At 39.0% G+C, this 72,089-nt stretch overlaps 1 long non-coding RNA gene across 1 annotated transcript; it reads right to left on the bottom strand.

Annotated features, from left to right (window-relative positions):
* Window positions 1-14,142: 14,142 nt before the first annotated feature.
* On the bottom strand, window positions 14,143-52,178 carry LOC143757015 (uncharacterized). Its single transcript, XR_013210371.1, has 3 exons — window positions 52,072-52,178; window positions 46,653-46,741; window positions 14,143-14,707 (listed from the first exon to the last, which is right to left on the bottom strand). It is a non-coding gene; the product is annotated as an uncharacterized LOC143757015 (long non-coding RNA).
* Window positions 52,179-72,089: the final 19,911 nt, after the last annotated feature.

The following is a 72,089-nucleotide window of genomic DNA, read 5'->3' as shown; positions in this document are numbered from 1 at the left end:
TTAGAATGATGTGCCTTTGTGTCTTGTGATTCTGCAGACTACGGTAGTGCAATATTTGTTGAGGAGGAAACAAAACAAATGTCACAATTTTTCCTCAGGACAAACTGCTTTATCATGTCGCCTAATTTCACAAGATGCTTTCCCTTTCGAGCTAGCTGGGAAACCGAGGTCTTTTATGTGAGCAGAAAGGCAGATGGAAGGAGCCAGAAAAACACACCGACACGGGTCGACAGGGACGGATAGGACTCCATGGTAACACAGTTGTCACAGGGCTCTTCCAAGGGTCACGCACTTCATCATGGCTACAGATTTGCGTACACGCACGTTGTAAGTCCCATCTCCCTCCTGTCGACCTCCTCAATCCACTACAAGCTTAGTTTCATTTGCATCCGGGCTGGTCAGGGTAGAGAGAGTTGGTTTAAAAGAGGCTATTTGTTGTGCTCTCGGTTAATACCACGCAGAGCTTTAAATACCCATATCAAATCTTTGCGGCTCAACAGATTCAGTTTTGCAAACCTGTATCGAACAGAGGTTCAATCCGGCAGCTTAGAAGAGTACACTCCTTTAAGTTCTGTGATAAGGTAAAACCAATCGCTGGATTAGAGACTGTCTCAGAATGAGTGAGTGTGTGTGTGTGCCTCTGTGTATAAGGCATTATTCCTTTTGTGGTGCTTGTAACGGATCATTTTGCAAATTGATTTAATGTAGCTTTATGACTTATGTACTTTAAGAAAATCTAAATACGTTACATTCTTCTCAATGTGATGCATATCAACTGAACATGAATGGCTGACATGAGAATCAATGACAGGGGAAAAAAAAGGAAAAAGGCACACTGCTTTAAAAAATGGGTATTGGTCTGCCAGTCCTTGAGACGTTGGAATTAATTTCAGTGTGTTTTTGAAGTTGGAAATGGTCAAAATGTTTATTCTGATGGAAGCATTAGACAACAGACCACAACACGAGTCCCACAAGGGTAGCTTTACATGCCATATGGCTGGCTAAAAACCACAGAAAAGGAGGATTTCATTCATCCGAGGCAAGAATGCCTTGTGGTCCTCAAGCAGCGTTCCAGAGCCAGAGCTTTCCTCTGAGCAGTGGGAGGTTTTGACAAAGGAGGAGTGGATATCAAAAGTCCTGACAGGTCCATAAATAAACGTTCAGCTTGAATCAGCTTTGAAATATCGCAGTATGCCGATTATGTTATTGCAGAATTAAACCTATTCAACCGCAGCGCAGTGTGGGACTGCGGTAGTCTGACTGAGCCGCTCCATCCTCGTCTCTCGCAATGTGTCTTCCTGTCCGCTCTCGGGCCGGCTTGTTGGCATTGACGAGACACTGTGGTGGGGAAAAAGATGTGGTTTAAGACTAGTACAATATCACGTGGTTCCCATGATGGTTTGTCTCAAAAAAATAATCATGTGACCCAGAAAAACATGATGCAAAAGAGCAGCAATTTATGCTTCTCCTTTCAAGTCAGAGTTTGATCCGGTTCTCAATGCCATAAGGTTCTCATTATTGCAGAGGTAACCAGTCATTGTGGCAGGTGACGGTTCAGCATCCTTTAATAAGGTCTTGTGACTAGTTCAGGCATCAATATTGCTTTGAACTACGAGGCTGCAGCAATGCGGTGGAGGAGATCAGAGGCGAGGCCAGTGGCAGCTCCAGCAGCACGGAGGAGACCTTACGTCAGCTCTTGCATCGACATCCAGCTCGGCTTTGATATGCTTATCCGGCGCAATTCCCGATAGTGCGGCCGCATCCCAAGGTGACCCTCCCTGGCTAGGATTCCTCCCATGCCTGCTGCAGTCTGTAGTCACATTCATACCCTTCAATCCTCTCTGCTTCCAAGAGCTTTTATTCTGGCTTATTGATCTCTAAAAGACCCTTAATGTAAGCCTCCATTTTCCACAAAGGCCCTCATCATAATCCCCGTTTGGAAAATGAACAGTGCAATTATTCATGTGATTCGGGACAGAAGCTGAACTAAGGCTTCTTGTATTTGAGACATCATGCGAGATCCTTTCGCACTAAATATTTGGGTGCTCAACTGAGGCCGGGATTGAACCGAACACAACCAATATCTTTAGTACGGTGCAAAAATATTGCCCAAATGTGATTATCACAACTCCCACCATGACTAATGCAAACTTTGAATCAAACGTTTACAAGAAAGGTGAACTCCATTTTAAGTTCCACTTTACGTAAATCATCTGACACACAGATACAAAATACATAATTTACATATAATTGAGCTACAGTCTTCATCTGTCTAATCAAAAAATTTAACAACGAAAATGATGCCGCAATAATTTACTCACCCTTATGTTGTTTCAAGCCTATGTTTGCAGAATTCAAATTTGGGTGAATAATTTGAGTGAACTATTCATTTAAAAAACAAGTTGCATGTCACCTCTGTCTTTTGCAAGAACAGAGGTCAATTGTACTCTGATTAAAATGTATATGTACACAAAGTCTGCAGTATCACATAATACAGTAGGTCTGTCAGTAATTTGCAAAAACCAAACTAGTACAGATTAAGACATTTTTTTTTAAAATAAATAATTGCTTTAGTCCGACTGAAATCAAACTTTTAAAGTGCAGGTACATACTTATTTTTAACAACTCAGGAGTCCCTAGCTAAAGCCACTCAACCCCAAACTTTCTCTCTCTTTAACAGCTGCAGAGTTTGTGAGACAGGTGAAACGCACTCAAAATTTTCATTTGTCATTTTCAATTGTGTCGTCGAGTGGTAGTTCAACAGTATATTCGACATAGCTTCATATCTCCCTGTAAAAAAAAAAAATTCACGCAAAGGTCATGTGATTCCAGTCAAGCAAAACGATTTTATTTAAGAGATGAATTTTTTTAGTGTAAAAAGATTGCCACTAACTCGGCTTCTCATAGCAACTGGCAATGACTGATTGCAGACCAAATAAATATCAATTAAAGTGCAGTCATGGAGTCTCGCCAGCAGATATCATAATAAATTACAATACAGTTTAATATAGTAAGCCTCTTTTCTGGTTATTTTAAGTTCATGCATCAGTAACTTCATTTTACAAATTGTGGACAACTGGAGTTCATATGACCATCCCTGTGCAGCTTAAATGCAAAATAGTCGTTCTTCCATCATTGCAATTTTGCAAAATACATGAAGAAATCTGAGCTTGTGATAGCATCAGAAATGTTGTAAGCCTAAGAAAAACCAAAGGAGACTTGAGGGAAAGAGGACAGACTTAATAATTTAAAAAGCTGCCATGACAAGATTTGTCAAGACAAATCCAGGCTTGTTTGGTACTTTTAGTGCCATGGCAAAGAACAATAGGTTTTAAAACGACATTGGTTCAGCATAGGGGGGAAACAGACCTCCCTCAAACTAAATGCATATGGCCTATTGACCAAGCAGCTTTTGGACTTTCGCTAAAAAGCTGTCTTACTCACTGGGTGCCATTAGATGGGTGAGTACTTAATCCATGGATTACCTAAGATAGCATCTCCAGCACTCTGCCTTTTGGACTGAAAGCCAAGATTACTGACCACACGTCAGGTCATATTCTGAGTGTACTTTAATCTTTTATGCTGAACACACCCTTCCACATTCATAATGGCTAGAGGAAGCATATATGCAACAGACTCATTTGTGATGTTCAGTTTTGGTTTCCTCTTTCTATGCCTGTCCAAGATCATCCACTGGCCTAAAATAGGTGACTTTGTTAGGATCTTTGCTATACTTATATACATTTTAGCTTTAATTGCTAAACAATTACCATTACATCCATCGTTTGTTCTGCTGATGAAATATAAGTCTGCTCAGATCAGATTTGTCATATTTTATAAATAACAATTTGAACACATTTTATTTTATTAAATGCATTTCTAGTATTGTATATTTCCAGTTTAAAAGAAAGAAAGAATATAAAATATCTGTGTACATATATAAATAACACAAGTGGTAGAGAAATTTAAATAGTCTATAAAATCTATAATAATTTGATATAATAGTTGGGTTGCTGCATCTATGAAAAACATTACAAGCCTCAAATAAATGGTGACTGTTGACTATCCAGTTCAGGGATAATATTTACGGAATACACATTGATTTGTGAGGTGGGCCGGTCCGGTGTGTGCCGCCGATGTTGACATGTGGTGGGATGAGGACGAAACAGTGAATGCTGTCTGACTGTATGTTGAGGGACAGACACCTGCACAGGAGCACAGAGCTAAACATTTACAATTTACTTCTGACAAACACAGTGACCCATCTGTCACACAGCTGCCCAAAAGATGGCAGGCAAAGGAAGCCATCAACAGGACCAGCGATCTCGCTTCAGGTCAGATATCCCCAGAATCATTATCTTAAATAATAAAAAAAAGACTAAACTACAGTACAGATATAAAATACATAGTTTGACTACTATAGGCTATGCTTTCCAAATAAATATAATGACATTATTTTTGCATTACTTCCACAAATAAACTGTTAAATCATTAATGCATTATTGAGTGTTGTCAAATCTGTACTGTATTTGAAAAAAATGCACACAATTTATTTGATGCCTAGAAACGCCTGGGCTAAAAATAAAAGAATGTATAGCCTACGAAGACTAGACAACTGCTGTTTTATGTACAGTATGTATGTATGTATGGGGTCATATTCTCAAGTATAATATGAATACAACAAAATGTCAACATTAATGTGTGACAGATTGTATCAACAGCTCCATGTGGAGAAGAGATAATGGGGTTGTGCCAATCCCGTGGTATGGCGGGTGGGGAGGTGCTCACATCCTGCGCAGAGCCGCGACACGAATCAATCACTGAGGCTCAATTTTACAGTCATCGTCCATCTAATGCCTAAACATAAGCTTGCTGATAGTGACAGAGGGAAGGGAGGAGGGCATCTCCATTATGAGCATGCATCCTCTTCCGTAGGAAGACAATAATATTGGCATTAAACACCTTCGAGAGGTGGAAAGATGCCAGCGGCGTTTTTTTAATATATCTTAAATTATGTCAGGAAAAACACTGGGACATCACACAAAAGCCACACTCAGTGTATAATGCTCTCTCATAAAGCTGCCGAGCTCTCCAACAATATTGACACAAGGTGCAGGCAAGCAAATGTCAGCCGCTATAACATATGAAATACTTAACGTAACCAATTTTCAGCTGTCAATCAGGCCGGGGGAATAATGACGGACAGGGCAAAAATCGATACAGCACAATTGAATTGCAGCACACAGACATGTTTCGTTCTGTGCTATAAAAGACTGTCAAATGTCACAGCCCCCAGCTCGATGGCAGGATGAGACTGATTTATCCGTCTCAGCTGCTTAAGGGCATTAGCACACGGGCTAGCGCCACGACCAGAAGAGGAGGCACTTCTGAACGAGACATCCAGGTCTAATGAGGGGTGAGAATCATGCAGATTTACTGCCACTTCCGCTCCCCTGGTGAGGGCCTGATTTGTGTTTGTGAATAATAGCCTCTTTATGCATACTATTTCTTTTCAAACCATGTTTCCACAGATCATGGAGACATCTGGGTTTACACAACCTCCCTATTTGCCCTGTGTGAGACTTCCACTAACAACACTTCGGCAAGCTACTGTAACTCCTGAATGCGTCTTTGAGTCTTTGACTGTCACCTCATTTACAATACCTAGCCCTCGTCCGCACTTAATCAGTTCGGCTCCTGCAGTTCAGACTGAGGCTAGTGAGGAAACAATCCCAGAAGTTCACTTCAAAAGAAGGAGGCTCTTTTGAAGAACACAGACTCAATTTTGAACCAGGGACTGTTCTGAGATCTTCAGACGCTGATAGAAGTGGTTTTTGGATGATGTCCAAAGACGAGCATCTCACCAATATCGGATAACAAGGATAGATTTTTCTCTGTAAATGTGATAATTACCAGTTCAAAAACTAAACATGATGGAAGAGGGTGAAGGGTCAGAAGTTAAAGTTGTGGATTTCATTTGTTTAATATTCAGAAAATAAATAAAGCCTTGACTTTGGGCACTTTCCCAGGAGTTGATGTATAAATGATTATCAACCTATTTTTCTTTTTCCTATATAAAGTTCAGGTCTGTAAGTCTTAGAAAACTTTTTAGCTACTTTTAAAATGCCTTTTATTTATAGAGGGACTCGGAAAGATTAAAACTATGATAATGTAAGTGATTTCATCATATTTCTTTTGTATTAATAATGATTTAAATAAATAACAAAATATTTTGGTGTAATTTCCAAACAAGCTGGATTTTTTTTTCCAAATATGCAAAATGTTTAAAATATTTTTTAATTGTGTGTATTTAGTTTGTATTATGTGATTGATAAAATGCTAGCTATTAGCCTATTGCAAGACAGACATTTTATTCCTAAGATGTTCAAAATGTAATTATATCAGTGTCTTTTGCACCTCTATTAAAACAATATATCATTTGAGATTTGGTGAAAATGACTCTGTGATTGAAATGTTAACAAAATACGTTAAAGGGACCATCATATTAAAGTGAAACCGTATTCTCCAGTTACAAGACACAGTCCTGACTGATGTATGACGATATGTGTATCACAGAGTATGGGATCCTGGGAACTGTAGTTGCACAATGCCTGCCAAAAGTAGCATCCTGTCCCTTCTTTATGACTCCACAGCTGTGCTGTAGATATTGATTACCAGAAGAACACAATGAGCCTTGGATGCATTTTTTACGAAGTGCGGAATTCCGAACTAGAGCGGCTGGCGCCGCGAGGGATGCGACCGCAGGATGTTTCTGCATCGACATGAAGGTATAATCATAGCTGAACTCATTTCATCCAAACAATGCGCACAGTGCCTTCTCATACTGTACCGAAAACTGTAACTGGATATATTTTAACTGGCTTTCTGAGTAGGTGAAGTACACAGGTTGGAAAGAGCTGCCAAAAGCTCCCATGGAATAACTGATAACTCTCAGAGAACATTGTTTGGATTCTGGTATCGTTAACGTCAGACAGCGCTGCAGCTGTGCATGGCAAACTCAGTGTTCATAATTTATGAGCGCCCTGGCAGAGATGTGAGGATTGTTACCATGGACACATCAAACCCATAAAAACAGGTGGCCAGAGGTTGATGTTGGATAGAAGACAACAGAGGACAGGCTGTGGAACAAGAAAGCATGGACGCAACTTAATCCGGCTTAATCTGGGCAGATAATGAAAGTTTTAAAGAGTATCTTTACTTTGTCAAGTTGTTGAAGATAGAATTAAGCAAAGAAAAACCCTAAAACGTAACTGATGGAAACATTGTGGCAATGTATAAGTGCGGGAAAATCGAACTGGTCCAAAACAAACATTGGCTATACACTATACTGCTCTTACTATTTCTGTACTACGCTGTGGACCCTATGCACATTTTATACATGCATGGAACAAAAGCACACAGCAGAGCACAATGTGCAAAACAGTATCCCACAATGCAGTACGTTCGACATGACCTATCATTTCCAGTGACAAATTAACAGTGGTCTGAAGTATTTGAGTAAATGTAATTAGTTAACATACTTAAGCATCATATTGTACTGTACTTAAGTATACTATAGTAAGTATCAAAGATGTTAGCAACATTTCCTCTCTTGACTACATTTTTGAATAAGTATTCTTTACTCCAATGCATTTGTGCAATTAAACATTACATTTTAGATGGCACCTAACTTTTTCTGCAGAAGTTTATTTCTGCTGCAAAAGAAAGGATATCACCACTGAAGGTACTATGTATTTTGACCTTACTCACCCAGACTTGTCAATAAGGCTACGCAAATGTGAGTGCATTAGCAGGTGGTTGCTGAATCGCAGGTGTTTCATATACGAAATGAGGACATGGCTGAAGTCGGCGATGAGGCCGAAACCAGCACGTCCAGTGCAGGTAGGCTTTATCTGTTATACTATAGAGACATTTTTGAAGGATTTTGGTTTACTTTTGCCCTTTTTGAGCACTTGAGCTTAACTTACACTTGAGTGTTCTAGAAATTTAAGAGGCTGTGTTGAGTGCAATATTGAGGTGTTCAGTTTTATTTATATATAACAGAAACAACCAAAAGTAGACAAAGTAGATTTGAACTATGAGAGAGATCTGGGAAAGCTGTGCACAGCTCAATATGTACAGTAAAGCACTTGATCTCCAACTGTGATCTCCAATTCAGAGGAGCTAAATTGACATGCTATATGGCTTACATTCTGAAAGCTATAAAATATAATGTAATGTCTCATAAGTTATAACAGAACTTAAAAGTACATCTAGAGAAAACTAAAATTCATATTTCTAGCAATGTGCCATCCACTTTAGTTATTTTGAGTGAAGAGTTCTTGTGTATGTTATAGTTTCCAATACAGAAGGACAGTGCAAGAGAAAATTAAACATTTAAAAGTAGTGTGCTTTTTCTAAACTTATGCAATATGACTTCAATGTTATCCTCTAGGCCATATCTATTACTACGGTATGCATGTATGTATGTAGAGGAAGAATTAGGAGTTACATATGAAAATAAATGATCATCAAAAGAACACATTGTCATAGTAGCTTCAATGCAAACTGATATATATATATATTGTTTACAATATAATTTCAAAGACTGTCAGGCAATTTTTCATAAAGAATGTGGTTGTTTTGGATCGTCTGGCATACATAAAAATTATTAGCCACACAAATGGGAAAAATCTGTTAATCTGTCTAGTCACTGTTCTGCGATCAGGTGAGTTTCCAGTACTGTGCCAACCATTTGCTTTAACTTAAATACATATGGTTTGAGTGAGCCTCCACAAGCTGCAGTCTAAAAAGGGAGGCACTGGCAACAAATTCAGTACTTGAATTATTTGTTTTTATTTACCACATATGGAATAAGTTATTGCCTGGGAAAAAGTAGATTTTCAAACACAGGTATATAGGGCACAACGTTTTCAGATGCTTACTCATGCATATTCACTCACGTGCACACACACGAAGAGAGAGAGAGAGAGAGAGAGAGAGAGAGAGAGAGAGAGAGAGAGAGAGAGAGAGAGAGAGAGAGAGAGAGAGAGAGAGAGAGAGAGAGAGAGAGAGAGAGAGAGAGATGAGCCAAGCAAGGCTGTTAGATGAGTAATGGGAAAGAACTACAAGGCATAAGCCTTGATCCCCCCGCTATCCCCCCCACTGCTGCTTACTGGGCCCGAACACAGACATGCTTAAAAATACTCATACATGGATGCACAGTGTTGACAGATTCAGATGCAGATAAACACATGTAGTGAAGCTGTTTAGAGAGAGGAGGGATCTGACAGCCGTAACTGTCACAGTTGCTTCAGTGTTTCCTGTTGCACACAAGAATTCAAAATCTACACCAAACTTTCATTGGTTTAAAGCCTGGCTTTCCTTTTCTACTCTAAGCCCCAAACACACTTTGAAAATACTTTCCACAGCTCAATTCATGTCAGTTACCCTGTGCTGCCAGCACCATGACAAAGTAATTTGTCTCTCTTATTACTCTTGGACAGCGATCTGTTTTAATTAAAGAAATACGTCCACACAAACAACACCATCAATAATCCCCCGTTCCCTACCATGACAAAGGAATTTCTTCAGATCTTATTTGGTGTCATTGCGGTAAGGCACACAATATAAATTAAATCACTTCGAGTCCTTTAGCTGAGGATGGATGACACTCGTTCTTTTCACTGGTTCTTTCTCACTGATGTGAAAGTAGAGAAAGTTATTGTTGATACTAAATCAATTTTAATGAGTTTAAATAATTTGTGATAACAGGAGAGATTATATCTATATGTTATATGAAGCTGGGGAAAATCTATTTGATGGGTTTCCTGTAAAGAAAAAAAACAAAAAAAAACGGAGTAACTTTTTTGCACTGGGTGTAAATAGCACTGGCAACACAACAGAGTTATTTACATCCCAATCTAATGCAGTGGTTCTCACATGTTTTTAGGCATGGATTGTTTTTATTATTACAAAAAAAAAAAAAAAAAAACCTGCAGAAAACATAACAGGACAAATCTGGGGTAAAACGGACCACCACTAGCTAATTACATTTACACAATAAGTAAAATCACAATCGAATGTTAACAGTCAGTGTTATGAGCTGATTCACTTAGTGTTGGAGATTTTTTTTCCTAAGGTCTATTTTGTTTGGGCTTTATAAATGCATATATTTTTTCATCACTGGAATTAATGACATTTTAACATATTGTAAATTTAAATAGAAACATGTTATTTTAAATAGTAATAATATTTTACAAGATTATTGCTTTTAATGTATTTATGATCAAATAAAAGGAGCCTTGGTGAGCATGAGACTTCTCAAAAGACAAAATTGGTAGTATATTTTTTTTTCTTATGATAATTATGAAATGAGAATTGAGCTACAATAATGTTTAATTAGATATCATACATTTTGAAACTTTGCAGAGAGAGAGAGAGAGAGAGAGAGAGAGAGAGAGAGAGAGAGAGAGAGAGAGAGAGAGAGAGAGAGAGAGAGAGAGAGAGAGAGAGAGAGAGAGAATGAAGATGTTGGCTGGGGGGGGGGGGGTGTGGTTGGGGGGGCTGTCGGGGAGTAGAAGAAATCTTCCTCTCTTCCATCTATATTTCTTCTCATCCCTCCTTCCAGCCCCCACCCATCTAAACCCAGCCTTGGACAAAGAACACTACTTTCTGCCAAGTCATTTTTCATAAGCTCGTGAAATTGTGCCAATCCGGCACCCCCTCCCATTTTCACTCTATTTCGCAGTAGGACATCTATACAACCTATGGGGAATGAATGTGCAGACACACCTATACACACACACACACACACACACACACACACACACACACACACACACACACACACACACACACACACACACACACACACACACACCACCTGCCCCTCTCCAAAACCACACACTCCTCAAGGGAGTCCTCCCGTACACGCATAGGCTTTTCATCTGAAGCACTGAGACGGGTGGACATATGAATCCATCTTACTCTACAGAATAATCACCCTCTGTGTAAAACTAATGGAGAAAGATGTAATCAGAACCATATTGTTATTTCCTCCACACAGGGAAAGCGGTCACACAGAACACAATAAGCCACTTTAAAAACCATTTCAAATCGATTAGGTATGACTGAGATTGAATGTGTTAGCTTTTTAAAGTGTGAATTGTTTACAAATACCCGTTCTATATGTAACCTTTAAAAAAAAAACTGATTTATTGAGATTTGCATTACACACCACTGAATACAAATTGCTGTTTTCAAATTAAGTTGTGATTTGTTTTCAAATTTAAATTAATTGCTAATAAATTTCACAAAGAATTACAAAGAAACACCCAATAACACATATAAGACATTAAATGAAACATGACATTTTGAAGTATAAAGACTGAAATAGTATTCCAAAATCTTTGTTTTATTTACAACTTTGAGAAAATAATTTTGGTAACACTTTAAAATGTTTCATTAGTTCATATTATTTAACTTTTGTTAATATGAACTGAGAACGAACAATACTTCTACAGCATTTATTAATCTGAGTTAGTTCATTTCAACATTTACTAATACATTATTAAAATCAAATGTTGTATTTGTTAACACTGTGAACTAACATGAACAAAAAATGAACAACTGTATTTTTGATCACACTTTAAATTAGGGTCAAATTCTCACTATGTACTAACTAACTATTAACTTCAACTATTGCCTCAATAAACTCATAATTACTGCTTAACAATTAGTAAGATAGTTGTTCAGTTAGGATTAAGGGATGTAGAATGTGGTCATGCAGAATAAGGCATTACTATGTGCTTTATAAGGACTAATAAACAGCCAATGTCCTAGTAATATACATGCTAATAACTAGTTAATAGAGAGAATTGGATTGTTATTGTATTTTTACTAACTAACGTTAACAAAGATCAATAGATAGGGTGAAACAATAAACAAATTCTCATTGTTCATTGTTAGTTCGTGTTACATTAATTAAGTTTTACAAATGAGACCTTATTGTAAAGTGTTACCATACTTTTCATTGTGGAGTTCAACGGTCCCACACAAAATCTCACACAGTTCACATTGAATCTAGGAATCGAAATCTAATTTAAACCTGGAAATTAAGTTTTAGGATTCTGTCAAATTCAAAATAGTATGACATATAATGAACAAGTACTGTTATATTTATTGAAGATTCTGCACTATTTCTGGGTCACATAAGCAAATTAGTGACATTCTTCATGTGAACTCATAAAGGTCAAAAGGTCAGATTTTCTTACTTCCATTAAGCACAATCAAGCTCAAATCTCATTCTCAAATCATGCTGAAGAACGTGATTATCAGGTTTTACACAAACTTCACGCAGCACGAGAGCTGCTGTCATTAAAACAAAAGTGGGGCACAATTAGTCAAATTGAACAAGAACAGAAAGACAATATATTATAATCCTACATTCTCTCCTTTCTACTTTTCATTTACAAGATGTATCAAGTCATTTTTTTTAGCAGTGACGCAATGTAAAAAACGTTTATTTCTGTCTAAAAATGTATGCATATGTCAGAATGAGTGTTTGTTAGCATTTATATTCCTGTCAGGTGTGTGTGAGAGAGGCTGAGAGGTCAGCAGTGACTAATTCTCTTGCCACTCCCTGATTACGTATGTAATGGAGCACTTATTGGCATGACTCCCTCATCACAGAAAACAAGCCTCCTGAAGAGAAAAATCCATACACATTCAGAAGGCCCTCAGAAGGGCCTGCGCTGAGCCGATAGGGACCAGGTCTTGAAAGAAAGAAAAAGAAAAAGAAAATAAAAAAAACAGCACTACCTGCTTGAAGAAGGAATATAATATGCAATTTAAAATCTATAGCTAAAAAAAACCCAGCCCAATGTGATGATATTATCTAAATATCAATAGGAACTCTCGTTTACTTGTACTTCTAAATGTGTGTGTGTTCATATGCGCTCAGGTAAACCTAGATGCGGGCTGAGGGGAAACTCTCGGTTGCTTTGACCAGCCGGGATTTGGTCTCAGTCTCTGGCCTCAAATAACTCTCTCCTGCTTCTATTTCAATTTTAATACAGCACCAGTCTGTGCAGCACTAGCTTTAATAAAGTAGCGCTGTGTCTGTCAAGCCAGGTGTAGCTCCAATCCCCTCATATTCTACATAAATCCTTCAGAAAGGTGTTGGGGGATAGAGAGAGCGAGGAAGGCCGTGCCTTTTTTTGAGCCGCCGTTGGAATTTGTCTTTTTTTTCTCCCTCCATTCCTTCCTTTTTTGCCTAAATTCATAGATATTTATAGTAATTCTTCACATACATGGAAATATTCAAGGATGTGACTTATTTTCTTCCTCTAGATGCATTGTAGTTTATTCAAAGTCCAATAATAAGTCTACAATAAAAATAATAATAATACATTAACTACTACTAAATATGGATTACACTGATAATTATCATTTTGAACCTGCTACTAGGTGTGTTATTATAATAATTATATTATGTAATAATAATAATTATTATTATATTAAACATAACATTTAACATATACATACATAAGCATGTTGTGTTTTCATTGCTAATTTTATCCTATACAGTTTTTTTATGATATTATGATTTATCATTATGTGGGATCATGTTAGTGACATTAAATGTTAAATCTAAATTTGTGTGATTGCAAACTAAAATGAATGACTTGAGTATCAGATTGAAGGTCAATTCAATTTCAGTCAGTTCAGAAAATGGTGTGAAAATCCATTCATGAATTATTTACTCAGCATAGATAAATTATAGTCTAATTCCATTTCTCTTACCGCTATTCAGATTTCAATTTCTCTACTTAATCTTTAAGTAAAGTCAGGACTGTGTTCAACATTCATTGTTTAATGTTTGGTGTTAATTTAAATGTGAGCTTGCTCAATTTTATTTCCACTTACATGTCGACAATTTTACTCTTCCAAGAAGTATATCTTTAGTTCACCTTGAGATGATCTACAAACTATATGCATGCTATATATATATATATATATATATATATATATATATACACACACACACACACACATATAATTTCCACTTACACTTTTTCTGATCATCACACACTTTTCAAACGCTATCCTTCATTTACACAACACGGAGGAGTAAGGCTGGATTGAGTTGAAAATAAATTTTCCTCTCATCTAAGCAAGCATATATCTTGCAGATAATAATGAGTCTATACATCAAACGTGCTCATTCTAGATCAGGGCCAGTAGTCATGGAACATATTATCATAAGACATTTGTTCATAGCGTGACAATGCTTGGCCCCAGGCCACCGACATGTTTTATTTAATAACGCGGGAATTTTGCAATGTTTGCCTTTCATTACACTGAAAGTTGAAAACAGAGTCCAAAAGCCACTTGCTTTAAAGCACGAACTTTGCCGCCCAGTGACTGTCAAAAGAGATATGAGCATCTGGATTGGAGAAAAGGATTTTGCAGGATGTCCATCTAATGCAACAATGTTTAGTTTTCCAACTTTTTTCCTCCATGAGTTCTTTTTTTTTTTAAGGAGGTGTTGGGGGCTGAGTGGATGACCACCCGTTGGAGAGGGCCTGTTCTACGACTGGAGGCGGGGGGTTAAAGTGGCAGAGTGGATTAAGCCCTTCGCCAAAGGGAGACTTACACAGGGACCGGGAAGAGAGCCTCCTCCGCCTGGGAGCCATGAGAAAACCTGAGGAAAGAGCAAAGCATGTGTGTGAGGAGAGTTAACTTGTTTTTTGTACACTGCTGACCAATGCTGGCATGTCAAAGGTTCACCATTCTTGTTATGTTATCAATCAAAGCAATGACTGACAATATAGTTACATTCATCATATATCTTGTTAATCCGGTTAATCTTTCAATTATTTGACAAAAATGCAAAAGAACTCTTGACAAAGTATGCAACGTTAAAAGAGTTTCAAAGTTGATGCCGATGCATTTAATCCTAGTTCAATCTGCTGTTTAAGCTGCCTTTTGTGCTGCTTGTTAGATTATAGGATTCATTTTAAGTTTAAATAATAGTGAATATAATAAATAAACAGTAATATTTCTAGTGTTAGGGAGAATGTGTTATTAAATCTGATTATGTTATTTATTTATTTTTTAAAGTCGTAAAACTGTATATATGTAGAATAAATCAACTTTACATTTGTATTATAAAACTTAACCTTTAATATTTTTTATATTGATCTTTTCAATAACAATAACCACATTGGTTAATGTCACTTTTAAAAAATGACATAATATTTTTTAATTACTCCAAATAAAAGTAACCATCGCTACATAATTACTAGTTTTAATTGCTGTAATTTCCACCATACATGCATCAATTACAATGTTGGTTATAGACTGAATAAATAGAAAAAAGTAATGTGTGTTACATTTTAAAAAAAGCAACTTGGGTATTGTGGTTTAAACTACACTGTAAAAAAAATAACAATAAGTTATGACAACATATGTTTTTAAATTTTCAAGAAATTTTTAACTTTTTCATGTTATACAAGCTTCAGCAGTTGAAATGACTTAAACATACAAGTTGATTGTGTTTACAAATTTAAGGCAGCAACTTTTTTTACAGTGTTTTAAGCAAATAAATAAATAAAATAAAAGTAACATGCATGTTCACCAACACCGACAAAAACAATTCCATTATCCACGAACAATTACGAACAGTACGAACAATTCCACAATCATTGTTCATTTATAATCCGCTCCATAAAATAAATGTAATGTTTCATATGTGCGCTACTTTCTTTCTCATTTTTTCACTTTCTTTCTTTCTTTCTTTTTTTCTTTCTTTCTTTCTTTCTTTCTTTCTTTCTTTCTTTCCGGAATACTTTCTTATTGCTTTCACACAAATACTGCAATGTAATGTAATGTGACCCAATGTTGTGCAAGCTACTGTACAACTTGATTACAACTCGAGTAAAACTACGTGCAGTAACTAGGACACATTACTCTCGTGTACTCTAGATGGTAAAACATGGAACGTTAAGTATCTCACAGTGCATCGTGCGTGACAAGAATTAAAAAAAATACACAATGAATATCGTTCAAGTCGTCAAGAGCGAAAGGTACTTTGAGATTTTAAAGAGTCGCACTCTGATGTCTAAGATACTGAAATAAAACAGATTATCTGGATTAAATTATAGAGCTGTCAGCCTGTAGTTCCTCCTCTATATCCGTATTTGCGTATATTAACAGCTTAAAAGTGTGTGTGTGTGTGTGTGTGTGTGTGTGTGTGTGTGTGTGTGTGTGTGTGTGTGTGTGTGTGTGTGTGTGTGTGTGTGTGTGTGTGTGTGTGTGTGTGTGTGTGTGTGTGTGTGTGTGTGTGTGTGTGTGTGTGTGTGTGTGTGTGTGTGTGTAGGATGTGGAACAACATAAAAAAGAGGGATAAACAGCATTTAGGCATAGGGGAGTACAGATCTGTGAGGAAAGCAGAGTGCCTGGATAAAGGTGAAAGTCAGGGTTCCTGTGAGTGTTAAGGTTAAGTTTAGGGTCAAAGGTCAAAAGAACGCTGAGGTTGTGGTAAGGTTAGGGTCAGGTTAGGGTCAGGATGTCCACTTCCCTCAGGGTAGAGCAAATGGTCAAGCAAAGATCTATTCTTACCAATTAGTGCTATACTATGAATATACCATTTTCAATTGTTTCCATATATATTAAATGTGAACTTAGAAATTGTCATTAATATTCACCCTACTACACAAAACTGTGTTCGGTAAGATTTTTAATGCTTTTGAAAGAAGTCTCTCACCATGGCTGCATTTGATTGATCACAGTAATATGCTGAAGTATTATTATGATTTAACATAACTGTTTACTAAATTAATTATTTTAAATAATTTAATCATGTGATGGTAAATCTGAATTTTCAGCATCATTACTCCAGTCTCCAGTGTCACATGATCCTTCAGAAATCATTCTAATATGCTGATTTGCTGCTCAAGAAACATTTCTTATTATTATCAAACCATTGTGCTGCTTCATATATTTTTTTCTGAAGACCGTGATACATTTTTTTAGGATTCTTTGAAAAATAAAAAGTTCAAAAGATCAGAATTTATTTGAAATAGAAATATTTTTAATTACACATTTATTTGCAGCAATTAGTATTTGAATGAATGTTCATGAATCATGTTTTTATGTTAAAATGAATTGTAGTGTTTTTTGCTGTATTTCTTTGCTGTCCGTGTGTTGACTCATGGGTGACAGTTGTCGTGTCAGGTTTGCAGAGGGTCAGTGGGAGGAATGGATCGTCTGAGACTGTGATGATATCTTAGCTTAGCTATGAGTTACAGGTCTTATGATCTGATTTATTTCGAACGTCAACAAAAATATTATTTATGCTACGATGGTATCTCATTGCAGTTGTTGGTGATGTCATCCCAGCCTGTCACCACCAGACCTGGGAGGTAGTGCTCCCTTTCTCTGACCATTGCATTCTGGGAAATTTTACACCACCGCCGCAGCTTAATGGTCATGTCTCCCACTGTGAGCCGCGCTGAGGAAAACACAGACAATATGTCATGTCAAAAAAGCTTACCACTGTCTCCCACTGCACAGACAGCAAAGACTCCTGTGATGTATAATAATGTACTGAAGGCAAATATTAGTGTTACTTTAAAAACCAAGTCTAACAATGCAACTGATATGCTTCAGTCGCATTAAAAAAAAGTATAGTGTCTGATTAATATTCATGAATTTCTGTGAGGAAATAGAATTTGTGCTCTGAGCCTACACTGTAAAACAAAACTATAAAACCGTAATTTTTACGGTAAAGAAACGGCAGCTTTGGTTGCCGGAACTTTACTGTCAAAAATACGGTAACAACGTTATTGGTTTTACAGACTTAACTTAAAATTTCAAGTAATAAACCATATTTTATTATCTGATTTAATGTTAATTTACGGACCTATTGAAGTATTTATTTCTGTTTTGTAACATTGTAATACACTGACAACCAACAGTCATCACAGCAGTGATGAGCGTCACATGATCAATCAAAGCTCATCACAAGCAGCTCTTCCACAAGAAAGCTAATACTATTGTATAGACGCTGCACAGTGTCATTCGCACAAACATTAAACACCATCATGATAACACACATGAAATTTTAAAAATGCAATAAACATTAATTTAACAACATTAAATGTAACATAAAACCCTAATGTACATAATTGATTAGAAAAAAAAACCTAAGAAAACTATGAAAAAACAGTTATTTCAACAAAAATACTTCAAATGTGAAGTGTCACGCAGGGAATTGTGGGAATGTCAAATTACGGTTTTTCACTGTAAATTATACAATGAGTTTTCTTTTTTTTACTTTCAAAAACTGTAAATTTAACGGTATTTTACAGTAAAATGACATTAAATGTACTATTAGATCTATCACAGTTATTTACCGTTTATAGTAAGGAAACTTTCTGTTAAGCAATTAAAAGTTTTGCACTGTAGTCTTTTACCGTTATAATCACGATAATTTTTTACAGTGTATGCATGAATAAAACCCTAGTGTAATATCTCATTATGTCGTCTGATTGGGTATTATGGTGTTTTCACAGTTGCTCCAAATATTGTACTGCTTGTGATAGTTCATTTATCTTTAGAATTAAGATTTCTATCTCGTTGTGCAAACAAAACATTAAATACTTTACCTTAGTTTCACTCGCCAGGATGACTTCAGTCCCTTGGCTGTTGGTGTTCACAATGCTCTTGCTGCGTGACATGGAAAAGCCAAAATATTTACAAATGATCCGCAATGCAAAAACGCTAATATCTCAGCAGATGGCTCAGAACTTTCTGAACTTTTTTGCATCATCTGGAGCTTTTAGAAGTTGGACAAACTGGTGAGATTGGGTGGAGGAATTAAAGATCTTTGCTCTTTTTACCCTTCCTTCAGTTTCCCATTTTTTTTCTCAATATGCTGATTTATTCCCCGAGGTCTGCAGTTCGTTATGAGGCTTCAAAATTCCTCTTGCGCCGTGACAAACCGGAGAATGACATAAAGCGTGCGGAGGGGAGCGAGACATGTGTTGTCGTTTAAAATGATATTGTCTGAAGTTAATGACTTACACAGGCTTATAGGTATAAATATCTGATCCTTCGTGCTAATTTCATTGGCTGAGCAGGCCCCATAAAAAGGTCATTATGCCTGGTTTGTGTTTAACTCGCATTTAATTCCAAGGAGCAAGGGGTGCGAGAAACCGTATTGATTAAATGACAGCTTAACAACCAGCTGTTTAATAAATCGGCCCACTGCATTGGACCGGAGGGCAGAGAGAAAGAACGAGAAAAACTGCAAGAGGAAAAGGGAGAGGAAATCAAAGACGGAAGGGAGTCACAGATAGACGGAGCGCGAGAGATGGGGGAGAGAAGAGAGAAACCGAAGGGGGGGGGGGGGGGTTGCTAGGGGGTCGCTCAAGCTTCATTGCAGGCAGTTGTGATGGAAACCCTTTCCCCTCGCTGCTGACAAATTTATGTTAACAAGCAAATTAGCCACACCGTGGAGAGGCAGCGCCAGATCAATAGTGACAATAAAAAGGGAGAGAGACGGAGTGAGAGAAAAGTTGTTGCTGACCACATACCGTCTGCAAACGTAAACGGCCAGGGCCTGTCCCAAAGGTCCGTCAACAATAACCCACCGCTGAGAGACACAAAAGCTATCGACACGCTGCTCGCTTCAATTTCCCTAGGCGGTGGCTGCTGTCACATCAAAACGCCCATTAGTCACAAATTCAGCAGGCCATGGATTTTGCCCTGCTCTCTTGGGGCACGCTGTCATCTTGAAAGTTGTGCCACCGGCGGAAAAAAAGGACATCTGGTTTGAGTGTAGTGTTTGGAATACCAGAGGACCAGGAGGCTTGTTTCTGATAAAAGGGTAAAAACACAGGCACTTGAGAGCTGTCAGGGTTTGTTAAAAAGAGCAAGATGAGGAAAGAGAGAGTCGAGGTGAAACTAACCCTAAGGGAATATCACAAGACATGAAATAGATGCTTGATTTAAAAAATATTTTTTTTGCATTAAAACACTGAATATTAAAACACCATGAAAATGTTTTTCGTAGTTTAATACTGCATACGTATTCAAAAATAATTAAAAAACAGACATGGTGTGAATGATACTTACAATTTTTCCAATAAATAATTGCTGTAATTTAAGTAATCAGCAAGATATTATATTAATAAACTCTAATAATGTCTATAGAAAGTGAAATGCATTTGAATGTATGTGAAGATTCAGACAATTTGCCAAAAATAATTGACCCTAATAGGAGAAAGTCAGTTGTCAGTTGACACCCTCCTAAAATAAGGTCAAAGGTCAGATGTAGAAAACAAATTTTGGACATTTATTTTAGTCTTAAATATATGTAAAATATAAAGACATATATTTTTTTCTAGCTGCGATTTCATAATTAGTCCCATAGAGGGTTACATCTAGTTAGACAAGTTAATGGAGTATTTGATTATTAGCAATAGAAAATAAAGGGAAAACAAAAGAAATGGAACAGCCGAAATAAAGTTATGTCAGTATAGGTAACAAATGACATTGAACACAATTGTAGGTACTTCCCTTAAGTGAGAACACACACAGTGTTGTGTACATGTTCAGACATGCCTACAAAAGTATGCCTTTAAAAGAAAGTGTCCAAACATACGCATTTACAAAGCAAAATAAGGATTTTTATTATTAGGTTCATAACACATCTATATTTATGAGAACCCAGTCTTTTCATGTTTCTATGAGAATATGTAGTTCTGAGCGGTTGGCTGATTGGATGAATGAGCAGTCAGTTTGCATATAATATCTATTTCAAGGCCCTTGTATTTGCACAGTCTCTGTGGGAGCCGAGCTTGTCAGCGGCTGTTGTAGCACAAGCACATAGTCTAGTATAGACCTCTCAGCAGGGTGCCAGCGACCCTCGGTATCCTTCAATATCTAAACAGGTGCCGCTTGTCTCTCTCTGTCTCTCTCTCTCTCTCTCTCTCTCTCTCTCTCTCTCTCTCTCTCTCTCTCTCTCTCTCTCTCTCTCTCTCTCTGTCTTCGGCCATCAATCAGTACGTTCTAAGGGCCCTGTCCTCCTTCATTACGGCTCTATTAATCGGCTGGCTGTGTGAGAACAGCCCAGCGCCAGCCCGTTAATGTTTAATGGCTCATCTCACGAGATCAATGAGCCAGTTAGTGAAGACAACATTACACTTATGGCTGAACAGCCCCTAGTTATTGGACACACTAGTTAGGAAGTGACCCATCGCTCTTGAAGAAGGCTGGCTGGAATAATGGAGACTGACAAACACATGTCATTCTGTTAATGAAGTGAGGCACACTAGTGTTACACATTGTCTACACACTAATTACAGTAATGACTGCATGTGCAACGGAAAACAAGGGTCAGCTGTGTGAGAGAAGAATAGGTCAATTAGGATGTAAAGAAAAAGGAAAAATAAAACTGACGTCACTGATTGGGTTTGTAAACACTTAAAAAACCAGGACTAAAAAAAAAAATCTGATTTTTTACCATGATAAACATGCATAATCAGATTTGCAATAATAATATGAAATATCAAATTGTGATAATCCATTTCTTAATTTGAAGGCTATTCGTGAAACTTTGCTCTGTCACTTGAGAATTTGTGTGAACAGGCCTTAATTCTTACATTAAAAAATAATTAAAAGTTTAAGGTAATCTACAAATGAGCTTCATGTAGTAACATAAATGAACTAATGATACGAATTTAATAATAAATAAGGATTTGATTAATAATAAGAGTCAATCTGCATACAGACGTTTTTTGTGTTTTTTTCAATAAAATTGCCACATTTTGGCTTTTGGCTTGCTTAGTTGGGGACATTTAATTTAATATTCAACAATATTATTGATCTGCCTGCATTGACACCATTATATGAGATTTGAACTGAGCTGGATGACGGTTTTCTCCAGCGCGGCTATATAAATGAACTAAATTAATAACTTTTTTACACAAATATGAAACATCACTGAACTTACTTAAGCTGGACAGTTCGTCTCGGTTACGTATGTAACCCTAGTTCCCTGATAGGGAACGAGACGCTGCGTCAAACGCTGCGGGAACGCCCCTGCGTTGTGCGTCATGAAGCACGTGGAATCAGCCCAATGGAGAGATGAAACGTCATAGGCGGGTGACGTCATCGACCAGGAAACTATAAAGCACCCCAAAAACACAAGCGCATTAGCTTCTGATAGGCTTGAAGGAAGCGCTAACGGGAGTGCCGGGAGTATGGCGGAGCGACGCAGCGTCTCGTTCCCTATCAGGGAACTAGGGTTACATACGTAACCGAGACGTTCCCTTTCAAGGGAACTTCGAGCTGCGTCAAACGCTGCGGGAACGCGAATACCCACGTCGCCATAGGACCAAATGACCGTCATGTGAGACTAGCGCACAGAGGACGAGAGCACCTGTGCCCCAGGGGTAGAGCTTAAGTCTAGGTCATAGAACTTAATAAAAGTATGCGGTGAAGACCATCCAGCCGCATCACAAACATCACTCAGGGAAACCCCCGACAAAAGAGCTTTAGAAGCAGCCATACTCCTGGTAGAGTGAGCTCGGACAACCAAAGGTGAAGGCTGGCCAGCCGACTCATAAGCAAGTGAGATAGCCTCAACCACCCACTTGCTCATTCTCTGTTTAGACGCCGGACACCCTTTCCTGGGTGGCCCGAAACATACAAAAAGTTGTTCTGATTTCCTCCACAGGGCAGCTCTGTGGACATAAGCGTCTAATGCCCTAACAGGGCAGAGTGAATTAAGTTTCTCCTGGTCCGATGACATAAATGGAGGAGGACAGAAAGCCTGCAGAACCGTAGGTCTAACAATATTAGTAGGAACCTTAGGAACGTAACCTGGTCTAGGATGCAGAAAAGCTTTAACCATGCCAGGTGCAAATTCCAGGCACGAGGGTGAAACCGACAGAGCCTGCAAATCTCCGATTCTTTTTAGTGAAGAGATAGCAAGCAAAAAGATAGTCTTAAAAGTAAGAAACTTCTCGGGAACTTCTTCGATAGGTTCAAAAGGAGCTAGGGAAAGACCTTCTAATACAATGGCCAGATCCCAAGTCGGCACCCTCGTACGAACTGCTGGCCTCAGCCTCAAAGTGCCACGGAGGAAACGAGTTATAAGCGGGTGTCTCCCAAGAGAAACTCCACTGAAAGGGACGTGGTAAGCAGCTAGTGCCGCCACATACACCTTTAGTGTGGAGGGGGATAACCCTGTGGAGAAGCGCTCCTGCAGGAATTCCAGCACTGCACCCACTGGGCAGTTAACTGGGTCCTGCAGGTGTTCTCCACACCAAGAAGTGAAAAGTTTCCACTTCAAGGCATAAAGCTTCCTCGTGGATGGAGCTCTGGAGTTAAGAATGGTCTCAACGGTTGAGAGACCGGAGTCTATGAGCTGGGCCCCCTCAGAGGCCAAGCCCACAGTTTCCACAATTCTGGGCGGGGGTGAAGTATCGTGCCCCCCGCCTGGGAGAGTAGATCCCTCCTGACCGGGAGCTCCAAAGGAGAACCGTCCAGGAGAGAAATCAGGTCCGCAAACCATACTCGGGCCGGCCAGAACGGGGCTACTAGTAGTAGACTGACCCCGTCCCGGCGGACCCTCTCCAGAACTCCTGGTAACAGAGCAATCGGGGGAAAGGCGTACAGACGTGACCTCGGCCACGGCAGCACCATAGCATCCAACCCCAGGGGGGCTGGAAGAGTGATGGAGAACCACCGATGACAATGAGTGGTCTCCTTGGAAGCGAATAGGTCCACCTCGGCGCGACCGAAACTCAACCAAAGGAGCTCCACCACCTCGGGGTGGAGTCTCCATTCCCCTGGCCTCGGCCCCTGCCTCGACAGGGAGTCTGCTACCACATTCAAATACCCAGGGAGATACATTGCTCTCAGAGATAGTAGCTTCCCTTGGGACCACAGGAGGATCTGACGGGCCAACTTGTAAAGCCGGCGAGACCGCAGGCCCCCCTGATGATTTATATAAGAGACCACCGACGTGTTGTCTGATTGAACTAACACATGATGGCCTCTCAGGTCTGTTAGGAAGTGTTTCAGAGCCTGAAACACAGCCAACATCTCTAGACAATTTATGTGCCACGAAAGATGATGATCCTGCCACAGACCTCGGGCTGGGCGACCACTCATGACCGCCCCCCACCCTGTGAGGGAAGCATCCGTCGTTAGCGTTATGCGACGACAAAGAGCCCCCAGCACAGGACCTTTGGATAGGAACCAAGTTTCTCTCCACATGACCAGAGCACGAAGGCAGCGCCGCGTGACTTTGAACGTGCGGAGCGGATTTCCCCTCGGGGAGAATCCCTTGGTCCTGAGCCACCACTGTAGCGGTCTCATGTACAACAGGCCGCAAGGTATAACGTTGGACGCTGCTGCCATCAGACCCAACAGTCTCTGAAACTGCTTGACAGTGAGTAGCTGGCCTAGCTTCACTTGTTTCACAGCTGAGAGAATCGAAGCGATGCGGGTCGGAGAGAGTCGCGCCCGCATCGATACCGAATCCCAAACGACACCCAGAAAAGTGGTCTTCTGGGAAGGAGATAATACACTTTTCTTTGCGTTCAGCCTCAACCCCAACTTTCTGATATGAGCGAGGACGACATCTCGATGCCGAACCGCCAACTGCTCGGTCTGAGCTAAAATCAACCAATCGTCGATGTAATTGAGAATACGAATGCCCTGAAGCCTCAGAGGCACTAGTGCTGCATCCATGCATTTCGTGAAAGTGCGGGGAGATAAAGCTAGGCCAAACGGAAGAACCCTGTACTGGTACGCCTCGCCCCCGAAGGCGAACCTCAGGAACTTCCTGTGTTGTGGAAGGATGGACACATGGAAGTATGCGTCCTTCAGATCTATCGTGACAAACCAGTCCTCGGACCTGATTTGAGACACGATCTGCTTGATAGTGAGCATCTTGAATTTTAGCTTCCCTACCGAGCGATTCAATATGCGCAGGTCTAAAATTGGACGCAACCCCCCATCCTTCTTTGGAACGATGAAATATCGGCTGTAATAACCTGACTCCAAACTGGGAGGAGGAACCCGTTCTATAGCCTCTTTTTGAAGGAGCGTTTTCACCTCTTGTTCCAATACCAGAGCCTGCTCGGGGCCCACCACTGTGTGCAGAACCCCTCTGAATTTTGGTGGACGACACCTGAACTGGATAGCATAACCCTTTTCTACTGTCTGCAGGACCCAATGAGATATTTTTGGAAGGCTTTTCCACTCTGCCAGAAATTCTACTAAGGGTACCAGCCTCTCGAGACTGGCCTCTGGTGTAACTTGAGCAGCAGACGCAGCGCCCTGTAACGGCGCACCGGCAGGGAACAACTGGTCTGACCGCTCTGAGACCCTCCTCAGAGGGAGCGGCCGTCCCTCGGGAAAGCGCTCGCTGGGATCGTCTGTGCCCCGGCATAAAGGCGGGGTTGGCAGAACGAGCCCCTGAGGGCACCGAGGAGGAATGGGCACCGTAAAAAGAGGTGAACACCTTTCCGCCTCGGTGGGGACCACCCTCAGCATCCTGAACGGCTTGGCGTCAGGACTTCTTCTTAGCCGAAGCCTTCTTAGCCAATATAACTGTCCTCAGATCAGTTCTACTGGGAGAAGGCTTCGGCTGAGAGTGTCGCGGCTGAGCCCACTGTCCAGCAGGGGGAGCACGAGACGCGACACTCTGCCTCTGCTGCGCTCTATGTGATGAGCTCGAAGACGGCCGGGGCTGCTCCCGCCCAGCAGCCCCAGGGACATGAACTTTAAGGGGAAGAAACTTTTTAAAAGCTGCAGTTTGTTTCTTTTCTTCTTGGAATTTATCGATAACTGAATTCACAGCATCACCAAACAACCCCATGGGAGAAAGAGGAGCATCTAAAAGAAAAGCTTTTTCTCTCTCTTTAATATTAGTCTGATTTAACCACAAATGTCTTTCTGCGGCCACCAGAGCTGCCATAGAACGACCCATTAATTTGGCCGATTCTCTGGTGGCACGCAGGGATAAATCAGCAGCCTGACGCAGTTCGCGAACTACGTCAGTACTGACCTCCTCACTCTCACTCATGTCCCTTAGCAGATCAGCCTGGTATGCCTGCAAGATTGGCATAGTATGCAGACATGACACAGCCTGACCTGTTGCCGAATATGCTTTACCCACCAAAGCCGAAGTGTTTCTTAAAGGCTTGGTGGGTAATGCCGGTGCCTTAAAAGATGATGCTGCTTCGGGGGAGAGATGGCTCGCAAGCGTCTCTTCCACACGAGGCAAAGCACCATAACCATGAGCCTTGGCTCCCATAATATTAGCGTATGTTGAAGTCTGGGGACTAAACACTCTATATGACACCGGTTTTCTCCATGATTTCGACACCTCGGTGTGGAGATCATGGAAAAACGGCAGGCACCGGCGTGGAGGCTGCACACGTGACGGCAAAAATCTCTCATCCAACTTTGATTTAGAAACAGACTCCTGTCTAGTCACTGGCCATTCAATATTAAGTTTTCCAACAGCTCTTGTTAACACCTCCATAAGCTCATCACTCTCAGGAGTGTGGGGTGGCGAATCCTCCACATCTCCCTCAACACTAACAACATCAAGTTCCTCAGAACTGGATAGCTGCAGCATTGGTGCCTCAGCCCGAGCGGAAGAAACCGCAGCGCGTGCTTCCGAACCCGGGACTGAGGCACTGGATCTCACAGGTGAAGGGAGAGATAAGGCAGAGCCCGTCTCAAACCCCGCTGTGAGATCCATCTGCGATCCCCACGATAAGCGCCGCCGCTCTGCCTCGGCAGAAGCGGGACCCGAACCGCGGGGAGCGCGCACCGAACCGCTCTCCTCAAAGAGCGATCGGCGGGAGCGGAGCGTCCTTAACGGCAAACGCTCGCAATGCTCACAGTCTGCTCCCTCGAGAGCAAACTGGGCATGCTGAACTCCCAAACAAACAACACAAAGATCATGTGTATCCCCGCTCGTTAAATAACGCGAGCAGGGAGGAACACACTTTCTAAACTGCTGTTCGTCCGCCATAATCTCTCAATATATATATATATAGGGATAAATTGTTTGTGTGGTGCAGGGTATGTAAGACAGACAATATCACACAGGGACAGATTCACATGTAGCGCGACTGAAAGCACAGAAGCTAATGCGCTTGTGTTTTTGGGGTGCTTTATAGTTTCCTGGTCGATGACGTCACCCGCCTATGACGTTTCATCTCTCCATTGGGCTGATTCCATACGTGCTTCATGACGCACAACGCAGGGGCGTTCCCGCAGCGTTTGACGCAGCTCGAAGTTCCCTTGAAAGGGAAATGCTATTTTCTTCTGGAAACAAACATTGTTGCATGATGTTCCTGTTATCTCTGTAAAGTTGCTTTGAAACAATCTGTATTGTAAAAAGCACTATATAAATAAAGCTGACTTGACAAGAATAAACATTGAACATTTTTACAACATGCATAGCACGCTACAATTACTATTAATATAAAGAGAACCAACTGATGTGATAGTAATTCATAGCATTACAGCATGAATACTTCTAGCAAGAATAAGAGATAACTATCTAAGAAGGTTAGCAGATGTACAGTAATGTGGGTGAATAGTAATCAATATGGCAGATTCTCAAGGACAGTCCAATTAGTGGGTTACTCTGTGCATAAAAGAGCTTAATTTTGGCCTAGATCATTGTGAATATGTATGCCGACAGTTGGGCCATCTTTGAAATCTGGGCTCTTTTGGACATGCCTGCATATCAAAGGCTGAAGCAATAAAGCTGGTGTGGTGCAGCAGAGACTTGACTTATTAATCAGCCACTGAATCATCTGGGGCCAAACAGAGAATTTAAATGAGTCAGTGAGCAACGGGAAAAAAAACAGGGTGAAAAGTCACAATCAATTTAGGCGGCCAGTCACTTGCACAACTAAAGGGTGTATGTCTCTTCATGTATGTCTGTTTCTCCTCGCCGTCTCTTTTTCTGACATTCGCACTGCCCCCTCATCCTCACCCTCTCAGAGGAAAAGAAAGATGAAAAGACAACTCTTGAACAAGTGACCATCAGGGAGAAACTGCACAGGCAATCAATGGGCCATCAGTCATTGAGAATGCTTGTTGTGCTCTTTATTAGTTTCTGATACAGATCCCACTAGCACTTAATGATACCACAGTACAAAAAGCTATTGACACTCTTCATGTGATCTTTTTCTAATTATTGGAAGTGTTAGAATTGGATTCCAATCTAAATAGTTCATAAAGAGATCGTAAAACTAATCCATATGAATAGAGCAGTTTAGTCAAAATTTTCTGAGACTCGATCATTTTATATGATAAACAGATTTTATTTTTATTCACATATAAACATTGATTAGTGAACACAAACAGAAAATCAACCATAACTGCATGACACGCGTAACAAGAGAAAGAACCTCATTGGTTCTTGCAGAAGTTCAAACATGCTGCGTAACAAGAGAAAGAACCTCATTGGTTCTTGCTGAAGCTCAAACATGCTGCGTAACGAGAAAGAACCTCATTGGTTCTTGCAGAAGCTCAAACGTGCTGCGTAACAAGAGAAAGAACCTCATTGGTTCTTGCACATCAAGCAAGCATGCTTGAGCTTCAGATTACTATAACTGATGTGAATAAAAGCCTAAATCAAATCTGTTCATCATATAAAGCGATCGAGTCTCATCAGAAATTTTAGACTAAGCCGCTCAAATCATATGGATTAGTTTTATGATCTCTTCATGAACTTTTTTAAGTTTTTAATAAAAATATCTTCATTTGTGTTCTGAAGATGAACGAAAGTCTTACGGGTTTGGAACAACATGAAGGTGAGTAAATGATGACAGAACTTTCATTTTTGGGTGAACTAACCCTTTAACATCATAATGATATCAAAATACATATTAACATTATAATATATAAATCATATACACTTAAAAACTAAAATAGAACTGCAGTTTTAAAATGTTTATAAAAGATTATAAAGAGTTAAAATTATTATTCACACAGAATTATTATAACATTACATATTTTTTTCATTTACTATTATATGAGTATTAAATATATTTCATGACATAATTACAATACCATGTGTATATTGTAGTGAAATACATTTAAACAATTTAAATATTATAAATTATAGCCAATTTATAACAAATGATTATTAGATAGCGCTTTAGTCTATACACATAAATGACTTTAGTTGATTGGAAAAACTGAATTATTACAGAACACACACACACACACACACACACACACACACACACACACACACACACACACACACACACACACACACACACACACACACACACACACACACACACAAGAAAATCTCTGTGAACTTTAGAGGCTTAAGTTAATCTTGTAGGTTGATATTAGCCTCTCTGCAGAAATCAAAGAACATTTATCAATGCAGTAATACAAATGTCAATGTTTTAAATAATTTAAAAAATAAACCTGAAACCCCTGCAGATTGGTGTGATATAAACACAATAAACAAAATAATAATAATAATAATAAAACATCCTGTCCTCTCGGTAACATCAATAGCTTTCACACTTTTTACCCCCGTCTAATCTAAGAGAAACATCTACGAAATCACAAAACTTAAAAAAAAAAACTATGTCTGTCCTCTCACACATGCACACACAAGAAAAAAGCAACAAAAAAAGGAAAAAGTAGCCATACACGAGATATCCTGCAATTGATGAGCTGCGTTTGTGGAATACCCTATTAGGAATGAGGCAGACCGGCCAGGCAAGAGAGGGCTTTACTTTAAATTGAGTAGTGCCAACGCACATTTATTGGCTCTAATGTGCTACAGCTTGGTCCTGAGCTTTCCTACTTCGAGGCTGGGAATGGGCCGGCACTGCCACAACCAGAGAACATAATAAGCTTTTTAAGGGGGCTGCTTGTGCAGCTTGATGTCAAAATAAAGACCTCCCTTCAGCTACTGCTCCACAACCTGCAGCATACCAGCCAAATCTTTTCTTATTACACTGTTAATATGATTTTTCTTCCCCTTTGAACTTTGATCTTTTTTTTTTTTTTTTTTTTTTGCAAGACACCAGTCAGCATTGTGGCCAATGAACAGCACTTGGTGTGGCTCTCTCTGATTTTTAAAAAAAAATTATTTCAGAAAATATATAAAATAATAATCATTCCACATCAATTGTTGCCATCAATTGTTTGTATAAAATATGAAAATAACTTTTTTTCAGAATAACATATAGCCAGCAGATCACTCAGTAATGTTTTAAAATAACAAGCATGTAAAAATCCAACACTTTAAAAACTGCCATCTGATCCAGAGAGCCAGTGTGGCCCCATAATCCCGCCGGGGCACCATGCTGACAGTTTGGGGTGACCCGGCCAGTCTCCCCTCACCCTGCCATCCATCGATCAGCTCATTGATTAACAGATTGGAAATATTAACTGGAGGATGATCCGTCTCAGGTGGGCCATGTCATTCTCATTAAGCCACAGAGGGAAGATGGGGCTGGGCAGAATAGACCAGTCTCTCATTAGCATCCTAATGACGAGGCCATCAGATAACGCTCAATCATTATCTCATCAGCAATTACACATTCTGACTTATGCAGCATGCATAATGTGTGTTTAATAAAATGAATCCACTAACGTATTGAAGCACAACATTGAAATATTGACTTCTTGGTACTAAATCAGTGCATATTTTTAACTTGCTAAAGTTTTAAAAGCTGATTTTATAAAACGCTTATAGCCTACTTATTGTAAATCTCATCAGCAGAGCTAAAAGGCAGTCTGCTTGAATATTGTGTACATTGAATGTGCTTTAAAAAGCAACCTACAGTAAGTAGCTGGGCTTCCATCTTGGGAAATCTATAGATAACTTTTCATTAAAAAATACTTTCATTTTAGCAGTCCTACGTAATAGGATAGCATAGGATACGTAAAATAGAACTGCAATAAATATTTAGACAGAATGTGTTTGACAATGCATATACTAAAAAATGTGTTGTGCATTATCTCAAGGAAAATGAGTAGCAAGACAAAATCTTGCCTGCGTATATAAACCTATACATAAAAATATACTATAAGGCAGAGCACTTTTATGCCAGAGGTGGGCAGAAAAAACGTGGTAACAATTCACATCTTATTGTCAATGTTACACATAAATATAAATTAAATTCAATAGCACATATCAATATTAATTCTGTAATATAACGTGCGACAAAACACGCAGCTCCGAACTGACCCTGTGTCAACGGCCTTATTTTATGAGGCCGCTTTAAACAGCAATTCACATTAGCTCAATAACGCCCAGGCCAGAACGCAGACGGCACACATCAGATCTGCACCACCATGCAATTATGCAGAATCCTCCTGCCTGTGATTTAAGAACTCGCACAGGCAGCAAAACATCTGCAGGGGCAGACACAAAGAGCACCTCATTGATTGAATTTTATATTGTTGTTGTCTGAGATCTTAACATGCCTGGAATTTACAACCCTGAGAATAATAATGCCATATAAAACTGACAGGACAAAAGACATGTGACTCCCTCCATTCAACTCGCCCTCAGAGGAGGGAGGCTCATATTCTAACGTTTTCAATTTTCCATCAGAACTGCTTTTGTGACATTTTATGGAGAATTATGCTTGTTGATTTGTGACATATATTGGGATCAGTGAAAATATACGTTATGGGCATGAACACAAGCAGAGAATCTTTGCCTTCATGTTTTTCCACTCATAAAGCATTTCAGGCTTTAATAACCTAAGGATCATAACATTTAAAATTGGCACATTTAAAAATAACTTGGCCATATCTCCCTTGCCAGATACAGTGCATTTATGATTGTGTGGGTTGTTGCAGAGAGTTATTCATGTGGCCTGAAACTTGGAGAACTTGTGAAGGTTACAGTTCTATCAAAGTTCAGGTGCACCTCCTCCTCAATCCAATAACCCCTCACCCCCTTCGCCATGTTAGTGCAGCATAATTACTCACCCCCATCCCCAAAAAATGACAGGACTCTGACCCCAGCCGAATTATTGAATTTTTATCGCCCGCCTTGGGCCATGTCGGGGCTATTCAATTTTAGCCGGAGGAGGACAACCTATTAAGGAGGATGAGTCCAAAACGTCGTCGCTCAAATTGCCACCCAGAAACCATTACAGACACATGGGTTTCGATACAAGCAGAGCGTCCACAGTTTGGCCGGACAGAGAAAACCCCTTCTGCACACACAAACACCCAGTCCCCCCACCCTTTTTTCCGTACAAGTGCTAGAGTAGCAGACACAATTTACATGAGTTGAAGAGAAGGTGACAGGCGGCAATCAGGCAGTGGAATAGGGTCAGACCCAGAGACGAACAGACCACATTACAGTCTACCGGGGAATCACTTATGCCGGCCACGACCTCCGACCTGCACTCATATCAACCAATTGCCCTTTAGTATAATTATATGGGGTAATCTTTGGCCATTTGATTGGAGAGAGATGGGCTGCAAGCCAACGTTAATTTATTTTTCTGATAATTTTTTTTTCTCCTACTCTCCCTTTGCTTGTTAATAAACAGTTTAGGTAGAGCCATTTCAGTGTGTAAGTGAAAGTCACAAGGAGCCCCGGGGTCAAAGTTATCTATTTATCAATCTATCTGTTTATCTATCTGTCAAACTCTGTGACTGTCACTCTTCCAGATGAGATGTAATTAACCCCCGAAAGCCTGCATGTCCCTGTTTAATACCTACATTAGAATATTACACCTTAGGCGTAGAGTTGATTACGGCTGACATCTTGAGTTAATCCTTTGGGCAGGTCTATATCAAAATGTAAGCAGACTGATGGAATGAGACAGTGTACAGATTAATGATGAGCTTGAACCTTCATGTCTCCGTAAATAACCCAAATGGCTTATGACTGAAATGGTCAAACCAACATTTTTCAAAACATGATCAGTGTAAGGAACAAGAGGATGGCTATACATGCAAAGAAGGATTGTGGACTCTTTTTACTGTGGAAAAGTCTCAAACATTTTTGGGGGAAATGAAATTTTTACAATCCATATTCCATAAGGTTTCTGTAGACTTTAAAGTTCTGACACCAATATATTTACGTTTTTTTGCGATGTGAGGCGGTCAAGCTCACTGCATTCAAAAATAAGCAACATAGACAATGATTCATTATTACTACTATACTATACTATACTATACTATACTATACTATACTATACTATAATATACTATACTATAATATACTATACTATAATAAAGTAACACACTAATTTAAAAACATTTAAACACATAAACAATTATAAATACCATTAGAAATATAATATACAACTACAAATATCTAAAATATTGGAAATATAATAATTTAACATACAATTAATAAATTATTACAAATAAATACAATCATTTCCTCTAACACACCCTATCTGTTATAATCTCATATACAGACCAAAAACCAGTGGCATTTCTACCTGAACTGTAACTATAACATTGGGGCTGAGAAGCACACAACCATATGTTTAACCCCAGCCCTACAATAAATTTGCCCAGTCCCTCTGATGACATGCCCACCCTGACCCTAATCTCAATCGTCTACTGACCGATCCTTTCCCCAGAGAGTCAAGCTCATTGAAAAACTCATTCTCACCCCCCTTCACTTCCTATCTCCTTCTAAGTACTGTAATTTAGGGAGTTGCCACCAATATCTCTACCCCACTCACCCATCTCATTGTCATGGAGGCTGGGAGCTAAAGCAATCTACCTGGTGCCTGTCAGTCAAAACCCAACAAAGTGTGGTCTTACATGTCAATTTCTGTTACTGAACTATTACATAATGCAATGTTAACTATTAACAAATTTCAGATTGAGTAGTGTTTCAAAAATTATGAAACCATGTAGTGAACGGAACAAGATCAATCCTATCCAGTCAAATCTAAATAAGAAAATCCGTTCTTCCATTGACCCACTGCTAAAGTGATGTTCCACTCACTTGGCAGCCCTTTAAAACATTACCACATCAATCCAGCACATTGTGCCCTGAGGTAAAGGCTCAAATCATATGCATAAATATACCATGCAGTGAGTGTGTGATTACATTAGGTTTGCTGGTACTTTTCTCTTGAAATTAAATGCCCTTAGATATGCATCTATGTGGATGTGCATTTGAAAATTGTGTGAATGTGAATGAACTTTCGCACCTGCTTGTTGACAACACCACTTATCACATATTGAAATTAACCGTTTACATGTTTGAGCATGTGTGTATATATAAGTGCATTTGTTGGTGTGTGTGTGTGTGTGTGTGTGTGTGTGTGTGTGTGTGTGTGTGTGTGTGTGTGTGTGTGTGTGTGTGTGTGTGTGTGTGTGTGTGTGTGTGTGTGTGTGTGTGTGTGTGCGTGTGTTGTGTTGTGTGTGTGCGTGTGTTGTGTTGTGTGTGTGTGTGGAGGGTTCCATCCGTGCCCCGGTACCCCACGTCTATCGACTGGCTGGGATTAAGCCAGCCGGTGGAGGCAGTCTCCCAGTGGGCCAGTGGCTGACCCTCTCAGGGCTAAAGTTCAACCCAGGGCGAGGGCTCACGGGGCCAGATTAGGGGCCCTGCTAGTCCCTGCGGACGGATGAAAGAGTGAAATTACATCTCACCCAATATGCTCCCTCCACACACTTACAAACACACACATTAATTAGAACTATTGCAATAATGCATGACAGGTGAATAAATAAACAAATCTGATGCTATTTGATGCCAGCAAACTGCTCGCTGAATGTCCAGTTTTATCATTGTTATTGACCACAGCTGTGTTATTATTTAAAACAATATACCAAATTCTTGTGAGATGAACACCACACCTGCGGATCTAAGATACTTTGATTTCTCTGCCTTTGAAGCCATAATGTGGGAGCTGCCGGCCCTGAACTAAGGCTTTTAATTGCAGTGCTGGAATACGGGTTTATGCTCTGACACAATCTCACCAATTAACGTTTCCGTAAATAAAACCATGAAGTTATAATTAAGGTTTTCAGACTTAATTAGCCCTTTGTCTGACTGTAATGCCCTCTGTCTTTGAAGTCACGGAATAAACAAGGATGTTTGACTTTTTATCATGGGTTATTACTTACTTTGAGAGAATAAGAGATTAAGGCAAAGGGAAAATTAATGAATAAATAAGAAATCATTTTGGAATATTGCATAAAGAGTATCTCCAATAATCCAAAAAAATAAAAATTCTCCATGACATCCTGACTTGCAAATGAGGAAAATAATTCAATGTAATGAATGGCCCATGCAGATGAACAATGAAGATCTTAAGAGAAGTGAAGTGGCCATCTCATCTCCAAGTGACATCCTGACTCTCTCATTCTCTCCCTCCCTCACTTTCTCTCTCTCGGTAGAAAGGAGAAATAATTGGATTTTTTCCCACAAATAATGCTTCACCCTTGAGTTTAATTAACTAGCCTGGTGCAGGCCATTCTCTGGCCGTTTGAGAAAGAAAAAAGAGAAACCTTCACTGTTTGTAATAGCAGAATCATTACACACGCACTGGACGGACTTGCTTTTCATTGCTGTTAGTGCTGCACAGCGAGACTTCGTGGCGTGTTATTTTCACAGGCCTATTTTGTATTGATGAAGTCAGGAATGGCCTTTCTGGAGGGGATTACACCATAATGAGATATAGTTCAAACTGTCAGTCACCAGTTTGAGCACTGTAAGCATCTAAACCTACAGTACCACCACATCTTTGGCGCAGTGAAAACACCAAAATAGATTATATAGAAATAAATTGAATACAAATGGATTACAGGTGGTAAGAATGTTTATCTCTATGCTGCAATGCGATCTAACTGCAATGTGACTGGAGAGAGCTACAGTAAAAGATCAACATTTTAAACCAATGTACTAGGAGCTTTTCAACTGAATTGCAACTCATCCATCACCATGGCAAGCCTTGAAGGCTTTTGGCTTGCGCATTAACATGGTAAAAAACCTGTGTGACCACCCGCATCCCATATCCCACTGGTCACTCAAGCTAGATTTAAGGCTTTCCTTTTATTACAGTGCGTGGTTTATGACTATATGCCACAAAAAACAAACGCAGCAACACTAGAAATAAAAAATCCTTGCAACAATGCCTTGCGACCACATTATAACTCTTCCCAGGGTCCAAAGGGCCACTCTGGATGAAGGGTTGCCATTTTTGCTGTCACTGTCCTTCTCTTGGGTGCTCTCTTTCTCTTTTACACACACACACACACACACACACACACACACACATACACACACACACACACTAAAGCTGGGTGTTTGTTGTTCCATTCCCCTCAATGTCTCCCTCAGGAGAAGCCTCTCATTTTAATATAAATAGAACGCTTCATCATGCAGTGGCACAAACGTCCCCACGATGCATTGCTCTGACAGCATTACCCATGCTGCATTAGACCAGCAGAAGGGAGAGTGGACATGCCAACGCTTTTAGCCTTGCCAGAGCAAACAAGCATTTTCTAGATTTTGGGATGATCTGACATGTTTGGTCTTGTGAGTCTGGGAGCGTAAGGCCACCGTTGAGCTCAGCTGCTGTGCTGAATTTCAATTGGCCCTAAAATGGATAAAGAAATCATAAGCTGATCATTTAAAAACCTTTTATCATCATCATTTTAAATGCTGATTTTATTATAATATTTCATTTTGAATTTCTCATAAAAAAACAACAACTGATAACTACAACAGATATTATACTATATGTGAAGATTGATTATTTGCTCGTGACGGCTTCTCAGCAAAACCGTGCTGACCGAAGGAATATTCTAGGTTCAATACAAGTTAAGATCAATCAACAGCAATTGTGGCACAATGCCAAACACACACACACACACACACACGCACACATGCACACACACACACACACACACACTCACACACACACACACACACACACACACACACACACACACACACACACACACACACACACACACACACACACACACACACAAATTGCTTACTGTGCTAACTTATTCTAAGTTATATCTAATTTACAACTGCAAAACAACTTAAAATGATCGTAAAAAAAGAGAACAACTTTACAGCTCACTGCACAACACTGTAAAAAAAAGTTGCTGCCTACAATTTTTAAGTACAATCAAGTTGGATGTTTAAGTTATTTCAACTTAAATTACATTAAACTGTCTTTAAAAAGCAATGTAAAAATATTGTTATAACTTATTGATCATATCGTTTTTTACAGTGAATATGAAGTTAAAGAAAATGTTATGTAAATGCTTTTATAAAATTGTAACACATTTCTACTTTTCAGTCCAGTAAATACTAACCCCATTCACTTCTATTGTAAAGTTTACTTTTATTATTTATTTAATTAAACAAAGGACAAGTCCATTATTTTCAGACAATAAACATTATGCCACAGATGCTGTCAATTTGAGCTCAACTTGTATTGAACTTTCAGTATTTCTTTAGAGCTCAATGCAATCAGATGTTCCCAGGTGTGCCAGCAATACAAAGGGGATCACTTATGCTCAACTTCTCATCGTGATTCTCTCTCCTTTACCTTTTTTCTTACTCTCCCTGTCTTGCATTTTCTCCGTCCATGATTTCAAGTGAGCTTCTTTGTGGGAGTACAAAGCTCTCACACTAGGGAGAAATGAAGAGTGAAGAAGACAGACAGCAAAGAGATGCTGATAGGACCAGCACCACTCTCTGCCCTCGGGCGCTAGACCCCGATACCCCACAGCGTCCCGAGACCACTGCTTTGTGGCTTCATACTGAGCACACACAGAGATCCCGCTTCATTATTTGTGCTTGAACTAATTGTGCTTTATTTGGAAGGTGGATCCACGGTGGCTAACAAGAAAGCACTTGAGGTCTTCATTTAGCGATCAAGCCGCAGTCCCCTGAGACAAACTCACATACAGCTGTCCTTCAGCACATCTCCTTCTCCTTCTGCCAATCAACACATCAAACGCCAGTCAATTCATCTCCCTCTCCTGCTTAGAAATGAGAGGGAATTAGAGGGACAGAGAGACGGGGAGAGAAAGCGGGAGAGAGAGAGAAGCGAAACACAGCAGTGAATACTGAGCGCAAGATTTAGCTGGCCTGGCAAGCACTCTGGGTTTAGCAGGATATTTATTCTTTTATATCCAGACAAAAGAGATTGCACATGCCCTCTCCTGCGAGCACCCCTCCTTCAGTCACAACTCTGAGCCTCGGCAAGGGAATCCGAGTGAATATAATGAGACTCCATCAAGGCTATCAGGTGTAAGATCACATCACATCAAAGCTGGATCAAACGTTGCCTAGCAAGATATATTTGGACATATGTTAAGAGAATTATCAAATTCCCCTGCTTAAAGAGAAAATTTCTAAACCTATAAACAAGTAACTTCAAGGTTTGGGAATTTGTTTTCCATGTTGACAAAAAATATAATAATTTACCAATAGAGAAAAAGTATAAATGTTCCATATTTCTATATGCAATAAAAAATTTATAAAAAATGTTGATTAAATATAATAATTTTTAGAATTGAGTAATTTAATACAATCAAAATGAGCACAAGCAAATGGATCATATGAATACAAAAATATGTAGATGATATACAATCAATTCTACAATTTTGAAAGAACCACCATGCTTATAATTAGTATTAAATGATCATTTGGAATTGTAGTAATTACCTATTTAGTATATTTTAGTACACATAACTTATTATTATGTCTATATTATATACTGCACATGTCAAAGTATGTGTTGCATAAAACTATTGACAATATCACATGAATACTAATAAGACAAAAAATGCACACATAGACCTCAAGACTTGTTACTTAGCAATCAACTAATCAATTTAAAGTAAAGTAAAGTAAAGTAACAAACTAATTCTTACATCACACAACAATACACGATAAAAAAAATGAAGATCAAAAACCGGCAAACGGTCGAACATGTCAATTTTCAGTTTCAATATTTTCTATATTAATGTCGAGTAAAATGAAAATATTTGATATATTTCCCATTTCTAAATAACATTTCACTTTATTAATATCAGTTTAGTTATCTTTGATAACCACATTGTATACCACAGAGAGAAGTCAGACACGGATTAGACATTTACAAACATTATTTGCAAATTAAGATTATCATTTACAGTATAGGCTATTTATGGTTCATAAAAAGATGTATACATTCATTAAATCAAATAATACATTATATGCATAATGCTTTATAGAGTTTAACCTAAATCACATATACCAGAAGCTCTCTCTTTCATGCTCCCAGAAGCAACTCATCATAACCACATTTCATCCAGTCACACAGCAGACTAAGGCTCGTTTAAACACCATTCTAATAACCTCTCTCAAATGGCATAATGAAGATGCAAGCTATCGGGTCACATTCACGCCGATCAATGTGGCAGTACAAAATGGTCAATAAACATATGCGTGGATTGATTTCATCATGTTATTTCCATATAAAGCAACCTAGTAAATATGCAGATAATTGCTGGTGAACCGTTGTTGGTACCAGCCAAATTACAAGGGAGTACTAAACACATGGAGCTGTGCCCTGAAAATGGATTTCTAAAAAGCGCTAATATCTGGTCAAAGAGGTGATTGTTATTTACCTTAGAGCGAATTTAAAACTTTACTAGCAGACAGAGATCAAGCATGTCAGCCATGCATTGAAATGGTCATCTAAACTGAAGAAATGTTTCAAGGATGCACTATGTAAAGATGACTGTAGCATCATTTTGGCATGTTTCAATACAAAAGGAATGACTGAAAAAACAGCTCAGTCTCGTGCAAATCAGTCAGATGACAGAAAGCGAACAAAGAGCTCAGAACCTTCTCTTTTTGAGACCTTGGAAAGATGGCCGTCACACTGGAGGCCGGCCAACTCCGCTCCATCCCTGAGCTCTCACAGCAAAGCCATGCAGATTTCTGCAGCCTAATCCCCCTGCAATGACACAGGAGCCCTGGGATAGGATATTGAATCCTCCATCTCTCTCTCACCCTCGCTCTAACTCTTTCTCGCTCTGCCTTTCTCACTCTCTAACAAGTGGAGCTGTTTTCCATGTGGACCATAATGGCACTCAGCACTCTACAATACATGATCCTTCCCCATGTGCCCCGTCGAAATCACACCCCCATGGCCACTGTATAGGCACATGATCTCCAGATTCCACGCAGCTTTGCCACACCACAAAATAAGTACTGTACGTCTCTCTCTATCTCTCTCGTAGCTCCTCAAACAATTAGCGTGCAGTGTACCGATATTGAGATGTTTTCATCCAATTCTTCCCGCCTCTCCATAGTCTTACACACACAAAAGAGCTTTTCTGGCAACTGTGGAGACAGCGGGCCACTAAGCATGCTTTAAGACTGGTCCCAGTCAAACGGCCTTCTCCAGCAGCCCTCCCTTTTTAAGTGATCATCCTTGTATCATAACAGATTAAGGGCTGCAGCGTGGCTGGATTAGACCTAAGCTAACCTTTATCCGCCCCCATCCTCACCTGAAACTTACAAGGAGTGAGGAGTCAATTGCCCTGTCCTGATTTACAATGACACTGAGCCCCACTCTGGGCCCCTCATTATTTGGATTAAGAGAAACACTTTTGAGTAATTATTTTCACGTCGGATAAACATTAAGCTTCCACCGGATTTAGACGAGCTCTAGTCCAACACTACGGAAAAGAAGGGCGATATAAATGTGCTTATCATGCGCTACCGGGTGCTATATCGGTAATCACCAACAATCAGAGGACTGGAGAGAGAGAGAGAGAGAGAGAGAGAGATAGAGATTCAAGAAATGACCGCTCTTTTGTTTTAAACACAAGGGATTTGAGAGTGTGTACCCAATTAAGGGTCTTTAAATGCTTGGCTAGGCATGAAGAAGATAGCCTACTATTTTTGTTTCAGATTACACTTTTGGTGAATGGATTTCAATATGGATATACAGAGAACTTTGCTATTGTTTTTGTTTTAATTTTAGGGCAGGAAATAAAATGTATAATAAAGTTGATTAATGATGATTACTGTAGGGAAAAAAAAACTACAGCAATTGTTTTTAAATCACCCTTTCACAGATCTACATTTAGTCCAGAGTCCAGATGAGTCTCGCCTTCTGCAGATGGTTTGCTTTAAAATAAAAATGATCACACACACACACACACACACACACACACATGCACGCACGCACGCACGCACGCACACACACACACACACACACACACACACACACGCAGGCACGCACGCACGTGCACACACACACACTCACACGCACACGCATACACACAGAGAGAGAGAGGTACCTCATGATGTTTTTTCCTGGTAAGACAACAGGAGTAAAAAATGTCAAAGGCACTTTTTTTTTTTAAGTCAGAGTGATTAGCTTTCAATTTCAGTTGCATTTTTTTCATGTCTTGCCTAGCCACTCAAAAAGAAATTGACACCTACAATAGTGAAAAGTGCTTTTAGTTCTCTTTGTTCATGAAAAGAAATGATATTCACTCCTGTCACTTATTTTGATTGTTTATTTTAACTATTTATCTTTGTGAAGGTAAAGGTGTGTGACACTGTGCAAGTTTGTTTTTCTTATCAAAAAGAGAAGGGTGGGAAAAGCGCTGGCTCAGCCTGTGTTTGATTTCATATATTATTTCAATCATACACAATTACAGGGCGAGATCACATCAGAGGGCCCAATTGAGGGCCAGATAACCTTTTAAGGAGAGTATTCCCACAGAGGTGTGACCTTTAACCTTAATGCTGCTAGCAATCTCCAGCTATACTGCACAGCCAGAGTGACAGAGGTCAGACACACACACACATACACACACGCTGCATCTCTCAATCTTCTTCAAGTGACAAACACTTGATTTGGTATAAAAACACTCGTGTGTTTAAATTTCTAACACAAAATGACATTATTGTCTTTGCTATCCTATGAAATGACAGTATTAATTGCAGTAGGATAGCATTAATTGCAGTAATGTACGGTATTGAGTACATTTGCAACACAATATCATAATGGCCAGTTTCACTGACAGGCACTATATGTACTATTCCTTAAAGTTGGCATGGAACGGAAGTTGCGTAAGTTCTTTTGAGCCTGAGTGAAACGGCTTCTCAAACAAGAAAAAAAAAGAAAAAAAAAACTGCATTGGATGGTTGTGGTTTGCTGTTGGTCGATCTCATGCGAGTGAGAGGTTTTCCCGCCCTCGCGCCAGTAAATGCATCATCAGAGCAGAGATGTCGTTTAAAGAGAAAGGAAAAGGTATTTTGATTAAAGATTATGAGGGCACACAAATTCAAAATAAAAAAATGATGTGCACGAATAAATTATTCATAATAAATATTCCATTTTAATTTCATGGTGACATTAAGATCTCAATTCATTCTTTAAATATTTACTTGACACCGAGTAAATCTCAATCAAAATTTTTTAGGCTTCAAAATATTATTTTTTTTCAAAACCCATTCATGACATTAAGTGATTTATGCACAGCGCTAATTTTTCAACACACTCCAGGAAGTGTCACAATATTTCTCCTTCCTGTAGTATCATCCATCCTGCTGCGCTGGTAATTGTGTACCCTGTTTAAACCCTCTCCTCCCTTTCTCCCAAGACCAGATGTGTTTCCTCTTTGATGTGGACTGGGTCACTGGGCTCTGGTAGCCACTTCATCCCACCAGCACATGCCTGACAAAGAACCCAGAGCGGCCCTGGAACGCTACGCTTCTCAATGCAGCTGCCGACTACCCACTGATAAATGGAGCACGGTTTGTCTTGTCTTGACCACACCTTGTAGAAGGCAGATTCGAGAAACCAGACTCTGTCTGTGCTTTGAGACAAATGTGGCTAGAGGACTTCACATGAGGTTTGAACTTGAGCCTCTCAATAATGGGTGGCCAATTATAAGCATCTGTTGAGGCAGAAACAATCTTCACCACGCTGAAGCGTCGTGTGGTGATTTATCACAAGGTCGTAGACAGCTTTCTTTCTCGTAGTCTTTTGAAGAGATCTGTCTTTTATATATCTGAACATGTTTCTGAGTGAGAGGCATAAATCTACTAACTGGAATATTTGTAATAAAACAATGATTGAATACGGTCTTTTTTAAAAGTGTTTGAACATTGTTCAATGAGGAGAAAAGTAATACAATAATAAAATACCGGCCAAGGTGTTTCTAAAGTCAATTTACTGCCGAAATGCCCTGATCTGTTGTATTTTATATGCATGTGCTCTATTTATAAACAAACATATATTATTTAAAAAATAAATATGAAGAACATAAAATGATACAATAAATCTAATATATACAGTACCATTCAAAAGCTTTTGGTCGGAAAGATTTTTTTAATGTTTGTTTAAGAAGTATCTTATCCTTACTAAGACTGCATTTATTTCATCAAAACAGTAACTATGTGAAATACAATTTAAAATAACTGTTTTCTATTATAATATAATTGTTTTTACATTTTATTCATGTGATGGCAAAGCTGAATTTTCAGCATCGTTACTCCAGCCTTCAGTGTCACATGATCCTTCAGAAATCATTCTAATATGCTGATTTGGTGCTCACAAACATTTATTATTATTTTCATTGTTGTGGAATAAAAAAAAAAATCAAGGGTTACTTGATTAACAGAAAGAAAACAACAGCAAAAAAAAATGTATTTTTAAAAAAATTGACATTTTTGTAACATTTTGCATCCTTGCTGAATAAAGTATTTTCTGAATAAAATATCGTACTGAGCCAAACTTCCACTTTTGAATGGAAGTGTAGACTTTTTACATCATATTTGTTTCGTGTAAAACTCACACTCGTACTTTAAATATTCAGCATTCAACAGTGCTTGAAATTATGCCCTTCAATTACCCTAATGAGATCAATAAAATAATCGAAAGATCTAACTAGACAAATTCTTCCTACATATAATTTGAGACTGAGAACAGGCTGCTACTGTGTATTGCCTCTTTTCCTCTCTCTCTCTCTCTCTCTCTCTCTCTCTCTCTCTCTCTCTCTCTCTCTCTCTCTCTCTCTCTCTCTCTCTCTCTCTCTCTCTCTCTCTCTCTCTCTCTCTCTCTCTCTCTCTCTCTCTCTCTCTCTCTCTCTCTCTCTGTTTTTCTTTGACATGTCTTTTTGATGGCAACTGCCCTGACTTTCATTTGATTTAGGTAGCGTGATAAATTTAGTGTCTTCTTCCTTTTCCTCTTTCTCCATCCATGGTCTCAACAAGAGCCATCTGTGCTTGATAAAGTCACAAAAATAACTGTTCAGGGTAAACTAATATTTAATGTGCCTTTCAAAACATTGCCTTCTGCCTGACCTTCTGAAATGTGTGACAAGAGCCTGGGTAAACTGCACTTATGTTCTTAAGGTTAAGAGAGTTTAAAAATGTTGCATGCATGTTGATTGTTGCCTTTGTAAATCAGGCCCAGGCTGAAACAACAAACTGTTTTTGGTTAGGCTGCTTTAGATTTGAAAGAGAATGAGAAAGCGACAGAAAGAAAGACACAGAGATAAAATGTCAGAGAATTTACCACTTCATGAAATACTTTATAATTATTATTATTATTTTTTAATGTCCATAATTGAAACGTATGCAGTGGGTCCAAAATTCTGAGACTAAAATGAAAAACATTGATGGAGTTTAAGATAAACCTGAAAATATTATTAAATACATGTAAAATATTCAATTGGAGTTCTGCTGATCGTGTCATTTGCAATGGGAAAAAAACATACTGTTTAAAATCTTTTGGGTTGGTAAGATTTTTTTATGTTTTATGATAAGTCTCTTATCATCACCAAGGCGGCATTTATTTAATACTCATTAAAAAAATATAAAATATATCACACACAAAAAAATATAGGACAAATATTATTACAATTTAGAATTACCATTTTCTATTTAAGTATATATTGTAAAATGTAATTTATTCCTGTGATGTCAAAGGTGAATTTTCAGCATCATTATTCCATCAGTCTTCAGTGTCACATGATCCTTCAGAAATCTTTCTAATATGCTGATTTGGTTTCAAGAAACATTTCTTATTATTATGAATGTTGAAAACAAGTTGTGCTGCTTAATATTCTGTGGAAATAATTTCATTCCTTGTTTCAGCCTGTCATAATTATATTCCATAATTTAAAAAAACAGCAATTATACTGTATGAAATAGAAGTATTTTGTATAAATGTTTAATTTAATACATCCTTGCTGAATAAAAGTATACATTTATTATTTTTAAATCTCACTGACCCCAGACTTTTGAAAGATAGTGTTTATTTGAAAAATGCTAAATAGAAGCATTTTCACAATTTTTTTTCAGATCTTAATATCAGTAATTTTCCATTTTCTTCCCGTTTTGGATGTAGCTCCCCCGATTTAGTTTGACTTATTTGGGTTTTCTCTGAATGCAAGTTCTCTGGAGAGCAGTGAGCATTTATAAATCACATGTTCTGAATTTCATACTGAATACACCAGTAAAAAGAACATGACAAAGGTTTTACAATGTAAAATAAAACTACCGACATTTATTGTGAATGGGTCGCTGAACAAGAAATTTACTGTGTGCATCAGTGAATAGAACAGCCCTACAGAGAGAGAGAGAGAGAGAGAGAGAGAGAGAGAGAGAGAGAGAGAGAGAGCGACTGACCACGTATCTGTTTCCACCCCAGGTAAATGGCTCAGTCAGACAGACGTGTGGCTGCTTGCCCTCAGGCTTTCTGATGCTTTACTTTGGGGCGAGAAGAACATCAGAAAAGCAGAGCCGTCCGATCAACTCCAATCGTAATTAAGCTGACACTTTAATCAATTGAGATACCAGCTTGGTCTTAAAGGTCAAATTCTCTCTAGCTAACAGTAAATTAGACGCTGACATGTGAATAAGAGATTTACAAAAAAAAAATACAGTTGTAAAGAGAGAGAGAATCCAATTCGCTTCAATTTCTCCAAACGCAAGTTTCAAATGTTAGGGCAACAGCCATAAGGAATTACAATCACAGCATGAATATTCGAAATCTAATTATGACAGGCTGAAACAAGGAGTGATTTTAGCATGTCACTTCCTGAACTTTCTTAGGCATCTCTGCGGTGGCCTCCTTAAACAAAACATGCTGAATGTGTGCAGTGTCTTTCTTTTACCTGTTCCTTATTTACACAGGAAGCACCAGACTGCCACACCTCGTCAATCTACCTCTCCGAGGAATGTGGGTATTTACGGTCAACAGTATGACGTAAATCTTTAACTATCAGCCTCACTTCAGGGGGATCTTTCAAGCGCCATTGACATTGACATGCACGCTAAGCCCAACAAAGTAGCAGAGAGCTTACTCTTTCCTGCATGTATAATCCAGTAATTTCTTGCTACTTTTTTCTTGTGTACAATTGCATGTCTAGACTGAGCTTCTTTCTGTTGTTGCCTCCAACAAAGCTCTGGGAAAACTTTAAACTCGCCTTCTCATGCCTTCCTTCCCCCTTCAGCTACACATCTGTAGCCAGAGATATTAGACAAAATGTCTCGCTGCGCCCACGCAAACATACAGTCACAAACCAGCCCACCGATCTGCACCCCCCACTAAGAAACACGAGCACCGCGGACTAACCTTTTTCTGCGCGACCCGCTTCTTTACAGTAAAGATTGGACCTTCCACTCTTTATTGTTGTTGCCCATCAACCTGTGTTTTAAAATGTTCTGTGGGGAGAAAAAAAAAGAGATACATTTTTTTCGTGGTTAAATGATTTCATGGGTAAAATTATTTTTCTGTATATGATTCAAATAAATTAAAAAAATTATAAAATAAATAATTCATTAATTAATAAAATAAATATATAAAGATAAAATAAGTAAAAAATAAAATACATATAAATAAAAAAATTAAATATAAATTAAATAAAAAAATAAAAAAATAAATATATATAAAAATATAAGACAAGCAGTTTAGAAACTGTATGGATGGAAGGTAATAAAAAAAAGTTACATTTAAAACTTAAAATGGAGAAGGCATTAGATATTTCTCCACTTTTGGCATATTTTCATGTCAGATGTAAAAAAATATATATATATATTTGACCGAACAATGTTGTTTTACTTCTTTAATCGACAAGAATGTTCCCATGCAATCCATTTAAAAAGGCAACAGGTGAGTGAATCCTGAATCCTCCGGGAACATGGTCACCCCGCAGGCCTGCATCCATCAATATCCTGCCTGGACCTCCATACAGACTCACGCACAAACATTTGCCAACCCCCTCCTGCTCCTTAAGTTCACAGCTCTGATATGTGGGACCACAGTTCTGTGCATGCTGAACAGCCTGAAATAATGGAGAATCATAGCCATGACACTGATGACAATGAACAACACCTTCAGATCCATTAAGCTTGTGGTCCCTGCATTCATTGCAGAATTATTCCTGACAGCCCTTATTGATTAAACGTTTCACTGTTTGCTGTATAGATCAAAAGGTAATTAAAATAGCGATAATATGTCATATATTATTGTAAAATTAAAGGTCAAATATGTCATCTCCTGAAATTGGCAGATTAATTAAAAAGCAGGCTTCAACTTTGAGAGTGTGTTTTTTTTTTACTCCTGAGAATCTCTGCAAAACGATCGATTGACATGTGGCTCGGCATTAAATTTCACCTGCCATTTTAAAAGTTGGCATAAATCAACAGCAATCGGTCTTTTTAAATACTTGATTAAAGTGTGCAGAGGAAAGAGGCGCTAATATTTCTTCTTTTTGTTTTAGGTACACTCTGACCTTAATTTTGTTCTGATGCTTATATAGGTGAAAAGAGATTTGACAGAGGTGCAGTTCTTGGACAAATGGCCAGACTGTTTTCCCCCCCTTTTCCTCAACACTCATGTCCGTACAGCAGCTGGTCCCACAACATCTCCCAGAAGGATAGACGTTTGCGATGGACAATGAGCCTGCAGAGGCGCCGCACTGTGCCACAGGGAAAAGCTTCAGAATAGGAATGAAAAATCTTTAATCTAGAATCACAGCTGTCCTCCCCTTGTTACTGAAGAAGCGCACCAGAATTCAGACCCCCTCCCCATCCACGTCAACTCAAAGCCAATGGCTCCCCATGGTACTGTTGCATCCTGATAAAATGGGAACTTTCACACAAATAGTTTATGTGAGTTCCTCTCATAAATCAAGGCATGCGCTCTCTCTCCTATCAATAAAACCCTAGCGTTCAAGGGCTGTTCGACACAGACATTCGCTATGGTGTCATTTAATAGGAATCAAAAAGAGATTCTTCTTTTTATGTCTGACTTTATGAAGTTCCTTTTATATGCACACAGGAGTACACACTCTTTCAAAACACATTATCACATTTTGTTTTGCTGTAGGGTAAACTCCTTCAGAAACACTCACAAGATACATGTTTTTTGCAGTGATATAGATAATCACAAGCTGTTAACCCATGCTTGCAGAATCCCTGTTCAAGTGAAAATGAGCACTTATTTTGTTCTTATGGCTGGAATCAAGTATAACCCCAGAATATATATATTTTTTTTTTTACCATTCTACATTTTACAGATCTCTCACTCACAGACTTCTCACACAGGACTGTCTCAGCCTTTTTTTCTTCATAACACAAAAGTTCTTTCTAAACAACCCATGTTGAATAACAGTTTCATAATGATGAAACATGAATATCAAATGTAATGATGGAAAGGAAGGATAATTGTAACAGTTTTGGGCTCATTTGTTCAGAAAATGTTTAGCCTAAACCTTTGACACTTTTCCTCAAACATCATTTCCCTTGACAATTAAATGTATAACTTTTTTCTACAATTGAGCTGGACACAATTAAACTAGAAGTACACGATGACAGATGTTTCATTAATAATACTCATGATGTATATTTGCAATGGCGGATGAATCTAGCAGTAAATGAAACTGTTTTACAATGTGAATAATTTCATTTTACAATCTGCCTATCCCTCTGCAATCTTTACAATTAGTCAATACACAACACAAATGCATAATATTATGATGGTCACTATAATAGTGACATCAGACCATATAGAAAATACATATTTTAGCTAACTTAAACAGGTTTTGCTTTTTTTTTAAAGAATTAGAACCTCAGCGAAATACAACAGACGTTTAAAATCTACCCCTTAAGCCACATTGTAATATTAAAGGGATAGTTCACCCAAAAATGAAAATTCTGTCATGATTTACTACTTTGGAGAGTGTGGGTAACCAAACAGTTGATGGGTCCCATTGACTTCCATGGTATATTTTTTCCATACTATGGGAGTCAATGGGGCCTCGGGCCTGTTTGGTTGCCTATATTCTTTAAAATATCTTCTTTTGTGTTCAGCAGAAGAAATAAATTCATACAGGTTTGGAACAACTTCAGGGTGAGTAAATGATGACAGAATTTACATTTTTGGGTGAACAATCCCTTTAACTGTTATGGTAAATGGATGCTGGGTTCCCCTCTGTACATTATTCATCACATTTCTCCTGCCTGGATATATTCATATTCATGACAACACCTTTTTCCAAGACTTTTTAAAATAAAATTACTACCAAATGAGGAACACACAAAAAAAAAAAAAACATAGGTAACTTTTAAAAGAGGAATAACTGTGAACGATTAATGATTGTATGATGATTGCAACCAATTAAACCATTTGTTTGTTTTTGCTCTGTTTTTACTTAAACTGCTAAAATATGTTTCCAAGACCATCTAACTATATTTGGTTTCTGCTCAACCAGATGGCACATATCATTCAGAATGCAGAATAATGGGTAGTTTATGTAACCATGTTATTACCAGTTCCGCAGTGCTTTTAAGCAGGGCAGAAAATTCTCCAGAAATGTGTATATTTTATTATTTTCTATGCACACGTAGAAGGAGAAAAGGGGAAAACTGAGTAATGAAACAGAGCTGAAACTGTGGTCATTTATAATGTGTGGCTTCATCTTTTGAGTAGCGGTACCACCACCACACTGTGAAAACCAGACCTATAATCAACACCAGGGTTGTGCCAGGGGGATTTTACTCAAGTGTTCTCACATTTGTACCAGTGGGAAAAGCTTCACTAGTAGAGGTGCAGACATCTATCTATCACCATTTCATGCATATTATAAAATTTCATAACACTTATAAGAGGAATTCACCTACAATTCACTTCAGTTGGTTCGTTGATATACATCTAAAATAGCAGAAATTTGTTGGCAAAAATGAACTTTTGAAATTTCTGCCCACTTCACAATTTAGGACATTCCAAATAAAACATAGCTGTGTACTCAAACATGGAGTCTATTGTCATGGCAACAGCTGTGGACCTCTTGAACACGTTGAGGCCCGTGCCAGTATAGGCCAGAGAGGATGAATTAGGTCTCTTTTTTATGTGTGTTTACTTTGGCAAGGTGTTGCATGCAGAAGTCAGTCTCCCCCCAAATGACTTAGATGCGCTCATGTCCCTGAAATGCAAGACTTAATAGAGCGATGACCTTCACAGAACTTATGTTCAAAAGGTTTTGGTCTCTGATGTTATGCTGGTCCAAATGAGAATAATCATCAGCAATGAATGGAGACAGGCACTTTAGAAGAAAACCACAAAAAGGTGTGTGTGTGTGTTGGGGGGGGGGGGGGGGGGGGGGGTTGTTTAGTATCAAATATTGATAATATGATAAATGCAAAATGTACAATGAGACAAAACTTCAAATTTCAAAATGTCTTATAAGTTTAATTGATACATGAACATCTGACCTTTTAACCTTTCAGAGTTCATACCTTTCAGAGTTAATATCACACATTTTATTTTAGATTGGTAACCTAGAAATAGCACAGAAGCTTAAATATAGTTAATCCCAAAAAAATGTACTTGTGTCATTTACTCACCCTCATGTTGTTCCATTGTTTATTGTTTGTTTTGCCTATACAATGGAAGTCAATGGTAAACAAACGGTTTGGTTGTTTGGAGTAAACTGACATGCGAGTAAATTTCATTTTCAAACGGTCCTTCTACAAACTGACTTCAGCTAATGTCATTTCATTTCTTTGTACCAATATTTAATACTCCTAAACTCCTTAAGCTTATTTACAGGTTTAAATTACATTTTGATCACAGATTTTCAATGTGGTTACAAACTCTTGGACTGCATATTGACCATATCTGTACATGTGATCTGAAAAGTTGTACTGCTGACATTTCTCAGAGGGAGATGCATGTGCGTCTGACTGCTGTGATTATGAAATGCTGTCTAAGAGTGCAAAAATAAGACTTAAGAGGATTAAATTACATGACACAGAGCTCAGAGAATTTACGTCTGCTGAATCACTCTGATCAACACTGCTGGGTTTGAGTTACAGCAGAACATGTGGTATTTGTTTTGAACATCAATTAATATTGATGATCCATTCCCTGCATGCTCAGAGCGGCTATTTTTAAGATTTCCATTTAGAAGCAGTTTTATCTTATCTGCCTCGGTTGACTTATCATTCATGTTGTAATTATTGCTTCTACGATAAGTTACAGTGGCATTTTTCAAATTTAATTAGATAAAAAACACTATTAAAATAAATCTTTTAGGTATTCCGTGTTAAGAAACAAATCAAGCCTATCACAAATTTCACGTTGCAGTTTATAAAATTAGGCAAACACTAGAACTGAAATGAAGAACGCTGCAGAAAGACGCAGACAAACCTCCCATGTGAGCTCTGTGTAAATTTAGGGGAATTTGGTGAAGTCAAGCACAAGTCATAAAATTGTATTGTCTGATCATAATAAATTAAGGCACCAGACAGAGGACAACCCATGGAAAAGCCAGGAGGCTTCCCAGGAGACAGACAGTCCAGGCCAGGATGAGTGGAGTGTGTATGTGTGTAGCAGACGCACAAACCAAACTCCTCAATCAGTCCTGAGCGAGAGGGAATGGGTCATGCATAAGAAAAATCGAAAGAATTAAGGGGGCTGCAGTGAAAGTGTCCCTGAGTGCAGAGCGAGAGTGTGTACATGCGTTTGTGTGTTGCGCTGAAGACTATATTACCCCTGAGTTGTATGAAGGGGTGTAAATCAGGAGGTCCAACCACACCATAATGGCCCCTTTGGGTCAGTCTGCTGGCACTTTAAACAGCTAAAAGAGATGGACGTGGCTGAGAGTGATGAGACAGAGAGAGAGAGAGAGGGGGGGGGGGGGGATTTTGTTCTGAAAGAGTCTCGTTTTTTATCAGATTTTACATGCAATTCTTACAATCACATCTTATCACCACACAGGTCAGTTTGCTAGTTGAATGAATAAAATAGTGTTATAGGCCTCTTATTATCTTATTATATGCCTTCAACAAACTGTAATCATCAGTTATGCTCTATATAAATTATATTTAGGTGTCAATAGCAACAGCCTTCTATATTTATTGGTATAAAACAACTCAACTAACCAAGAGTGGCTAATAACTTTGCAGACAAGATTGCAGGACATTTGTGTCCCATTTTTCCCATCGTTTACGTGCTGTCATTTGACTTCAAAAATAATAAGCATAGGCTATATAATAAATAATAAAAAGCACATATACATACATATATATATATATATATATATATATATATATATATATGCAAATTTATATACAAATGTGATATATATATATATATATATATAATATATATAGCCAGTTATTTATATATTTTGCTGTAGTGTGTCAGTAGAAAATATCAGTTTACATTTACTTTTTTCTTTTTTTGTTGCCATTATTGTAATAATCCAGTGAGATTTTTGTATGCACAAGGAGTCTGACAACAGCCGGTATGATCCACACGGAGATCTGGTCTCACCATCATGAGTCCATCAGTGATTACATGAAGAAACAAAAAACAAAAAACTGAGACAGACTAAATCCAGAAGAACAGTGGCAACGTCTCCAAGACACTTGAAGAAACCTAGCCTGCAAAGCTACCTGAAAAACTATGTGCAAGTGTACAGAGGACAAAAGCTGTTTTAAATATAAAGGGTGGTCACACCATATACTCATTATTTTTGAAAGTATCCTCACTTTACAGCATTTTTACCTGTGCCTAAGTACCTAAAACTTTTCTCAGTGCTGTAGCTTTGCAGGCTAGGTTTCTTCAAGTGTCTTGGAGACGTTGTCAAAGTTCTTCTGGATTTAGTCTGTCTCAGTTGTTTCAGTTTCTTCATGTAATCACTGATTGAATCGATGATGGTGAGATCAGATCTCTGTGAGGAGCAGACAGTGTTGATCAGACTCCTTGTGCATACAAATATCTCACTGGATTAATATTGATAAAATTATTTACAAAAGGAATGTTTAGAAATGTAAACTGATATTTCCTACTGACACACTACAGCAAAATATATAAATAACTGGCTTAAAAACATGTTTTGTGGTGAAAACACTAACATGCCTAAGACTTTTGCACAGTACTGTATATATATATATATATATATATATATATATATATATATATATATATATATATATATATATATATAATAAGTAAATAATAATATAAAAATAATAATTATTTCATGTTTTGTGCACTGTTGTGATAAAGATGAAAACGTCTCAGGTTACGACTGTAACCCTAGTTCCCTGAGAAGGGAACGAGACGATGCGTCGATGACGCTTTGGAAACGCCTTTGCGTGACTGAGTCTGAAGCACTACTGTCAACTAGTCCAATGGAATGAATGAAGCGTCACGGGCGGGTGACGTCACGACCAGGAAGATATAAAAGTACATCCGGTGCAATGCTCGCGTTAGCTTATAGAGCCGAAGCAAAGTCAATCGCAGGGATGCAGGAAGTATGGCAGGGAGACGCATCGTCTCGTTCCCTTCTCAGGGAACTAGGGTTACAGTCGTAACCTGAGACGTTCCCTTTCGAGGGAACCCGCGATGCGTCGATGACGCTTTGGGAACGATAATACCCAATACGCCATAATTACAAAATGCCAGATGATAAAACTGTCAGCAAATTAAGTAAAAAGCACCTGGGATCCTGGGGCAGCTTACAGGTCCAGGCTATAAAACCTCACAAATGTTAGCGGCGAGGACCAACCCCGCCGCATCACAAACCTCCTGAAGGGAAACTCCTGATAAGAGGGCTTTAGAGGTCGCCATACTTCGGGTAGACTGAGCTCTGACCACCAAAGGACATGGCTGGCCAGAGGACTCATATGCAAGAGAAATAGCCTCGACTATCAACTTACTGATTGTCTGTTTACAAGCAGGAAGACCTTTCTTAGGTGAACCAAAACAGACAAACAACTGATCAGATCTCCTCCACGGGACAGCCCTGTGGACATAAGTGTCCAGTGCTCGCACTGGACACAAAAGATTCAGTTTTTCCTGGTCCGAAGATGTAAACGGAGGAGGACAGAATGCCTGCAGTACAATAGGCCTTGGAATATTGGTTGGCACCTTAGGGACGTAACCCTGCTTAGGGTATAAGAACGCCTTAACCATACCCGGTGCAAATTCCAAACAGGTGGGAGACACAGAAAGAGCCTGAAGGTCTCCGACTCTTTTTAGGGATGAAATGGCTAACAGAAAGATAGTCTTGAAAGTCAGAAATTTTTCTGAAACTAAATCTAGGGGCTCGAAGGGAGCCCCAGACAGGCCTTCAAAAACTATGGCCAGATCCCATGCCGGCACCCTAGTTCGAACTGCAGGCCTCAACCTCAAGGTGCCACGAACGAAACGAATAATCAGGGGGTCTCGACCCAAAGATGTAATACCCACAGGGGCGTGGAAAGCCGCAATGGCCGCCACGTAAACCTTTAAGGTAGAATGAAATAAACCTGATGTGAAACGAGACTGGAGAAACTCAAGTACTGTGTTGACTGAACAGTTAACTGGATCTCGCTGCTGTTGGTGACACCAAGACGTGAAAACTTTCCACTTAAGTATATATAATTTCCTCGTGGCTGGAGCTCTGGAGCTATGAATAGTCTCAATGACCTCAGTCGAGAGACCACTCTCTAGAAGTTGGGCCCCCTCAGAGGCCAAACCCATAGGTTCCAAATCTCCGGTCGGGGGTGAAACATTGTGCCCCCTGCCTGAGACAGAAGGTCTCTCCTGACAGGAATCTCGAAAGGAGGGCCGTCTAGGAGATGAATTAGGTCCGCAAACCAAAAACGACTCGGCCAGCATGGAGCTACTAATAATAGACTTACTCCGTCCTGGCGGACTCTCTCCAGAACTCCTGGGAGCAGAGCAACAGGGGGAAATGCGTACTGACGTAGCTTCGGCCACGTCTGTACCATAGCGTCCAACCCCAATGGGGCTGGTTGCGTGAGGGAGAACCAAAGTGGACAGTGCGTCGTATGTTGAGACGCAAACAGATCCACTTCTGCTTGGCCGTAAAATTCCCCAATAAGCTCCACCGCCTCGGGGTGGAGTCTCCATTCCCCTGGCCTCAGCCCCTGCCTCGACAGGGTGTCTGCTCCTATATTCTGTTACCCTGGGATAAACACTGCCCTCAGGGAGAGTATCTTCCCTAGGGACCACAAGAGGATCTGGTGCGCCAGTTTGCAGAGTGGACGCGAACGCAGACCCCCCTGTCGATTTAAATAAGAGACCACCGAAGTGTTGTCTGTACGGACGAGCACATGATGGCCCCTCAGGTCTGGGAGGAAATGTCTCAACGCATTGAAGACGGCCATCATCTCCTGGCAATTTATGTGCCAAGAGAGATGATGGTTCCCCCACAGACCCTGAGCTGAGCGGCCTTCCATTACCGCTCCCCAGCCGGTGAGAGAAGCGTCTGTCGAGATAGCGACTCGATGGCAAAGAGCTCCCAACACCGGACCCTGGGACAGGAACCAATGTTTCCTCCATATAATCAAGGCGCGGATGCACCGCTGCGTGATCTTGATCATACGAAGTATGTTTCCCCTCAGGGAGAACCCTCTGGTCCTGAGCCACCACTGCAAAGGTCTCACGTACAGCAGGCCAAAGGGGATCACATTGGACGCCGCTACCATCAGGCCTTACAGTCTCTCGAACTGTTTTGCAGTGCGTGACTGGCCTAGCTTCAACTCTTTTGTGGCTGTGATGATAGCAGCTACACGAACGGCGATAGTGTGGCCCGCATCATGACTGAATCCCATACCACACCAAGGAAAGTGGTTCTCTGTAGTGGAGAAAGCACACTCTTCTTGGCATTGAGTCTCAACCCCAATTTCTTCATATGAGCGAGAACGACATCTCGATGCCGAACCGCTGACTGTTCTGATTCCGCCAGAATCAGCCAGTCGTCGATGTAGTTCAGAATGCGTATGCCCTGCAGCCTGAGCGGGGCCAGAGCTACATCTACGCACTTCGTGAACGTGTGGGGTGACAGAGCTAGACCGAATGGAAGCACCCGATATTGGTATTCTTTGCCCCTGAAAGAAAACCTCAGGAACTTCCTGTGTTGAGGGAGGATGGAGGTATGGAAGTAAGCGTCCTTCAGATCTATCGTGACAAACCAGTCCTCGGATCTGATTTGAGTCACTATCTGTTTGAGTGTGAGCATCTTGAATTTCAATTTCATGACTGCACGATTCAGCAAACGAAGATCTAAAATTGGACGCAACCACCCATCCTTTTTTGGAACAATGAAGTATCGGCTGTAAAACCCAGATTCTCTGTCGGGGGAGTACACCTGTTCTATAGCTCCCTTTGCTAAGAGAGAATGAACTTCTTGCTCCATTACCAGAGCCCGCTCGGGATGTACTACCGTGAGTAACACCCCGTTGTAACGAGGCGGAGGAGAACCGAATTGGATTCTGTAACCTTTCTCTATTATCTGCAGGACCCAAGGAGATATATTCGACAGATTCTTCCACTCTGTTAGCAAATCTACTAAGGGTACCAGTCTCTCGAGACATCCTCTGGTGTTAAAGGAACAGCCACTTCGGCGACCTGAAGCATATTGGCAGGAAACAACCGAACTGACTGTTTTTGAAGCCCCCTCAGAGGGCTCACGTCCGACGCAATGTCGAGTCGACACTTCGCCGAACTTTTGCTGGATACCACTGCGCCCCGAAGCACCAAGGGTGGCGGGGTTGGCAGACCGGTCCCATGAGGACCCCGAAGTGGAGCGGGCACCGAATTCTGAGGTGTACACCGCTCCACCCCGGTTGGGACTGTCCTCGATGGTCTGACGTACATAGCGTTAGGACCTTTTCTGAGCCGAAGCCTTCCTAGCCATAAGTACGGTCCTCAGATCCGGCTTAGACTTAGCCGACTTCGGCTGAGAATGTTGGCTCGGTCCCCAAGATTTATTCGGGGGAGCACCAGACGCAACACTTATTTTTTGTTGCACACGGTGCGAGGAGCTTGGCTGGGGGTGCTCACGCCCAGCATCCCCAGGGGGATGGACTCGGCGAGGAAGGAATTTTTTAAAAGCCTCAGATTGTTTTTTATTTTCTTGAAATCTTTCAACAACCGAATTCACCGAGTCACCAAAAAGACCAGAGGGAGAAATAGGGGAATCTAAAAGAAAAGCCCGATCTTTATCTTTCATATCTGTCAGATTTAACCAAAGATGTCTCTCAGTAGCTACGAGGGCTGCCATAGACCGCCCAATAGCACGGGCGGTCTCCTTCGTAGCTCTGAGAGAAAGATCTGTAGCCCGACGAAGTTCTCGAATTTCGTCGGGACTAACTCCCTCACTCCTATCTATATCCCCCAGCAGATCTGCCTGATAGGCTTTGAGCACTGCCATCGTGTGCAGACAGGCTCCAGCTTGACCTGCTGCCGTATAAGCCTTACCCACTAAATTAGATGTGGTCTTTAGTGGTTTATTCGGCAACACGGGATCCTTCAGGGACGATGCTGACCCAGGAGACAGATAGCTCGCGAGCGTCTGTTCCACTGGGGGCATCGACCCACAACCAAAATCTTTCAGCCCCTTTATATTTGAATACGTTTGAACATAAGGACTAAAAAGACGTGACGAATATGGTTTATTCCATGATCTACATAGCTCACTATGTAGATCAGGAAAGAATGGAAGGGCCAGTGATTGAGATGAAACATTAGAAGTGAGGAAACGCTCGTCTAATTTGCTTTTAGGACGAGAATCTCTCTTTTCTGCTGGCCAGTCAATACTCAACTTATCTACAGCATGAGTTATCACCTCAATAAGCTCCTCATGTGCTGGGGAGAGGGAGAGGGATGGCGAATCCTCTCCCCTTATTGAACTTTCTTTATTTGTGTTTGTGTCACTCTCACCGATGCTCAGTAACTCTACCTCCTCAGAGCTAGAGCACTGAAGCAATGGGCTCTCTTCCCGGGCGGAAGAAGCCGCAGCGCGGGCTTCCGACACCGGCAAGAGAGCAATGGATCCTTCGGGTAAAGGAGGATATAAGGCAGAGCCCGTCCCCAACCCCGCCGAAAGATCCATTTGCGAACCCCAAGTGAGCCTTCTCCGAGCTGCCTCGGCAGCCGCGGGTCCAGAACCCCGAGGTTCGCGAGCCTGTCCATCATCCTCAAATGTGGACAGACGGGAGCGGAGCATGCGGAGCGGGAGACGCTCACAATGCTGACAGTCAGCCCCCTTGAAGGCTGACATAGCATGCTCCACTCCCAAACAAACTACACAAAGCTCATGTGTATCTCCACTCGTGATATAACGAGGGAAAGGAGAAGCACAGGCTTTGAATAGTTGTTTCGCCATAATACAATATAATGAGAGACAGACAACAATAAATATAACAGACAGTTTTGACACAGAGCGCTTTGCTGAGGCACAAAAGCTAACGCGAGCATTGCACCGGATGTGCTTTTATATCTTCCTGTTCATGACGTCATCCGCCCGTGACGCTTCATTCATTCCATTGGACTAGTTGACAGTAGTGCTTCAGACTCAGTCACGCAAAGGCGTTCCCAAAGCGTCATCGACGCATCGCGAGTTCCCTCGAAAGGGAACTCATTTATTTCCTGATATTGACCAACTAAAATGATTAATGAAAACAACTAAATATATTTATCTGATATGATTTTGTTTTGATTATGTTTTGCAATGTAGCATGCTTAGCTTCGTTTTAATCATTAACAGAGCCGTATATTTGCGCACACATGCAGATATCTCAGCCACAAGATCATTAGCGTTAGCATTGGCGGGCTGGGTAACATTAGCGCTGTGCCATCATCCTCTTTCTACTCTTCCTGTAACCTCAGAGGTGGAGAAGAAAATGAAGGAGGATTAGTAGAACTCGGAATCATCCAAATTACTCTAAATGACTTCTTCCAGAAGGCACAGCCGCTGTGTGGCATGTTTAAAATGACATTTCAGTTGTAGAGGTAATTTGCATTCTATTTGACTCCGAACGGTACGCCGATATTAGGGATTCCGCCTGCATTTTTTTTATTCACTCAGTTCAAAGATACACGCTAAGCAGCCGGGCTTAATCAGGGTAAGCACGACTGCTGTCAATCTAAGACAAAAGACATCTCTAAGCTCCCGAGGCATTCGGCCCTGTCCACTCATGACACAGAGCAAATCTCGACTGCATCAATTCATCTTATTAAACAAAGATCTCAAACCGAACACATGTATCGGTAATATCACTGGCAAAATTAAAAGAAAGCGAGGGTGGGGGGTAAAAAGGAAGCAGGAGAAAAAAGATTATGTTCAGGTTATTACATGCGGCTGCACATCATGAGGTGTGAGGTTGCTGTGATCCTGTTGCTAAGATACTTGGCTAATACCACGGAAACAAGCCCATATTGCTAATCTAGAGGAATCCATGCATGCCTCCACATATTTTGGCAGTGTGAGCTTGGACTCCATTACATGTCGTCAGTCCCTCACCTACAGTCTATGGTGTCTCCCTTTTTATCTCCATAAGCCCCCAAGATCTGAAAGAAATATAGAAATGTGACACACTTTTGCCGCTATATTTGGTGGCCATGGGCAATTTAAAAAGGATTACACTTTGGGAGAAGGTTCTGTGAAAGTAGAAAACATGTGCATCCTGCCATAAGAGTCCTTCAAGGAATGCATATCTGGGTGGAAAAGCACCGGTTTTGATAACACATTTTATAGTCCACTCTATATAATAAGATCACTCAGGATTTTCAATGCATTAACTATATGCTTGTTGAAAATATGATTACTAGCAATTAAGCATATAATGTTGAGGTGCAACTTAGATGTAAGTTGAACTGATATGGCAACTTTATCTAAAAGTGATTCAGACTGATCTGAAGGTTATTTTAAGTGAAAATCTGGTTTGCACAATGTAATATAATAATTCTGACCATCTGCTGAAACCTATGAATCTGGACAATTGCAATAATGATATATATATATATATATATATATATATATATATATATATATATATATATATATATATATATATATATATATATATATATATATATAATGTTCAACACTAACAAAAAAAAACATCTTACAGCTATGTCCATGTGCATTGCAAAAATGCTGTAATAAAAATTCTAAAATAAAAAGCAAGACTTTAAAATGTAATCCTTCAAAAAGGTTTATAGCAGATTCTGGGAGTCTTCTCTAATTCCTTAATATTTTGGTATTGTGTTTAAGAGCTTATGTATATAAAAACAGATTACAGCATCACCTGTCTTTTTGTAACGTTTGTGGTATTGAAGCCAACATTCGAGAATGTCAGAAGATGCTCCGAGAGATAAAGTTTCAAACGGTCAATTATATATTTAGGTGCAAAGCTATTTCAAGCTTTAAAGTAAAATCTAATTTAAAAGACATCTGTGAACTCTCTTTTGTTATTTTGGTTTCAGGCATGGTTTCAGGCATGGTTAGATTACTATAAAAGAGTTCACATATTCACTTTTCTTGAAAATATTTAGCTATTCGATCTATTTAAATGCTTCAGTTTGTTATATATTATAATAATATAATATGTAAACAACTTGAAGCATTTAAACTGATATGTTATATCACTTCAAATACTTCAATTCGTTTTTTTAATATTATATTATATTAGGCCTATATTTTATACGCCTAAATAAAGAATCTCAAGGGCTTATTGCCATTAAAAACTTTGAAACCCCCTGCTGAAGAAAATTATGGAAATTCAAAAGAAATAAACAATCATTTAACTTTGATGGTTTAATGCTTCCTGTACACAATTAATTGACTGTACAAAAACACTTTATGTTTTTCCCAAACCATCTCAGTGTAAAAGCTTACTTTTCTTTCATAGTATATTCTATTATTGTAAAGAATTGAACTGTCCTGCAGAAGATTTTGTAAATTATTTTTCATAGGATTTCTAGGTAAAGACTGTACAGTTAACAGCACTGTGAAAAAAATATCAGGTAACCTAAAATGTGCTTCATTTAGTGACTTCTTAATTAACTGCTTGTTTTTCAAAAATATGATTTAATACCAATAAGTTACATCAAGGGTCAAATAAAATAGAAATGCCACATTCAAGTTAAAAGTTACAACTGAATGTTGAAACCATTGTGTTTCTACGTATGCTGTACAGTTCAGGTATAAAGAATATATTTTTGCTCAGGTGGTGAAATATGTCCGCCTAATAGAAAAAACTTTTGCTCAGCAAGAAAAAAAATTAGAGGGAACATTGGTGCACGTCCAAGTCAATGTTACTGTGAACACTTGCTCAGGGCACATATTGTTATTGCTGCTTAAGAGTAAACAGAGCAGGTTAGATCGATATGGAGCAGAACGGTAGGGACAACAAACCCTTTGCTTTTCTTCTATTCCGTTCCACTCGTTTCTCCCAGTGGCAGGAGAAACAGCCTTGTTTACTGGCAATGGGTCTGACCGTTGATTGTCATCCCCGCGGTAATGGCAATGCGTGCGCCAGATCAATAACCATCTGCACCAATCCTCAAGCAATAACATTCAATCGGGAAAATCCATTTACTTTTACTTACCTTTCATTTCTTTCATTCTACCATAAGGACACCCAGCCTGGGCAGTGGGCTTAGCTAGGAGGACATTTAGCATGGGACCCCAAACACCACAAGTACCTTAAGCCTGTTTTTTCCCACACAGAATTGGTGGCCATTTGTGAAAGAGGTAGACTTTTTAAAGAAAGAGAAAGAGAAAGGCAAGCAGAAAGGTAAACACTGCAGTACATCTATGCATGTGCGAAATGTGTGTTTGTGCTATATCAGGTAAGAATTGTCTACTTTATGCCAGAATTTATTTGAACAATCAGTATTCATTATGAAGGAAATCTTTAAAAAACCCACATCTAAAACATGCGCTCACACACACACACACACACACACACACACACACACACACACACACACACACACACACACACACACACACACACACACACACACACACACACACACACACACACACACACACACACACCAAATTACAGCTACAGATTTTCTTTTACTATGCAAAAAAAAACTTGAAAAACAAAAGGCTCACAGAAAAAAGCATACATATACACACACACACACACACACACACACACACACACACACACACACACACACACACACACACACACACACACACACACACACACACACACACACACATATATAGCCTATATAAAAAAGAGTAAACTCTAGTAAGAGTAAACATTATTGTTATTATTATTATTATTAATAATAATAATAATAATAATAATAAAGAATAATACTCAATAATTCTGACTAAATAAATGAGCAGACAGACATTATAAACAAGTATAAAATTATTTAAAATGCTCATTGTGTTTTCTGCCATCACTCTCCAGAAGTTGGCCTGTATATCTGTCTCTGCTTTATAACAATGAATCTGGCTGGCCTCCCAATAACCCTGCTCCCATAGTCTAAGTCCACCTCCCCATCGTCACACCAGCAGTCAAATATCCATGCAAAAAAGCAACATTACCCAGCCAGATCCACTGCGAGATACAGCTAGAGCAATTATTTAAGTAGTCGACTTCTAAGAACAGAGTACCGACAATGCATACTCACCATTAGATCTGTGAGTGTGTTTATTGCATGGGGGCATTCTTGTTTACAAATCTGAATGCTTTATATTTGGCTCCTACTGCCATTGGGAATGGACAGGACCTTTTATGATTTGTATTTATGAGGTATTTTTTGCTAAAGCGTCACCATGCCTGAAAAGTGTCATCTACATCATCTTGTGGAAATGAATTCAATGAAGCAAAACAATATCCCATCCACAAAAACTATTTTTAAAAGCAATATATATTTAATTTGAAGTAAAACTGCACACATCTTGATTTAAAGAATCTAAAGGGTAAGTTTTATTTTATTTAGGGACACAGAAGTCATGTGCACTTGTGGCATATGTAAGCTACAAATATACATGGGAGTATATGCATATAAATAAACACAAGCTCACTCACAGAGAAGACATACTGGCAAATCTAGCATTATTATAGGCCTGTGTTTGTGAAGCACAAAAATCCACTAGTCTTAAGTATTTATCAGATGTGCTTATGCATGTCGCTATTAATATTCTCTGAATACGTGTAAAGACGTGGCTTATGTGAGAATGTTCCTTTGAGTGTTCACACACATCCTCCGGATTACTGAGACTATACCATATACAGAGGCTTGTAAATGCTTTAATAAAGAGTTGTCCACCTATTGTTATCGTCTGATAAATATGGCGCATCATATAGATGCACTTAATCTCTCGGTGAAGGTCACAACCTTACAAATGTAACTTATGTGCGCACTCAGAGTGAGAGATGCCCATACCACGCTCATAATTTGCCTATTGTTCCAGGTTGAGCTTCAAGCACGCTGGAATGCCAAAAGCGCCTGACAGAAGGCCACTGTCCTCCCATCAGTGACAGCAGTGACTCACTGAAGCCTCCATGCCATGCCACATTGTAAAGCTCTGGGCCTGGCATCCTCAAATCCACAGTGAGGCATTAAAGCTGGGCCTGAGATTTCCAAGACTTCAGAAGCCACACACATGCAGATGTGTAAACGTTGGCAAGATCATGTGTTGCTTGTCAGTTTCAACTGTTTCAAAACAATAAAGTTGGTATATTGGGCTTAAAAACAAACAGACAATAAAAAATGATACGTTGTGTAGTTTAGGTGACTCCAATAATCACAATTATGATGTAACTCAGGAATAAAGGACTGCAATTAATATTTTACTGTTGTGGAACTGTGTTATTTATTTAAATAAAGTATTACACATTGTAACATTAATTGTTGATTACCCCCCTTGCGATATTAAACCTTTAATTCATCTAATGTTTATTTTATTGGAGTAGTTTGTTATTAAAAACAGCTGTTCATTATTTTAATTGTTTTTGTTCTGAAAGTCAAGTATATATATACAGAACACAAATAAAAAAGTAAACACACACATGTAGATTTCAGAACTAGAGCCTTTAGTGTAGGAAAAATCTTGCATCATTTTTGTTGGCTTTGTTAAGATACTTATATTTTAAATATATGTTCTGATATTTACTGTAAGTTACTTATATTGATGTATTATCTATTGCAAATATTCATTAATTCATGCTTTGCAATCCCTGCAATTTGCCCGAGCAATAAGAAATAAATGAATTTACAGCTGATGAATTTTTTTTTTTTAGGAAGGGTTGCTTTATGAGACATGCTGAAATAATTATCAAGTAAGAACTGCCAAATTTAGGAGGGAAACTAATACAACGCAATAAGCTGTAAATCTTTACATTGCTCTGTAAATAAATGCCTCTGTGAAAAAGACTTGAGAGATATTACCTTACCTTAAGATGAAATGGTTGGAAGATATGATTTTTTTTTAAAGTAGTAGTAGAAGAAAAAGAAGAAACAAATCAAGTAAAATATTTTACATGGAATTTCTAATAACCTAATAATAATATCTTGTTTGTAAGTGTCTTATGTATGGTTGTTTCTCCCACCCCCTCAGGAGTGCAGTACATTACAATGCACTGCTGTTTTTTAAATGACCCGTGATAATTAAACTACTGCTCTACGAAGCCAAGGTTTACGAGCATAGAGAAAATACAAGAATTATTCCTCTGTATTTGCAAAGGAATGTTAGCAAAATCCCTTAGTTGTAGAACAGATAATCTAGGATCGCTTTCACAGAGGACGCTCTCTCTCAGTCAGGTGCTGATGTTCAAATGCAATTTCTAGAGAAAATCTAAATCTAAATGACAGCAAAATAAGGTAAGAGATCTGGGTTTTAAAAAAAACAAAACATTTATTCTCTTGCATTTCTTTGTTGTGGTCCTTTTATTTATTAAACACAATGTAAAAGAAGAGCTCTCATTAAAATATCACAAACAATATATGTAGTCAGATTTGAATTCATTATGTTTCTCACAAATCCCATATTCTTTCACAAATTACTTTCAAATACAAATAACTCCAAATACAAATCCTGTTGTCATTCCTTATCTCTCATGGCATGTGACGTGTCCCAGAGGTCTCTGTTCTCAGTGAAGAAGCTCTACAGTGGCGGCCCGCATCTGTGCTTTTCTGGCTTCGGTGGAAAACACACGCTGGATCTGCCGCTCTGTTTAATTACCTCATACGGCATGGCAACTTCAAAAAAAGCAAGAGGTTGAACTTTCATATATATATTGATCTTAATTATTTCGGCCCCAGAGGGTTAAACAAACTCCAAAGTGGAAGCAGAGGGGTAGCTCTGTTTTTTTCAAGCTTTATGGGATTTGGCTCAATTGGTATAGAGGTGCGCTGCAAAAGGGAGAGACGGGAAAAACAGCCTCGGGCACCTAGCTGAGGATTTGACCTGCTCTCGCAGCCCGGGAGAGAAAGAAACGGAGAGAGGGAGAGCCGGAGAGAGAGAAAAAAAAAAAGCCTGCTTTCCCACACTCTCCAGGTTGGGTTTTTAAGGCTGGATATAGCGGTGCCCCTATAGGTGTGTGCATTTCCAACACATTGCTATATTAAGTGCGTGAGATGTTGAACAATTCAAATACTGTGCTGCCGTGCCGACCCCAAGGCTCAGCTTACAGCCTCAAAATTAAACAAATAATAATAATTAAGAAAAAAATATCGGCTCATCGTGCCTGCGCTCTGAGGCCTCACACACTCAGCCGAGTCACGCAATGCAGCTCGACGTGGCCCTATATGATAAAAGGGAATTATAAGCCAACACTAGAAGTTCAGAGGAGTAACCAACTTATATCCTGCACCTTTGAAGTTCATCGACTAGTGTGTGTTCACTTGATACTTTTGGAACAAGAAGTGAAAATAAACATTATTAAACAGAAAACTTTAAACAGAACTTTAAATAGCTCAAGCAACAACAATTCTGTATTTACATTTTGTTTACATTTACATTTCACAAATACACCGTTTTAAAATCAACCATTGTTGGTTTTAATGTTGTTGTGGTGTCAAATTCAAGTCAAAAATCAGTTTGTTGTTTGTTTTTTTTATTGCTGTTAAAAGTAATTTACCCTCACATTACTGTGAAAAAATATATAGGCTATAGTTGGTGTTACCTGGTTGACTTAAAATTTTGAGTTCATTGAAATAAAAACAATTTGTTGATACAATGAAGGAGGATTGGTTTAAATCAACACAAACTCAAGATATAATTTTATCTGAACCACATTAATGGGGGGGGGGGGGGGGGGGAGTTGTGATAATAAATCATGAAAATAATTTGTACAGTATGGATTTAAACATATTATTTTATATGTTTGGCTGACCAAAATTATAATACCTTAAACTTGGTTTTGTGTCAGACCAGAACAAATTTAAAATCTAATTTTGCCTCTTTCTCCAGAACTAAGTTATAAACGTCTTACGGTTTCATCTCGGACTGAAATGCGCATCGCCAAGAACTATTCAAAAGAAACAGTGTTGCTTCGTGCTTCAAGATCTTCTACAGAAATCCTCTTTTTTTACTCCATGTATTTTTGCTCTCCCCTATCTTTCTATTTTGCTGGTATTTTTTTTGAGGAGAGTTCTGCTCTACTATGGTTATGATAATTTGATCGGTGAAGACATAGATATTTGAACTGGAAGAACAGGAAGATGCAAATCCCCCCGTAAATCCCTATGCCATACAAGCCTCAGCCGACGGTGCAGTTTAATATCTGCAGCCATGATTAAAAAGAGAAGGTGAAGCTCCATTGTAGTAATAAGAAGGATGAATGTGCAACACAGGGGCTGGGAAAAGAGGGGTAGGGGGAGTTTTTTTTTTTTTTTGATGACCTTTCATCTTCCCATGTCTATGAATTATAATTCAGAGGATATGAAATCTGACAAGGAACTTTTGTTGTCCCTCAAGGCTCCAAATAATTTAGAATATTGATTTAAGTACAAGCATTTTATACAGGGTCACCTATAAGTACTCTGCATTCTCACTGGTTCGCAAAATACAGTGTAAATTCTTCATAAAAACAACAAATTCATATATTAAAAATGTTAAAATTGACTACTATGCTCTGAATAATTAATCATTATTTTATCTAATATCATAATTTTATCAATTTCATTTTGACTGCCAACATTACAGTGTTTTTAGACCGTATTGTATTTTATATTTTATTGTAAATATACAAGAATGAACAATTTCAGCTCATTTTTCAATGTAATCCATTTGAACCAAATCACTGCAACTGAAACTAACCCTTTTTCTTGTACACTCACATACAGAAAAAAAAAAAAATTGGCCCTGGATGATCACACTTAGCAGGCCACAGTTCAAGGACTGAATATTTGTACATCCATATTTTATAATGGGTGAATGTCTAACACCTATAATGTTGACAAAGTCTTTCATCATTTTAATTAAGAATATGATAGTATTAGATTTCAATCTGACCCTGTCTGGTCTAAATAAACTACTAGATAGAAAGGGCAAGGCAAATTTTCATGTAGATTTTTCCCTTGTCAATGACACAATTTCCCTAATAAAGATATTTGATTTAATGTGTGTTAGCATGCGAGGCAAACCATTATAATGGAGTGGAAAAATTGCTCCTTTATGCTTCTACGATAAAATAGTGAGGGAGAGCCATAAACATTTTGGGTCAAGATTGTGGAATTTTATTATCACTGATGCACAACAACATATAATAATTATGAAGTTGCATTCACATTAAACGTTAAATAAAAATGTAAAGTGCTGAATGGAAAAATATTGTACTCCCAATTGCAATTTGAGTTTTGTCAAATTCAATTATACCTGGATCAAATAAATTAGTCGATTTATATTATTTTGTCTGTATTGCAAACGTTTGAAAAGTTGCAAATTGCAACAGCAAAATGTAGTTTCTTCATCTGTTCATTAAACTTTAAGAATTAGTAGGCTACATAAAAAGGGAAAAAATTTAACACAAATGCAAAATAATGCAATCATTATGTATGTATATATATATATATATATATATATATATATATATATATAGAAAAGAACTGCAAGTTGACTGTGGATGATAGCTGTTCACAGTGCACTTCTTTTACTTTCAGATAGCGTCTAGACTCAGTCTTAACCACCATTCCATTCAATTCAATAGGACATTAAGACATGGATGAGTCTTTGGGTCGATAGTGTCAGCAGAACTATAGCAAACTCTCTAATGGAAACCAAATTGGGTGGCTGTTTTATAGCAGCAAGGCAGAGGCAGACGCAGAGAGGTTGAGGGCAATAGACTGAGGTCATACAGGTCAGAGATCAGAGCATTCTACTATCATAACAGACGTCAGATTTACAATTAGACAGGCAAGTCAGGGGTACACATATTCAATGAAAATTCATACAAATTTGCTAGCACACTTTATGTTTCATATAGGCCTATATGTTTGAATAGGTAAAGTTTAAAGCTCACGCAAACAAAGTTATCAATTAGATTATATATTCGTGTATATGCATAAAAAGAATTAGGGATTGGAATAATGTCTAACATAACAAATAATATAATATAATATAATTAGTGTTTGTGCAGAAATATTACATGCAGCAAAATATGAGTGATCATGATGTCACTTTGATACAAATAAAGCAATTTCGCAGTGTTTGAGAATTTGTGTTTGAATGTGTGCGTTTACCAGTGTGAAATGACTTCCTGTCACTCACTGAGATGCACTGCGTGCTTTTGTGTTGTTTCTCTGTTTTCTCCTAACACATATATGTCAATACAAATGCTGTGCGTCCATTCTGGGGACAGCCAGTGAAAACACAAAGTAAATTAGGCCCGTCAAGTGGCATGAATCACCAGTCTAGTCTCAATATCACTGGGGCGGAAGAAAGGGGAGGCTTAATGATCTAAACCATGTGAAGGTCGTCCCTCCTCTGTCACCAGTAACAGTGAAATGTCACTCTAAAATTCCTGCTTCTAACAACATACACATCCTTGGACTTTCCAGGTGTGGTCAAGCCTTTTTATAGTTTTTTTTTTCTTTAATTATTATTAGTTGTAATGTTATCCATTTAAAAATATGCATATTATAGCATTTAAAATACATAAAAAAATATGTAATAGTTATTATTTATATAGCTTGGAAATCTTAACCTGGAGTTTGGTAAATATTTGTTTAACAGGTTAAATGCTTAAAACGGGACTCTTACCGTTCAGCAAAAAAACAATTGGAGCCGCTGACATAAAACCTAAATCTCAGGACTGACGTTATGATTCTTGATTACAATCTTCTCCGATTCCACCCTTTGTTGGGCTTTTGTGTGCTTCAAAACCAAGAAAGCTACTTAAGAAAACACCCCTCGCTGGGTCAAGTGAGCACAGACGGTGTTTAATTACAGTGTTAGTTTCTAATGCAACTTTTCATCTTTCAGAGTTTTGCATTCATAAACAAGCAATACTTTCGTTTCAATAAAAACATCTGTGATGTAGCAACCAGGAATGTTTAAAGACTTCTGTAAATCACATTTATACGCATCATCTGTGTTTCTTACACTGACTCTCTGCTCAACACAACAGCTGTCATTGTTGCTGCCCCCTGGAGATAGTGACAATGAAGTACCTAAATTGGTAGTGAAAGACATGCACTTATACTAACGGAAACACAAACAAAGTGTACAGTTACAATTGTAAAATCTTCAGACTTTCCCCCATTTGAGTTTAGACTTTTCCATAAAACAATTATAAACTACCTCAAAGATTTTTTTCAAAGGCAGTTATGTGCTCACTGTAAAAAATAAATAAAAAAAGTCACTGCCTTACATTTTTAAGTACAATCAACTTGGATGTTCAAGTCAACTTAAACTTAAATTATGTAATCTTATGTTGAATCTTACTACTTAAAAAAGTTGAAAATTGCTTAACTTTTTTTGACGAGTGAAAGCAATGTAAAAACATACTGTCATAACTTATTGGTGATATTTTTTTTTTACAGCTGTTTTCTACTGAAAGAAGAAATTTGGACAAGGCCTCGTCCCTTTTTTGAATAACCAAAAGGCTTTGCTACATTCCAGCTATTTGCATTGCATCTTCAGATGAATTGCATGAAACTAGAAACATACATTGCACCAGGTTTTGAGTCTGCATATTTTCTGCAATTATACATGACATCTTGACAAAATTTTAGAGATACATATAAATGATGATGTATTACTTTCTCCCTATCTGGTCATCTCTTTCAACTCTCCTATAAGAGGGTCAGAACAGATACGAGCTCTGGCTGTCCAGAGACGGTTTCCTTCAAAACAATGTATAAAGAAGTCAAGGTGAAATTCCCAAAGAAGCTGTAACTTTTCAACATGCAGTTGCATAGTCAGATAGATTTACACGCTTCCGTGACTGACTAACAAGGTCAAGAGCAGGAGGATAATAAAAATGGGGAAAAAAAGAGAAGAGTGAAACAGAACTCTTCTCTCGCCTCCGAGACATCCACTACAAGCAAATATTAAGCTGAAAATCGTGAGATCAGAAATATAAAGAGTAATAATGACCGACTGTATACGATCGCATGCAGATGAAATAAAAGTCTTGGTATTCACACAAAGAAAACAGAGTCTGAGAAGAAACAACAAAACACACAGTTGCATGCTTACTCTAAATCCAGCTATTCGTTTCTTTCGGCCCTTCTCTCTTTCTATTTTCTCTCACGCGCTGACCCGCGGCTTCCGATGTCACAGACACATTAAAGGCGAGTTTATTATCAGGCAGGAGAAAGACAACACACTCAGTGCCTGAATTATGACGACAGTTGGAAATCCGTTGTCTCAAGCATGAAGCCAAATGGACTGTATTTCTTCTCTCTGTAAAAACATACATCACTGAGGGCTGAAGGGCAGACTCTCAGTAGGTAAGCGTTCTGTAGTCGTGGCCCTCACTTAACCAGCACTGGGGGCCAGATCACTCTGATAAAGCAACTATTTAACCCTGACTTGAACTCCCACTGAAAATACAACCCTCGTATGGCACTATCTCTGAGGGGTCGAGAATAAAACGGCGACGGGAAAGAAAATATCACGTGCGTCCGATGAGCCAGAGAAAGCAAACATTTGCTCAAATTCATAAGCTTGTTATTTGGGTTTGCCTAAGATCTTATCACCTATCCTGATCCAAAACAGTTACAGATAGTAAATATTGTCTGGGGGACTTAAACATCTCATTTTTGTCACCCAACTTATATAAGTCAACTGCATGGTGTTTTTGGGATTATTAGCATTCTCTAAAAACTAAAAGGAATTTTTTTAATCAATTGCACAGTCTTAACATTTCTGATCATCTAAAACCATAGATGTAATATTGATGCATTTATGCATGAAACATCCTGTAATTTTCACAACCAACCAAGACACATCTAAAACAAAAAACCTAGACAGCTGTCAATCAGGCGTCTGTCACTATAGTAACTTTCCCAGGGTTGGGCTGTGCGCTGGCATCCCCACACTGTTTTCAGATAAACAGTTCCTATTACACTGCAAACAGCTCTCCGTGCCCTCCCCTCCTCCTCCGAAAACAGAGTCATAATTCAAAACAAATGATTCCAGGCTTTGATGAGAGCACTTTTATGGGTCACAGAGAGTGAACCTCCCTACCGACATCTGTTTGATTTTATCTACTTGAACTTTATCCTCAGCTGGAGATTTATCGGCCTGCACTGGACCGAGCCTGTTAAAGTCGCCGTAACAGA

The sequence above is a fragment of the Siphateles boraxobius genome, unplaced genomic scaffold (assembly GCF_051911475.1).
Source record: "Siphateles boraxobius isolate OS27281-9 unplaced genomic scaffold, OSU_SipBor_1 3, whole genome shotgun sequence".
In the NCBI taxonomy this organism is placed as follows: Eukaryota; Metazoa; Chordata; class Actinopteri; order Cypriniformes; family Leuciscidae; genus Siphateles; species Siphateles boraxobius.
The sequence above is the reverse complement of the archived record's forward strand: the minus strand, read 5'-3'. Positions and strand labels throughout refer to the sequence as shown.